Source organism: Coptis chinensis, chromosome 1 (assembly GCF_015680905.1).
Source record: "Coptis chinensis isolate HL-2020 chromosome 1, ASM1568090v1, whole genome shotgun sequence".
In the NCBI taxonomy this organism is placed as follows: Eukaryota; Viridiplantae; Streptophyta; class Magnoliopsida; order Ranunculales; family Ranunculaceae; genus Coptis; species Coptis chinensis.
Window position 1 is genome coordinate 42567930 of NC_141456.1, and position 72089 is coordinate 42640018.

Here is a 72089-nt window from a genome sequence, read left to right on the forward strand (position 1 = left end):
ATATGAATATGTCAATAAAACAAATGAGGTTATGGCAAAAAAAATTAAAAATTTATAAGTTCAGATGTTTCAAAAATTTCACATTCGTTTCACTCATTTCCGCCTTTGTTGAAACGAAATTTTTGATGGAATATCACTCATTTTTTGTGTGGTTTGGTTTCGGCATGTGTTCGGACGTAAATAGTGTATGGGGATACCGAGATGGAATGTAACATCCCGTCTGGGTTTTTTAGACCGAGACAGAATGTAACATCCTGTCTGGTTTTTAAGTCATTCTCACTGCATCTTTTACTATTCCAAACATTGGAATTATGGATGGGGATGGTGGCCCATTGGAATTATTGAGGGTACATTTGGATAGACATTTGGATACAATGTGTTGTCACTTGGAGAGTGAACAAAAATCTGATAAAATATGGTCAATTGGTAAGTGGACCAAAATCGAAGTATCACATGTGACCTTACCTTTCATATTTCGTTTTACTCTTCTTTCTTTTAGATTAAACAAACAAACATCCATCTTCTTCCCCACAACCAAGCTAAAAATAGGAAAAATGTCTAGAGAATAAAGAATTGCATATAACCAAAGGTTATGGGGAGGATCTAGTAGTAACAGTTCGTCTTCAGGTTTTACCAGGTCGTCTTCTGGTACTTCTGCTGAAGATGACTACATGGAAAGAGTAAGAGATGAGCATAATGATATGATGAGGTGAAGGAGGAAGAGGAGGTTGTAGTTATTATCTACTGCTGAGGCATTAATGACTCAAGCAACCATTGAAATTGAAGATGTGGATACAGACAAACGCGGTGGATCTGTGAAGGGCAGAGAGTACACGTTTAGAGATGGTGGTGATTTCAGTAAACAAAAGATAATGAGGGATTACTTCACAACACCTTGTAGGTGGCCTCCTCATAAGTTTAGATGAAGGTACAGGATGACAAGAGAGATTTTTATGTATATGTTGCATACTGTTGCATCATTCGACGATTACTTTAAAGACAAGGTGGATGGATTGGGTCGGCAATCCAAGCAATTTCTGGGTTACAGAAGGGACTAGTTGCAGTTGCACAATTAGCAACTGGTTATTCTTCTAATTCAACAGATGAGTATTTACAAATTGGAGATTCCACAGCAAATGTATCTATAAAGCGTTGGTGTAATAATCACGGCGTTTGAGGAAGAGTACTTGAGACGACGACTAACCGAGGCGCATTAATCGCTAGGATATTATGAAAAATGCGCAAAATTTCCTATGAAAGTTCCAACGTATTTCCTATGTATTTCCTAATGTATTTCTTATAAGTTCTTATGTGTTTAATGAGTTGTGTTTTAATGAACTATATTACAATGTATTTTAATTTTATTGGTAATTGTATTTCTATGAAAATAATTATATTGGATAGAACATACATAGTGCATTAATTAAAAAAATAGTTAGATAAAAATACATAGTTCATTAATTAAAAATACAATGAAATTAAAATACATAGTGCATTAATTAAAAAGACAGTGAAATTAAAATACATAGCGCATTAATTAAAATACATAGTGCTTTAATTAAAATAAAATACTAGATATTACATAAGCTTAGTTAAAGCTAGAACCACCTGTAGCCCTTGCCCATTCAGCACGTATTTCAGCTTGTTGTTGCTCGATTATAAAAGCAGTATCGGGATGGAGGACACTTGTATCGGTCGCTAAAATCTTAGCTTCATATTGCATCTTTTGAAGCTGATTTTTTTCCAATTGCACCTGATTTTTTCCTGCTTGAATCCGATTTTTTTCTTCTCTTGCCATCACAGTTATTTGACCATATGCAAGTTCCTTTTCCCTAAGTTCTAAGTATTTTTGTATTTCATTTGGATCTTGTGAAAATGTATCATCTAAACGTGTAAAGTAACCCTCCAACATACCAACTGATTTTTCTTGGTTCATTTTGGACTTGGCTTTCTTCGATCCAAGAGGACACTCCATTTCTTTTGGACGCTCTATTTCTTGAGAACCCTCCAATTCAACTCCACCAACACTTGGTGAATTAGAAATTGAATCTTCACCATCATTTTTGCGACCTTTTCCCTTTGTAGGGCGGCTTGACCTTGCCTCAAAAACGTTACTCCACTTTAGATTATCCTTGAGTATAACGTAACAATAATCAAGTGAAAAAACCGATTTTTCTTGTAGTTGATACGTCATCCTTGCCTCGGACAACTAAAAAATAAAATAGTAGTAATTAGACTAAAATAATCACTAAGACTAAGATAATTAAACTAAAATAATAATTAGACTAAGATAATAATTAGACTAAGACTAAAATGGAAATAATAAATACACTAAGATAATTAGACTAAGACGGAAATAATTAGACTAAGACTAAGATAATCAATAAATTCCAAATTGACAACGTTGTAATTACCCAGCTTTGTATTGTTGTACCACTTGCATGTCGAGCCTCCACCGCATTCACAATTGCAACAAACTTGTTCATCATTTTTGAAATATATTTCCACCTACCGCTAATTGAATCGGAAGACCTATGACCTATCCGACCCACATGCTTGATTGAACTCGTTTGTTACACGATTCCAAAATCCTTTTGCATTTTGGAAAACACCAACAATGGAGTCTTCACTAATTTTTATCCAAGCAAGACATAGAGCTTGATCATCGGACATGCTAAAGTGAGTTTTCGCTTTTGCTTGAGATGCTTGAGTTAATGCCATTTGATATTTTGTTTTTTTTTTAAGAACTGATTTTAAAGAAGAAGAAATATGATATATGATTGTTGGAAGTGTGAGTTGAAATGAAACAAATATTGTATATATACCAAAGTTTTTTATTTTGACCGTTTTTGACCGTTCTGACTTTCTGACCGTTGGTAAACTAGCCGTTAGGACTCTGGACGGGATGTTGGATTCCGTCTGGTGAGTTTTGTAATCCAGACGGAATCCAACATCTCGTCCAAATTTAACAAGTCAGTCACTATCTCGGTGGAAGATTTCACCTTGTTTTGAACTGGGAAAAATAGTCACCGGGTTTTTCACCCCTCATTGCACAGCGCTGAAAAAAGTCACAAACCCCCCTTTTTTCCCTTCATGCTCTTATATATTTTTCATCTTAAAACACAGCCCACATTTATCACTCCATAGATGAGACCGACCCGCTTCAAAATAGTCATGGCACAAATTTAAAAAAAAAAACAGAAAGCAAAGACTCTGCCACGTCAGAAATAACTAGATTTCATAATGTCGTTAGCTTCCTCATCACTTAATCTCTCACTCCTCCCTCTCTTTCTCTCTGTCCACACACACACTCTCATTCCTTCTTCTTCTACTCTCTTTCCCTCCATGGACATAACCAAGTTATCTTCAAAACCTCAAACACTTACTTTAACATCTTCTCTATCTCTTTCACCTTCTTCTTCTTCTTCTTCTTCTTCTTACAAGTTTTGCACTATACAAAGAGAATTCCTTGGTAGTTATAACCATAGATTATTAAGACCACAACTTGGTCTACTTCTTCCTTACAGAAAAAAGTTCAAGAAACCAATGATACACTCTTCTAAGTTTGTCTTTAGAGCTTCTCTTGACTCACAAGCAATTGTTGTCTTTGTTGCTGTTGCTGCCATTTCTGCTCTCACTGTACTTTACTTCAAGTATATTAATGCTAGAAGGAGTAAAGAGAACGAGAAGAAGGTAACAAAGACGTAGAAACTTTTTTCTGAAACTGTTTTTTTGTTTTGTTTATATTGGTTGATGATTGTTAGAGATGGAATAACAGTATTAGTGTGATAAAAGGATTTAAACTTTAACTCAATGTTTGTTAGTTTAATAGAGGATGGAAGTAAACTCAGCATGTCAATAATTAGAGTGCAATTGAAGTAGGATCAAGGGAAGGTTTAATGTATGATGCTCAATTGAAAGGTCGGTTTAAAATCGATTAGCATTATCTCAAGAAACAAATAAATGAACTGTAGTTGTGTAATAAAAAATAACAATTCATATATTTAACTACCTTTGTTTCACTCATTTGTAAACAAAAGCTTAATTTATTTGGGAAAGTGGCTTTTATGTCCACTTTAGAATTAGGACTTCCTTGGTATGTAATTGAATGTATGTTTTGAAAATGAAGAGAAAAGGCTGAAAAGGTAATATTAAATTATATGACATGACGAGGTCCGTCAGCGTAAGTGGCTCTTATAGGCCTTATGTGGTCAATTATGCCAATGAGTCTCCTCTGCATCCGGTAAGATTTCTCGAAGTAGGATATTTTACTGATTTGAGGCACACACATCACCCTATCATCTGTTCTTCTCGTTATGTGAAGGGCATTTGAGTTTAACATAAGAAATATTTCAACTAAGGTATTTTTTTTCTTCTTCTTAAAGTTAAGATCTGCATTTTGATACTTCCGTTAAATTGTATAGCATTCAGGTGCTGAAGATGCTGAGAGTGTTGAAAGTATTGAAGTATTAAAAGAATTGAAAGGTGTACAAAAGCAGGCAGGTGAAGGTCAGACGTCAGAGCTCGTGGATACTAATGTAGGCGTCCACATGATTGAAAGAAGCTCAATAGCTGAGAAACACAGTGTGAACATCAAAGGTTTTCAGAAACAAGGAGTCCTCCATAAGAATATTGGTTCAAATCATAGAGAAAATGTTGTCATTGAAGCATCAGACTTATCTGGTTTTGATGTTCTTAGTTCCAATACTAGTGTTTCTGTATCCACTCAAGAGCTAGAAGGTATGGATTCGAATCGCCTATCTCTTCTACCTCTTATCGATTTGAACTACTTGTGCATAAATTTGTAATATTGAGAGCGGGATGCCTGAATTTCTAACAGAAGTCCCTGGTGGTGCTGAGTTTGGATTCAAATCGCATCATGCACTAGTGGTTCATGTAAATGAAGAGATGAAAGAAGTTCATAAACCAGATCATGTCGTTGGTGAAGCAAGCAATCTTCAAATCCCTGGATATAGAGGCTTCCTCAAAGAATCTGCTAGAGAAGAACTTTTCACTTTCTACGAAGAAAACCAGAGCAGAAATAGATCTGTTTCAGACCTCATGGATCTAAAATCAGCATCTCCTCATTGTGATCGACGTAGAAGTACCTTATCTTCGTTGCTTAGATCTAATACAGTCAATGGATCAGAATTATCAGCAAATAGATCCCATCATTCTTCAGGTTATACAATACGTGATCTTTTACTTGTTGCCAATAATCCCCATTTTTTTTTTTTTATTCATTTTTATCTATGCGTCTTTGGATGCAATCAGAAATTGTAAGTTGCTTACTGTACTAACGTTCTACAAATTATGCTTCTTAAAGGACTGGTGTCTTTGGAGCGACAAATGGCTCTTGCACAGAGTAAAGATGGCTCATCCAGTAAAATGGAAGAGGGTTGGGTGCTCCCCAGAGATACGGGAAAAGAAATTGCAGCTCAGAACAATCAGAGTGGTTGGCATGAATCCCCTCCACTAAAAGGAAGACATGCCAATATTCAAGACAATGAGCCAAAGTACCTAAGCAACTACAACCGGTTGCTGAGAGCTGGAAGGTACCATTCATCATTAACAATTTTGTCTGCATATTTATCCACTAGAATTGAAAGAAGTTATGTATTTTATACCTCATTTGTCGTTACCTAAGTATCCACTCTTCATCAGCTTGTTATAGCAATAATAGAAATAATGATAAATCTGTCTTTAGCAGGTTATCAGACTGCATAGAATTGCTGAAATCGATGGACCGAAAAGGTTTGCTCGATATGGATAAGGTAGTTTCTATCTGCTTTAGCTGTGAATACTAAGACATAACACCTTCTCAAACCTCGCCTAGAAAAGAAGAACCTGGTGGTGATTTATGCTTTTTCCCTGTTCTTTGTATTTGCCTTTATGCTTGGTTTTTTTTTTCGGTTTTAGTTTGGTCTTTTCTAGTTATCAGTTGTTTGTTTGCAATTCCATTCGAGACAAAATTTTGTTTGGGAGACCAATATATGGGTTTTGAAAACCTTAGGCTCACGTATGGAAGTATGAAGGATGTATCCCGAACAACTTTTGTTGCTGAAGGATAGAAATGAATTTTTGTGGACGGGTAACTTGCAGTATCATCTAGATCTATCAAGAGACCTCTTCGATCAGCCCATATACATTTCCATATTTTGGATATTTCAACCCAGCATCACCAATTTGGTGGGAAAATATCTATGCCTTGCGTACTCGCTATTGGTGTCTTTGTCATCATTTATTGTAATGATTGTTGTCATTGGATTTGACTTTTGACTATTACCTTTTATATATGTTTATCCTTACCCACTAAAAAAGAAAGAAAGAAAGGTCATGCTAATAGTCTTTCTATATTGTTTTTCTTGATTGAAAATGCTTCAGTCTGTTGTATTCTAATTTTAATGTGGTTCCAGATTTATCATGTGAAGTTTTTCAATATCTGTAAAAGTCAAAAAGCTGTCAAGGAGGCATTTTGTTTTGCTGAATTGATTGGAAATCCGACCTTGAGTACATTCAACATGCTTCTGTCCGTTTGTGCAAGTTCACAAGATTCTGAAGGTGAATTCATTTCAGACTATCATGATGTATGTTTTGTGCTGACCTGGATTATATTGTTTGATGATTTTTAGTCTTTCATACATTCACGCTCTCCAGTACTGAAGTCTCCCTTCTAAATTTAGGCACCTTTCAAGTTTTGCATATGGTCAAGGAGGCTGGGATGAAAGCTGATTGCAAACTTTACACTACTTTAATTTCCTCTTGTGCTAAAAGTGGGAAAGTTGATACCATGTTCAAAGTATGATCACTTTTGTTTTTGCTTTTCTTGCTTATTTAAATATGAAAACTTGTTGCATCCTTCATCATTTCAAGACCCATCCTAAGCCCTTGTGTTAGTTCAAAAGTCAAAACATACACCATTTTATGTTTTGTCAGCTTGCAGAAGGATGTAAGCTTAGCGGCAATCCTTCCCTTAGGGTTTCATTGGCTTTAGTCCCTATGTCCCGTACCCTTTGCCTTTGGGTAGGGAATCCACAGGAAGAAGAAGGAAATCTTAACTTTCTTTTTGATATTGTCAATAGTGAGGAAATGATTCAGATTTCATAACCAACATGGTTTACTGTTGGAGAAGTAGCATATTAGAATATGGGTTTTAGTCCTACATCGGTAGGTAGCACTAGTAGTTAGTCTACTCTCCTTATATTAGGAAAGTCAGCCCCTATGTTGGAGAAGTAGCATATTCTAATCTACTACTTCTCCAACAGTTACAATGAAGGCATCTTTTCCCTAGAAATGAATGATGGAAGAGGATAGCTATACAAAATAAAAAAATTGAAGAAAAATTTATTTATTTTTAATAAGAATGAAACCACCTATTATGTATTGTAAAGGCTTTGACACATTCATTTGAAAATCCAGTTTCGTACTCTTTGCTAATCTTCTATCCCGCATCTTCGAAGACATTTTTCAGCTTCTTTGAATTTGTTAATACCCTCGTCGTTCACTATTATTTCAACTTTGTTTAGACTACTGATAGATGATACTCTCCAGTTCTCGTGGAGTAGCTTTATCTTATTACGTAGTGACAGCTTAGGGGAACTTTACTTTGTGTCTCATAGAGCACAGCCCCCATCCTCCACCACCATAAAAAAAAAAGGAAAAAATTGCTTGGGTTTTCTTTCTCACTCTGAATTTTACATTAATAACTATAAGCGGTCTTAATAGGTGTTTCATGAAATGGTTAATGCTGGAGTAGAACCAAATCTTCATACATATGGAGCATTGATTGATGGTTGTGCCAGAGCTGGACAAGTTGCTAAGGCATTTGGTGCTTATGGTATACTGAGATCTAAAGTATGTTTTCTTTCTTTTTTTCAGTTTTCTGCGGATAGGTGTACAATAAAATTTATCAGTGGTGTACTGGTGTCAAATAAGTGTTAAATTATTTTTTTTCCATGTCCTCTGTTTTTCGAGTTCCTTGAGTAATATACGTTTCTTAGATTATTTCCATAGCTTATTGTTTTCCTTTTTTACCATGTTATATTTTCAATTTCCTTGACTTAAAGTCTGTATACTGTATTGTATAAATAGGGAGTTTGATTTCAGAAATTCTTTTGCTTATGCCAATTTACTAATATCACATAGAATTCATTTATGATTGAACAACATACGTTATAATACACGTGCCTCATTTAAGGCGATCCACCTTTTACCTTAAAAGAACTAAAATCTTAAAGTTTTGGATTTCCAGTTGTCAGTTTTCCTTCATATTTAACTAACAGAGTTTTGATGTCTTCCAAATGACACTTCAGACATATGCCATGACCTAAATATGAAGTTGAGTGACAAATAGGTTATGTTTTTTAGTTCCGACCTTATACAGTAATAGGAGTTCGATGGAGAATTAATGATAATTGAAAACTTCCTATTTGTTGGAATGGGAATTTGTGGTTGAAAGTGAACAAATCTGCATGGTAATCAAAACATCTTTACACTGAACAACGTACTTAATGCAGTAGAATGTGAAGCCTGACAGAGTTGTATTCAACGCACTCATCACTGCATGTGGTCAATCGGGAGCAGTTGATCGTGCTTTTGATGTTTTAGCTGAAATGAAGGCTGAACCTACACCTGTTGACCCTGATCATGTCACTGTTGGTGCTTTAATAAAAACGTGCACACAAGCTGGTCAGGTTAGCTTTAGATACAGGTATCACATCTTACGTGTTGTTGTTTTAGTCATTTAATTTGGATAACCTTCTTATTCTAGTTTGATCGGGTACACGAAGTGTACAAGATGATCCATCAATATAACATCAAAGGTACACCAGAGGTTTACACTATAGCAATTAGGAGCTGCAGCCAGCTGGGTGATTTGGAGTTTGCACTTGGTGTATACAGAGACATGACAAGAAATGGTGTGGTCCCTGACGAGGTACTTCTATCAACTCCAATATTTCAGAGATGCATACGAACTGCAAATCTGTTACTGGATCTCTGAGTTCGATTTGATTCCAAAATTTCAGATATGACGTTTTAGTTTATGGCAAGTCACTAATTGTAAACAAGACGCGAGATTCATGATCAAGAACCCTTTTTTGGCGAAGTAGATATTATTTTGCCTCTCATAATATACTGGCATCATATACCCTTTTGAATGTTTGGCTGCATCCAAATTCCGATCTTCATTGGATCATGCTACTTATGCCAGTTAAGATATAAGCAGGACCGAGTCCTCGATTGCGTATTTCTTGTTGTCAATTACTCATTTCTATTTCCTACTTTTGTCGTTTGAGAAAAATTCTATGTTTTTGAGTTTTGAATGGTATTATGTTAAACAAGCAACTATGTCGTAGATTATTAAAACGCATAAAAAGGATGAGATAGCCTACAGAAGAGCGACAAGAGAAAACCATAGACAAACAACAGCATGACGTTGCCACATACTATCAACTCCCAAGAAAAGCAAATATCTCAAATTTTATTAATTTGAATATGGTACTTTGTCAACAAGCAATATGGTTTAATATATGCTGAGAAGTTCTGGGTCCACTTATTTGCAGTTGTAGTTCAGGGTTCATATCACGTATCTGCTTTGCTAATATCCCGGGTTTCATAGTCAACGTAAACTATACACCGGTCATATTTCCACATGCATTATTAATTCTTATGTCATATATGTGTAGTATTTGTCACAGTAGTTTCCGTGTGTTGAGTATACTTTTGTCAGATGCTAATTGTTTTTTCCTAAGTCTGATGTCTTTCACCATGAGGTTTGTGTATTACCAATTTGACCTTTTCTTTGCGCACAGATGTTCCTCAGTGCATTAGTAGATGTTGCTGGTCATGCGGGGAAGGTAGATGTTGCCTTTGAAGTCCTACAAGAAGCCAGAACTAGAGGAATAGAACTTGGAAACATAACATATAGCTCACTGATGGGAGCCTGTAGCAATGTAAGTCCACTTAATGTTTACTGCACTATCTGCATCACAGGTTAATGACCCGAAGATTGTGTCCTTAGTCGGAACACAACTTGGTTGTGGTGGAGAATGAGACTAGATCTAGGATCTCACTTTTATGTGAAGCTCGCTGGGATGGGTTTGATTAATGAACCCAAAACCTTGTCCTTGGTACAGTACATAAGTTGGTTACGGCGGAGAATGAGACTAAATCTAGGATGATTTAGTTTCACTTTTGTGTGAAGCTCATTAGGCTTGGGCCTACCATCCAGCATTTGACTCAAATTATCCCTTCCAGTATGACATGGACAGGATTAAGCAGGAATTTCCGCCCATTTCCTTTAAGTTTCACAATAGTTTTATCCTTGCCAAACCATCTATTCTACGTGCTTGAACTTTTTGGTAGTTCAAGTTCTCTCCTTTCTTGTGCTTCATTAGAACACACACATCTCTATAACTTGTTTATGCAAATGTGTGTATTATTTTTCTTAATCATTTAATACTCAAGTATTTATGCTCCAGAACCTGGTAGATGATTAGAAAGAGTTCTAACTTTTGTATTTCAGGCAAAAAATTGGCAGAAGGCACTGGAGTTATATGAGGATATAAAGTCCTTTAAGTTGACCCCAACAGTTTCAACGCTGAATGCTTTAGTTACAGCCTTGTGTATGTCTCTTTACTGTGAATTACTATTTTATAACTTGAGCGGCTGCCCATTTTCTCCTCTAATCAACTATCAGGCCAATTTTTCAATGGTGCATTGAATTGATTTTGTTTTCATATGGTGGTCTATCTTCTGATAGCTTCTATATATATTGTGATTTGTGCCCGGTCCTCCAGTCCGAAGCATATAGACTGCTACATGTTATTTATGTCATAAGAGATAATGAGGGTTGGTGACATGGACCAATCATCTGTATATGATAGATTTTGCATTTTCGCTAGGCGTTATGTAGTAGGTGTGCAATTTTTTCTGAGTTTATCCATAAAAAAAATCACAGGGAGTCGGGACGCCATTCTTTCCTCTTTTTGTTGATCTGCTAGTTTGGAAATTAGATTGAAAAATCACATAACCAAATTACAGGTGACGGAGACCAACTGCAGAAGGCTGTTGAAGTTCTTGATGAGATGAAGAAAAGAAGCGTGTCGCCAAACATCATCACCTACTCCATTCTTATAGTAGCGAGTGAAAAGTAATTCCTGTACCCTTACTATTTACTTTATATAGTTGTAATGTTTACAATTGTTCTTTTTATATTTTGGACATTTAATCTTATCTTTGGGAGTAGTAAATTTTACCTGTTGTGTATAGAAAGGATGAGGTTGAAGTGGGTTTAATGCTCTATTCTCAAGCAAAAAATGAAGGTGTCATCCCAAACCTCATTATATGCAAATGCCTAATTGGTAAGCTCATTGGAGTCCTTCTCATTTATTACTTCATAGCTCATTATATGCAATAGAAACGTAGTGCATCTATTGCTTTCTTGCGTATAACATACATTGCCTGGATAGCATTAGTTTGAAGTGTTACATGTTATTGGAAATGTGAATAGAATCATTCAAATCTTAAAGGAGAATCTCAATTCCAGTTAAGTGTTTTGAAAATTGTACCTCAACATAAGTAACTTTCACATACATTTCTAGTCAAGTTTCTTATATTTGTTGTTTTGTTCCTCAAATGCTATAGAGAACTCTTGTACTTCAGATTTTGCTCTAGGTTTTATAGTTGAGTGTCATAGCTGCTCTCACATCTGTGAAACCCCGTACAGACATTCAACAAAACTTTTAAGCTTTTTTTCCGTGAAAATTATTGAGCTGTGGATCGGATAATGGCACCATATGGGGAAGGCAGACATGGTAGGTGGATGAGTCTAGTTTGACCTTATAGGTTCAGTATGTGTAAACTAATAGTGGCAATCAAGGACAAAGTCCTGGAATGGATATCCAGCGATGTTCACAATCTGTGCAAAAAAATTGAACTGTATTCTTGGTGCATTTATGAGCCTTATGTGTTCTGATTTCCCATGCCTTTCCATGCTGCCCATTCAGAAGAACAGCCTTATGGTAGATGCCATTGTATGGGGATGTCCCTTCCTTTGTTGGGGGTCTTCATCTTAGGATAAACCGGTCTGGACGTTGCTACGCTGGTAGAGCCTTTAATTCTGGAGCATGTTGGTGGCCAGCAGAAGAATTGTCAATCTTAAATATTTATAGATCCACTTAATCAAGAATCCTGCTGCATAAGTTGTCCGTTTTTGCGTGTAAACTGGCTCAACATTGTCCTATCCCTAAAAAATCCCGTGTTTCTTATAAGCGGATCTTAAATGCAGAGATCTTGGTCAGGAGAAGTCTGCAAATCTCCCTAGATTGGATCTTTCTAATACAGCCTATGAATAGTGTAACACTAATGTTGCAACATATGTTGTTTCCTATACAACATTGCTATCACTCATTAATCAGAAACGGCAATTACATATTTATATATATATACTCAAACTTAGCGTCAGAAAAGACAATAGATATTACCTGACCTGATCTTGTGCGGAGGCTCGCATGGGGATTACCTTTATAAGTAGTATCTGGGCACTATTGTAGGCTCTATTGAGTACCCGATTTTCTAACCACTATTGTAAGTACTATTATGCGTATCAGGGCATATTAGATTTAGACATGACTTTTCAAATGCTAAACTCTTAATTACGGTATATTTTTTTCTCTTTCCCTCATATCTGTAATTCAAGAAATTCAATCTCTTAAAAGGTATGTGCTTAAGGAGGTTTGAGAAGGCATATTCACTTGGCGACCCTGTTTTTTCACTCAAGTCAGGAAATCCACAAGTTGACAACAAATGGTACGAGTTCCGTTCTCTTGTAATATTTTATGAGTTCAATTTCTAGGATATGTTTTTTATCACATAATTGTTTAAGACTTGGCCAAAGGCCTTCAGATGCGAGCCATGGAGTCTCACATTTTCTTTCCTCACTATTAAATCGGTGTATGCATACTCAGTAATGATAGACAGTGTGAAGTTACGTAGCCAGTTTGCTGCATGGATATTTCTTGATTTTAACTATTTTTTCCCAATCATCAAATTCACTTCGTGATAATAAACTTTAGCATCAGTGTTGTCACAGAAATCGCAATGGCGTGGCTGTAACCCCCCTCTTTAAAATTATTTAAAGAGCTTTCTTTATCTGCAGGACATCATTGGCCTTAACAGTGTACCGTGAAACAATTGCATCTGGTGTACTACCTACTATGGAGGTCTTTTCATCACTTTTGGGATGCCTGCAGTTTCCGTGTGATACTTCTTCAAGAACTAGACTAGTTGAAAATCTAGGAGTGAGTAGTGATGCTTCAGTGTGCTCAAACCTATGCTCATTGATAGAAGGATTTGGAGAATACGACCCACGTTCTTTTTCTTTACTTGAGGTTAGTGAGCAACCCTATTAACACGCCTGTTCATTTCTGACTTCATCAACTACGTACAGTTATTAACACAGTTGAGCCTTTAATGAGTTTTAGGAAGCTACTTCACTTTGCATTCTACCATGTGTCTCCTTCAAAGCATGTCCCATCATTGTTGATGCAAGAAAGTTGCAAATTCATACTGCAGAGGTGAGCTTATTAATTCAAAAATCTGTGGAAATACTTCTACGTCAATGATCTATAAGTTTTAACCATTCAAAGTGCTATCATATATTACCCCATGATAAGCTGGTTCTGAATGGTGTACTCCTTCATTCGTGTTAACAGTTTGGCAGGATGATTTATGCCTTAGTTCAGGATTTTTTTTTTGTGTTTTATCAAGTATAGTGGCTAACCATGTTGATGGTTATTTGGGCAAACCATTTAGATGAATCTCTGATTTGAGATGTTTTCTCGGTTTTTTTGGTCCCATTTGGTGTTGTGGTTTTACGGAATTACTTTGCTTCATCTTTCTCATATTTCATATATCTTCGAAATTTGTGGATCTTATAAGGTCACATTCCTATAGCTTAAGAGTGAATCTTGTAGTTTCCTTATTAAGCTTCATGTCACTAATTTCTTGTTTTTTCTTTCTAATTGCTTAGGTGTACCTCCTAACAATTCTGAAGGGTCTCAAGCATCGGCTTGCTGCTGGTATCCCACATATACTTAATAACCACTAGTCTAAATTGCTCTAGGGAAGTTTTCATGTGCATTCCTGGAAACATCTAGTTTAAATTCAACTGCTTACCAACATCCCATCCTGAATCACTTACGTAATGTCACTTCTGTTTTTCAGTTTTATGTCTGAATTTGGGGTGGGGTGGGGTGAGCATAAATTTCATTTTACTTGATGCTACAGTTTAAGTTATAAATCTGGGATACATGGTAACTTTTAAAGTATGAATTAGTTTTTATCCCAATTAGTACTGGTAACTTTCACTTATTAATTGTGTAACTTTCTAGTGTAGCTGTTCTTTTTTAATTTCAAATACACCATCTGAATCCAAAAACAGTCATTTCGATGGAAACCCAACAGAAAAAAAGAGAAACTGAGGGGGGAGGAGAGACGTATTGTATTAATTAAAAAAGTTCGAGAAAATATTTTAGGAGTTTCTTTTCGTACATGTTTTCTTTCTTCTTCTCCCTCCCTCTTTTTTCCTTTTTAATAAGTAATTGTATGTCAATGGTGAATTTGCACCAGGTAAGCTGACTCGAGGATCTTTTAAATTCAGCTTTTTTATTTGTCAAAAATGAATTCAGTGGAAAGTTTATTTCAAGATCGTCTGCAGAATCTGTTCTCTTGGTTGTGTGTGTTAGAGTTCTCTTGATTGTGTGTGTTGAGTGATACAACGCCGAAACGAATTAAGGCCGTATCCTCTCTTTTCTCTCTTTCTTCTCCATTAACAATATAAATTCTTACTGTTTGAATGCTGTGTGAGAACTTGGTCACCCTACAAGTTTACTTGAGAGTCTAAATTCACTACTTAAATCTTGAATTTGATGTCTCTAAGTACAACTCTATCTTTTCCTTCTTTCTAGTTGGTAAAATAACATGTACTATAATAGTTTTTCTTCTTGACATTGTTAAATGTTCTTAACTCTCTTTTAATTCCATTTGCAGGTGCAAGGTTGCCAAACATAAATATTGTTCTACCTGTAGAGAAGACACAAGTTCTGACACCTAAAGGAGAGAAAACAATCAAGCTGGCGGGAAGGTGAGAGTGCTTATCTCTCTTTCAAATATAGCATAATAGCAATGACATGTGATACGATTCAGATATGGCGATTTGGTATTCTCTGGCATATACTGTTGAAGCTAATGTCTCTGTATGTTTGCTAGGAAATTCTGTTAGAATGGAAATATTAAATTAGGCCAGTGCGTAGAAATTGCGCTCTAGTGTAGGCAAAGCCACTTATAGGATTTCTAGGTTCTTTAGGCATTGTAATTATTCTAGAACCTAATACTACACGATTATTAATAATTTTAGATAACCCAGGTCATATTGTTGGGAGGAATTATGACCATCTCCTTGTCAATGTCCAGTACATTTAGTTTACTATTGAAGTCCCATGTATATAAATCCCTTTGGTTCATATAATGAGCTTGAGTCACCAATGCCTGAGCTCACATTTACTAATCAATTTTTCATAAACATTTGTTTGGCTCATATACACATGTATTAGTGCTACATGTCTATCTCGAAGATGACAGGTCATCTAAGCATTTGTTTTTTTCTCCAGCACATGGGATTAATTAGATTTTAGAAGAATCTCAATCGTAAGAGAATCTTCTAACTACTCCATCAGTCTAAAATGGATGGCTTAGTCGACAAATTAAACCAGGGGAGAATGTAACTTCTTGTTACCACTCTAAGGGGATAGCTTGACTTTAGATGATCTAACATGAGATTGTTTTAAATTCATTTATGATATGCGCGCCTTGAAAGTTCAGGGCACGTATTGGGCTATATATAGCTAATCACGCTTTCATGGTTTGGAAAAGGAGGTGTATACCTAAAAACTAAAAAGTAAAAACTACTGAAATTTCACCCGTTCTACAACCATGTTAAGCTTTAAATGGCATACACACTATGTCTTTGATCTCTTTCAATACTTTTTACTATGTAGTGATCTGTCATATGAGTAGTCTTGAAACTCTTGATTGTTAGAATAATATTCCGGAATTGGGTTGATGTAAGTATGTAACCCATATTAATCCAGATAACACAAATTCTGCAATAGGTTTATTAAGCAGTTAAGGTTTCCTAAAAGGTTTTTATATGAGCCACGAGACTACACCTGATATTCTTGGCCAATATTAATCAAGTAATTTACACGTTGACACGTTCAGAAGGGCTCTAAGTCACAGTCAACTAATACAATGGTGTTGGTGCATGCCTATAACTTAAATGCTAGAAGAAGAGCCATGAGTTCGGATTGAATACTTGAGAGACACATTTATCATTTTTTTTTTTTTTTTTTTTTTTTTTCTCAAGTCTTTTCTTTCGATAACTGATGTAAATTAAACCTATAATTATGACCTGCAAAAGGCTTTTTTAACAGGTTCCCTTGAACAAATCATACTGAAATGTAAATAATATAATAGTGCGTATGTGATTCAAGTTGCTATCACACGTGTTAAATGTCAAATATGAGAACTGAGACACTGATAGCCAGACTGGATATTCGATACACCTTTATGTGCGCTGCACAGTTGCGCCTATCCCCTTAGTTAGATATGCATTTCTCTATATAGACAAAGTGTCTCTGTCTCGGCCCCTATACTATTTGTTTGATTTCTTTTCTATTTTATTTTATTGCATTTCACATATCAGAGGACCTATATTTGTATTTAGTCCAATCAAAAATAATTCTCCGATATCTGCCATAAAAGGGCCAAGCCATAGTTTTATAATTGAGTGGGAGGTCCTTTTCCTTTCTTTATGTTTGTGTATTTGAGCACGGTATAACATTTAACATCTCATATATTGGTTGCTTATTGTTTAATACATTTTGGTCGACAGGGTTGGTCAATCAATTGGAGCTTTACTCAGGAGGCTAGGACTACCTTACCAAGGAAATGAATCATATGGAAAAATCAGGATAAATGGAATATCTGTGAAGCGGTGGTTCCAGCCCAAGCTTGCTTCTCCTCACAGTGGAAAACCTCCGGAATTTAACTCAGAACTGCGTTTGGGTAAAGGAATTTCAGGTCAACAACGTGATATCCGTATGCGCAATCTGTATTTGGATGTTAGAGGAGATGATCAGGAATAACTGAACATATTGCAGAGGGCACACTTATATCGTGAATGATAATTTTAGGCATGCTTCTTTACTTCTAGAAGTTTACATGTCGATATTGCCTGCTTCAAGCCTTTGGAGTATTGCAAGTATAGTAGAAAAAAGAATTCAATGCGGCCTTTTTTGGGTAGTTAGGGCAGAATGTATAGAGAAGATATCATTTCCTGTACAACATTCTCTTCTTTTCTTTATTGAAAAAGTAGTACGTGTCTTTGTGTTGCGCCAAGAATTTGTTGCTAGAAGCATTTGGACAATGAACAAAATGGCCATATGAAGGCCTGGGATTGAGAACTTTTGCCTGGAAGGACGCCATTAGGGTCTCTGGGGAATAAGCATCAGCCAACTTTATGCAGACAGCAACTTCAAATCAGTAGCCAGAAGCTGACAATTTCATTACATAATAATGTATTTATGTTCCTTTTGTCTCTTCTATTTTTGTTATTCAATACAGCAGTGTACAGAGATCGTCTAATATATATATCTAAACACCTTTAAAGAGGCGCACCTGAACTGCCAAGCCTAGCTTTAGCCGCCATCACATAGAGGCGTGGGCGAGCTAGCCGTGTACCGCGTTTTAATCCTATCCCCATTCTCCATCTGTCCATTTTAGCCTGCTAAGCCCATCCGGCGTCCGTCCGGGCTTTTTCTCCAACCACCATTCAACACCTGTTTTTTTTAGCCGCTCAACTCCAAGTCGTCGTCCACAACTTCCACCGCTTTCTTTGACTCTATCAAAAAAGAGAAACAAAAAACAAACTCCCAGATCCACAAAATTCGTCCTTATCAATATACAAACATCAATCAAAATTGATTTAATCAAAAGTTTTTATCTTATCTAAACACCTTTAAAGATCAAGAATAAAGAGCAACGATTTATGGTATTGCTTCTTCATAAAACAGAAGAACAGCTTCTTCATGTATGTTTCTATAATAAAATTTTATTCTATTTTTTTTCTCAGTTCCATTCAACAATTTATGGCTTCTGATTATCATGACTACCTTACTCAAGGTTTATGTTAGAGGTGGACTGTTTGAAAAATCGAGGCAATTACTACTCGAACTCGAAACATTGGGCTATGCTCGTGATGAGGTATGCAAGGGCTTATTATACTGTAATTATATTGAAGCAGTTGTCCGAATTTGTGTATAATATAAACTCTTTGTTTCTATATTATTATGTTTGTTTACAATGGTTTAGAATTTCAAAATCTGTCTGTTTATATATTTTTTCTAGAATAATTCCATTCAGTTGCTTAATGATAGCTTTAAGGGTTACTCTGATAGCTTAAATTGCTGCATGAATTAAGAGATCTATGTTATTTATAATCCTAAAATTATTAGTTAACCAACAATATAGTACCATACACGATGGATGTTTCTGTTACAATTTCGTTTGTTAGCCCCACTCATTTTGTCTCCTTTTTAAGTCGGCTTGATTTGAAAATCGCTATGCCCAGTAACCTTGAAGGATCAAATTTCAAATTAAAACCATGTCTTGGGGTTATCAGTGTTTCGTTTTTCCTTCCTTATAAAAAAATCCAAAAATAAATACTAATTCTTAATCCCAAAAGGACTGTTTTAGGCTATCGTACATATAACTCCGACGGCCTATAATTTAGGGAAGATTCTCAAATGAAAACGAGACAAATCGTGTTGTTCAGCAATGTGTGGATAGACTCTTTCCCATGACTCATTGAAACTAAAACTTTACTTAATCGCTTCCTCTTGCCGATCTAAGCATCTGTTAACATTCTCATTACTTTTTCATGCTTAATATAAATTGACGGTAGTACTTGGTTTTAATATGAATTGCCGTGACTGAACTCTATACCGACTGAACTCCTTTTCTGCTGTTTTGTTGTTATGTTCTGTATATAGTGTTATTATTATTGTTCTTTTTGTTTATACAGAGACAACTGATAGAACTTACATATAATCCAAGGAAATTGCATTGGTCTGCCCGCATCAGTATGCACTTAAGCAGTTTGGGTCCTATCAGTCCATGAAGCTATTAGATCCTTTGGCAAATGTAATTGCAAATGAACCTATTGTTGTTAAGAAGGGGGAGCATATTGACGAAGTGAAGCCACAGGAGTGACAACTCTTCTTACATCAAAATGTTATTCTTTGGCCTAATTTGAGTGGTAAGTGTTTTTGGTCAAAACTGTGTATTAGCTTGTAGGGAATCAATACAAGTTTAGTAGCACGGTTTGATTATTTGTTGATTAAAATGATTTCCATTTTGCATTACATTCAATACTAATGAATATGTTATATTATCTATTTGCAAATAATTAAAAAAACAAATATATACTAATATTTATTTACATTTATGCTTTCAAGTCTATTATGGTTGCAAAGAAAGTTACTCCATATCAAATATCATACTAACCCTGTTACAGATTTATGCTCGCAACTATAAGAAGCCAAATGTAGGTCAAAGCAACAGTTGCTCTGAGGGATTTATTTGCCGGTACGAATTGAAATGCCTGCTTGAACGAAAAATACTAGCATCAAGAACAATAACGGCTACTATTACTACTGGTATATTACCATTTTTTACCACTGTTTCCCAATTGATTTGCGCAGTTACATGCTAACCTCATGTTACCCATACTATAGATACCAAATAAGGGAACCGTCAAATTGTTTCTCTCAGCTCAACAACTATACATGTAGATACATATTCAACTTTAAAAAAACAAAGCCTTGACGTTCTTAGCCTGACCTGTCAAAAACAGTTGATACCTTTTCGAGAATTTTTATATATTTTTGCTGGCTTAATTATGCTAATATATATATCTAAACTCGGAACTTATTTAGAATGATGGCATGTCTGTTTATGATTCACTTTACTTGATAACTTCTGATGTTCCCTGTTGCTAGAAACTGTTGTCATCAGACTTTAGTATTAATAGAGCATTTTATGTTGGTTTCATACTAGACAATTTTTTCTAGGTGATTGAACCGTACTAACATAATAGCATGTTTACGTACATTTACAACCTGTAAATGAGGGCGACATGCTTTAAATTTGTTTTTATTTTTGTTTTACCTTTCTAAACTTATTTTCCATGATCTTATCACTGATAATAACTTAATGGCAGTTCAGTCATATATATTAAACAACCATGATGATTTTGTACTCTAATACACAGTAGTCAAGGGCACAAAGCACTTTCGCAGACTGTTAAGGTATGTGCTACCCCAATTATTCTGTTCGGGATTTTAGTTCTTAACAGACTATGTCTTACCTACTTAATTTTTGTCATAAGGTAATTTGATATGCAAGTTGGATAGTCAGTGTTCAACATTAAACATTTCTTGCAAATTTTCTTTTGTGCAAAGAGAGGGAGTGCTAATCGAGCTATATGTGAGGGTACGTTATCTTTTTGCAATTTGTTCAGACTAGATTATGAAGCTAAGATAAGATGGAAGATGTGTTCTCTTCTCATTTGTAAGATTACCTTTTTAGTTTGACATGTTTTTTCGGTCCTATATGTTTATTTCCAATGTTTCGCTGCTGTCTATATTTTTTATATTACTACCCTTCTGGTGTTTCTTTTACTACTTAGATGGCCTTCAAGTGTCTTTAAATAATGATATCATTGTAGGGACGAACTGTTCTTGCTATCCAGGTCACCTTTCTATGGAAAAAAAATCTTCTCATTTACAGGAAGCCTATATGTAATGGTCTAAAATGTTTGTGCTATAAAAGCTTTATTGGTCAATTACCTTATTAAGATTACTAGAGTTGCAACACTTGCCTTAATACCTTGCCTGATGACTTCATCCTGCCTTTATGACCTGGGACCAATTAGTTATTTGCTTTTCAAATTTTAAATTCCAATATCTTCATGGCCTCCACACTAGAAAAAAAATTTAGCCCAATGGTTTCGTGATAATGGACAACTACGTCAAAATCATTGAATCAGAAATACATTTCGCTATAACCATACCAAAAAATGATTAACTTTGGATATTGTTTTCGCAGGTACAATTTTGCATTTGCTTCTTTTGAATTGTGCTGATCTATCCCTTCTCCAAATCAATATGTTAATGCACATTTTAAATTACGCCGAGAGCTTCGAATAGGATCATCTGTGAGGCAGTGATAGAGGTAAGAATTTGTGATCGAATTAATTTCTATTGTCTCCTCTACCTTCTATCTTTAGTGCAAGCTGTTCTTTATAGTCTACTTACACACTCAGCTTTCATATTGAACTTTTTAACCCATGTTTCCTTACTCTGGTAAATAAAAGTTTTGATTTCAGGGAATTTAAATAACACATTAGTGCATATGCTTGATATGTGTAAGATCAAGTAGATTAAGATGATTTGCACAAACACCACAACGTCACGATATTGGTTTCAGTAGCTGATATAATATTTTGTACCAATGCAAAAGATCAAGAATCTAATGATCTAATGTTTTGTGCCAGTGCAGAAGATCAAGCTTATGCTAATGATTCTCAAATTGAACACTCATTGTTTTCTCGGTGTCATAATTCAAATCCAGAGTACAGACTAGATTCTAAAGAAAAAATTACACCGGAACTGTCATAATTGAAAAGATAAATTTTGCGTCAAGTCTGACTTAATTACCATAAACAAAAATAATTCATATAATGAAAATTTGATGAAATACTATCTTTATTTAAGTAGTATACCTACTGAATGATGATTATGTTATGTTACTCCCAGGATAATTAGACTTACATATAGTCCAACTGTTCGAGTCTCTGGGAGTATGAGATTATTTTGCAATAGTTTGGTACAACTTTTGTATGTATATACTATGAAAGTTTAATGGTGACAATTATTGCAGATTCCTTGACCAACCAATCGTGATGAAATTATGTCTGGTGCACCTAACCCATTTGAGTCTGACCAAGATGGGTTGTACACACCAGACCTTTATTCTACCTGCAAAATTGACCGAACTCCAAGTCGCCAAGGTAACAATGAGCATGTTACATGTGTGAACAATCTAGCTCTTAATGAAGTAGACTAGGCCAATTAATGCACTTGGAAGAAACTATACCAACATGCCCGAAGCAAGATTTTACACCCCATAGTAAATGCCAAGCACTGAAGATGAAGACTAGATAATAATGAGCATTTCATATCAGCAACGGTCTCAATCCAGAAGTACTCTTACAGTCGATGATGCTAAGGAATTCACTAGGAGGAGGAAGGTGCTGGATCTGAAGATTTGACATGTCGCCAAACATATATATTGCATATGGACAATATATGTGAAGTTTTTATGCTAGGATAGTTTGGCTTTCATTGTGTTCGACTCTTGCATTTTTCCCCCATTTTTATTTATGCCTTATTTTTTGGAAATGATATTTAATTATAAGCTTCCTATATAGCATTTCACTATTTGGATTTCAAAGTTTTTGTTTCCAATAGGAACACATTACTATTATCTTATATTAATTTCGATGTGCACCATTTTCCACTAATTGATTGACTCAGAAAAACAACATGCATACCTTCTATGTATTGGCTATGTTAAGGACTCTGCAGTACTTAACCAGAATTGAAGTTTAACTTCTCTGGATACTTCCCTAAACCACTCATTAGGTTTATTTAGAAAGAAAAGATGCTGCCAATTGGGCTCCAGATGAGGTTTTGGAATTAGCCCTGTTTTATGTGTGCTTGGATTTTTAAGCAGTATATTTTGGCCTAAAATCTGTAACCATTCATTCAGACCATTGTAGAAGTTTTATAAGTCTGAAACCGTTCATTAAACATCAAAGCGTTTTTTTTCGCATTCGCGCATGCTATCACGTGCGTAGCACGTGCCCGCTACTAGTGTTAAATAATTCCTCTAGTAGTACCAGTATGGATTTGTGTTGAACAACTCTTATCGTGGTCACTTTGTATAAAAGTTATATGGGGTATCTTAATTATATTGATTACATACAAATTCAGACCATCACCCAAAAATAACACTAAAAGTGCAGTATTCTTGGTCACTAACTTGTGCAGTCCGTCCTTTTATCTTGCACTAAATTTGCATTCATTTTCAACCAACCCAATGTCCATAATCTTTCCTTCAATAAGAACAAGCAGCAATGTTCTTGGTCAGAGTGGAGTGAAGTGTAGCAACAAATAACGCGGAACTTGCAAAGTTGCATGCACATTTGTTTACGTTGTTAAAATAAAAAAAAAAAAAAAATTGGAGATGCAGGGATTCGAACCCTACTATACGACCGCCAAACCAGCTTGACGTAATTCAAGTTTTGGACTACATCTCCGTTAGCTTTTGCAAGTTAATTCTACTTATACAAGCGAAAGCACGTACACATGTCCCTTTTGGCTCCTTAATTTACATTATGCAATTCATCGGGTATATTTCAATCGTCTAATCTAATATGTTAAACAAATTCAGCTTGTTCTTAAAGTTTGAATCTGAACACATCACTAAATTCAGGCCTATCAGTCTTTGTAACTTCTCCTATAAAATCATCTCCAAGATCATGTCCACCAAGCTTTATATCCTCCTTCATAAGTTCATCTCTCCTCTTCAAAATGCTTTTGTCAAGGAAAGATCTATGGGGATAATATTGGTCCGGCAAGTGAAATTTTATTTAATATGAAAAAGATGAAAAACAAAACAATGATTTTATTTAATTTTATAATAATGGAGTTTTGTTGATTAGATTCTGGGAAAATTTGGCTTCTCTCTGCCAAATGGAGGAAAATGATTCAGCAATGCCTTAGTAGAATATCTTATAATGTACTTCTCAATGACTCTCCCCTAGAAAAAGTTTATCCTGAAGAAGAGTAAGACAGGGGACCCTCTGTCCACTTACTTATTCATCATTGTGGCAGAAGCCTTATCAAGACTCATTGCTCAAGTTGAAAGATCTAATCTGATTTTTGGGAATAAAATAAAAAGAAAGGCTCCTGGTATCAACCACCTTTTCTATGCGGATGATTCTATCATATTTTGTAAGGCTGATTCTCAGCAATCTAACAATATGATGAATCTCCTTAACACTTACTGTGAAGCCTCTGGTCAAGTAGTAAACTTTGACAAATCCAGGGCCTATTTCAGTGGGAATGTGTCAAAGAGCATTATGAAAAAGTGGAAGATGAGAAAGTTTGATGATAAAGAAATCTACTTGATTGGGTGTTCCAATACTCTTAAGTAGGAAGAAAACTGAAGATTTTGAGTTATTGGTACAAAATGTTCAAAGAAAGATTACTGGATGGAAAGCTAAAGTTCTATCTCTCTCTCGGGTAGAACTACTCTCATCAAATCAGTAGTATGCAATGAGCACTTATCTTCTCCCTATAAGATAACCGATAAATTGGATCAGTTGAATAAGAATTTATGGTGGAATGGCTCGTAAACTTCTCACTCTTATCACACTATCGGTTGGGCCATTATAGAAGTCAAATGGTGGTCCGGGCTTGAGGAAATCAAGGGAAATCAAGCACTTATCGCTAGAAGCATTCATTCGGCGAATCTTTGAAGGATGAGATTCCTAAAGAGTTTTTATAACGTGAACAAACATTTTATATCATTGAATGGGCTATACTTTTCAAGAAAACATATCCTAATTGGCAAAAGATGATTGAGATGAAAACATTGCCTAGGGATACTTCTTATTTCTTTAGAAGCATTGATAAGCACCCAAAAGTGTGTAGTTTAAACCCCTATTATAGTATTCTATTTAGGCAAATTATGTTTATAATAAATAAGAGTTAGTAATGTTTACGTATTTTTGTGTATTTCAGGTCTTGAAGCTGTTTATGTGCTTAAAAATGCCATTTTGTGTGGAAAATGAGTTAAGATGATTGCTAGAAGAGTTCTATGTTTAAAGCCCAAGAATCAAGAAGAAAAACCTTTCTAAGCCCAGTCAAAGCTGGGAAGTCAAAGTCAATTCGGATAGAAAAATGACAAAAAGCCATCAGAACTTCAAAAGGGCGTATCTTTGGACTCGGACTTCAGAATTGAGTTTATGTTATGTCAAAACGACCGGCTCCGAATAAGATTTCCAATGGACCCAACCTTGACCTAATAAGAAATGTAAAAGTGGATGAAAAGGGTACTGAAATACTTTCTAGTAGTTGTGGCCTCTTTAGACTTAACCTAATAGACTTTGGGCTCACATTAGAGGCCCAAAGTCCCCCGTTTTGGCTCATACTCGAAAATGTAACCTTAACCCTCTCCTATATAAAGAGGGTTAAGGCTAAACAAAACTAGGCTACTCCTACATTAGTTTAGTTGTAATTAGGGTTCTCTCTCTCTCTTTCTTTTTAGTTTAGTTTATGTTTAGGTTAAGTAGTTTAGTTTGTAGCCTCCATTAAAACCCATTCAATAAAGCTTTAGTATTCAATTCTCTTTATTCTTATGTCTTCTTATTATTGTTTAGTTAAATTTAATCCAACGACACAAGGCTAAAACCTCCATTAGAGGGGGTTTATGAAGCCATGTGAGGATGATTAGAAATTAGTTTCATTATTGTTTTGCATAAGAACTTCAAGTTCTTCGTTGTGAGTGTCTAGAGATAGAGCTCATAACGGAGAACTAGAGTTTAGAGGCACCACCAAAAAGATTTGTGGGGGAGCTAAACTCTCAAGCTAGTGAAACCTTGATTCGAGACAACTTGGTGTTCATCACTAGGGATCAAACAAGTGATTCGATAACTAACTAATAATCAATCGAATCACGTGGCGGATTAACCTTCTCTATATCTTCTCTCATAAATTAATTCACTGTTTAATCACTGTTTTCACATCGTATTACTCTCACTAGTAAAAACATTTAACTAATCTAGATTTGCATTCAAGTAACGTATGACTAGAGTGGATCGAACACGACTACTCCTTATTATTTCTATGATATTGAGAGTATTTTAATTACTATTTTTCCATCATAAATCTATTGTTCACGCATCTCTAATCTAATGTTCATCAATCTTATTATAATATAAACCATATCAATGGCGCCGCTTGCCATCTAGTTCATTTACATTATGCGTGTTTAGATTAGAAAACTCTTACTATTCAAAAACAACACTGAAAACATTGTTCACAATTTCTTCAAATTTTTCTGCTACTGTTTGAGTGTATACGAGTTGTGCAACCAAATCCCTACCCTCCCGTGACCTGACCCTAAAAAATTCAAACCCTAGTTTTAATTCACAAGCGCGCGCGCCCTCTAATTGCCTTCACAGAGCGCGACCCGCATTCGACTCCTTAGGCGCGACACGTGCCCAATTTGCCTTATTTCAAAGCGCGCATGCGCCCTAGATTAATTAGCTTAGAATAATATTTTTATATTCATTGCAATATTATCTCACGAGTACAGTACAGTACTCGTATGCTATCAACTACAAAATTTTTTAATTTTTTTTTTATTCTAAACGGTGTCTAGAAAACTCAAAGAATTGGGGTTCTCTAATTAAGGAGCGTGCACGCACGGACAACCTCCCTCAATTCTTAAGTGGCCTGGCCGTTGGTTTGATACAAAAATACAAAAAAAATTAATTAATATTATTTAGTAAGCCCACCTACTACCAAAGCTCGTTTCACGGCCCGACATCCAGCCCAACACGAAAGCTATAGTAAAAGCCTTACCCTAATTCTTAAAAGTCTAAGCACTAATAAGGTTAAACTTTTTACAAGACTTCATAATCCACCCCGTACACTGAAGCTTTAGATAGTGGTGGTAACTTCAAAAGAGTTTGTTTTAGAAGTGAGGTTCATCCTAAATTGTTTAGAGTTGAGTGTGGGAGTTGTGAAGAAGAAAGGTAGACTCTTGTATAGACTATATTGGTTTTAAGGTAATGAAAACATTGAAAGCTTTAGTTGTTGGTATTGAAATGACATGAAAACATTGAAAGAAAGATTGATTAAAACTTGAAATAGAACAACAAGATACGATTGAAGATTGAAACAAGAAAAAAGGAAAATAAGATTGAAGATTGAAATAAGAACAAGTAAAATAACAAGTTTTGATTGAAAGGAAATAAAACAAATAATAAAGTAAAAACTTGAATTGAAAAACTAGACAAATAATTAAACAAACAAAATGGTTTGGATCCTAAGATAATGGATGGTTTCTCTCTCCCTTACTTTTAGGTTATATACCCCTACTTTTGCCTTTTACAGATTTGCTCATCTCCATTACAAATTAGACACCTCACACTTCACTTTTACTTTTGCTTTTTGATTTCTTCTTGACCAAGGTAGGTTTTGGGAGAATGTCATATTTTGAGATAAGAGCTTCCATCTCTGGTCTTCTGAGTTGAAGGCTTTGACATTTGACCTTGACCTTTGACTTTGACATTGATCATTGACTTTTTCAAAGACTTTCTATAGCAGCTTATGGTTTTCATAATAAACGTGATTAAGGCTCTTTTTGGTGTTAAGACGCAGCTTTTATGATAAGTGGTCTGAAATACTCTATAACTTGAAAAAGGCAATAAAAGCTATGAGTTGTCTTCATTAAGCGTAAGAAATGCTATAATGCAGCAATATACGGGTAATAAAATGCATATTTGGGAGTTGATCACCACCCCCAAATAGCATCTTGCTTGTCCTCAAGTAAGGATGAGAGAAAAAACTAAGATCACAAATGAGTGATTTATTATGAGTTATACTAATCTTGTTTTCCAGAGTGTGATTGCATTGACCATATGCAACAAGGCCTTAAACCACTAGGAATTCCCTAGTGGACGAGCTTTAAGCCTCGTGAGAGTTTTCCAGTGAAGGTACTCATAAACTTCTTCTATTTAGTACAAAGAGTCTTGTTTCCTTATTTATTCTAAGAAGTTCATATATCTCATTAGCGTTGAATAAGGACAAGCTCCTTTGAAGTTAGAATAACATATATACAGTCATTTAATCATCTAAAGATAAATGTGCAAAACATGAGCAATGAAATGCAAAAGTAGAGTTGTTTCCGAGGCTTTTGGAGATCATCCTTAAGGTGAGTTCTCACAGGGTTGTGTTGCAATCACAACTCTCTGATAGATTCACTCAAGGTTCGTTCTCTCTAGTACAGTGGGCACTTATACTCCTCACATACTCAAATGACATCCAAAGAAATCGGGGTCGATTGATCATGCTTGCCACTTACTATCACACCATCCTATTCCTAATCGAGCTAAATGTATTTTATTAAGAGTTACGGGGCTAGGGTGATGGTTTAGAAAGAAAAAGGAAGGGAAAAACAAAATCTGATAAGTCGAGAAACTGGGTCTTCAAGATACTTGTAACCAGAGAAGAGCCTCGTTTTGTTCTTTTGCTTCTAATTGTGATACATTCTTTTTTAGCCTTTTGGCTTTGTGACTCTATATATGATTTTGAATTTTGGGAGTTCTAACTTTTTTTTTTTGTTTCTTTTTTGTTTCTAATATCGCCTCCTTTTTGAGTTTGAATTTTTGGGAGATTCGATTTTTTTTTTTTTACTCCTTTGATTTTTTTTTGGAGTTTTGGTTTTGATGGGTCTTTCTTTTATTTTTCTTTTTGAAGCAAATAACTGTTTTGTACAAAGGTATTCTCTTCTCTTTTTTCTAATATCTATCAAGTTCTCAACTTGTGTTTGGGTAAGCTTTTTATTGTGTGTTGTAATGGGTTAGAATTTTTGTGAATAATAAAAAGGCTTTTAGAAAAGGTGAAGGCTCAAGAGGGGTAACTAGAGGGCGGAAAACTATCTTTTTGGGTTTTTAATGTTTATTTAGCTGTATCGATCCAAAAAGGGCCTAAATTCTCTCTTAGAATATGGCGTGGTGATCAAGTAAGTGGACGTGTGGTCTTTCTATCTGGACATCCTTTGTGTCATCACTCAATAATCATTTAGATGGGGATTTTGGCTAGATTCTCACAGGATATGGAACTTAATTGTTCTAACGACCTTGGCTTCGGAAACTCACTGCTATATACAAACAAATGTTGATGCATTCCATTCATGAAAAGATGCATAAACTATTGTACGTATATTAGTCTAAGTACGAAGAACAAGTCCTTATTCTATTGTTATAATGAGACTTCTAAATTTTTTATTCATCATAGAAAAAGGAAACAAGACTTTTTAATACTAAATGGAAAAACATTTTTGGTCTTTCTCGAAAAAATTTTAGAAAGGAAGAAATATACTATTATATTTATTATATAGAAAATGCATAGTTTTTGCAAAATGTTAATATACCACCCCAAAATAGAACTATGTTTTCTCAAAGTATGAAGAGATAAAGAAAGAGATTACCATAGAAAAATGAGCAAAAACGGCGATACACCTGTATACTATTCTTCATTATGAAAATATGCCACCCCTAAATAAGTTTGGGGCGTGGGTTGTTTGATATAGAACGAGAAATACATGGTTTATTATACTATAAATATTTATTCTACTATAAATTTTTTTTGGGTTTTTGTATTTTTGAAAACATGTATGAAATGCATGAAAGAAAAATGGAAAATTTTAGCATGATGTATCTGTTTTACCTTATACTCATATACCAAATTCCACAAGAAAAACAAAACAAAATAAAGCAAGCAAATAATATTAAGCATATAATTAAACTTATACTACGTCATACACGTAAGAAAGAAACAGAAAAATAAATAGATCCAACTATACGAACACTAGGGAGAATCCTAGTCAGAATCCGTGCGTGACTCGTCTCGACGTCTAGAATATCCTTCTCCTTGCTGATGTTTGGACTTAGCATGTCTATCACTACGCGGGAGCGCGTCTCTGATGCTCTGCAGTGTTCTAGTGACACTGTGCTGAAAACGTCGCTGCTCCTCTTTGATGGTTCGCTGTTTCGCTATAATATTACGTTGAGTTTCCCTGAGCTAATGGAGATACGCGATGCAAAATTCTCGGCCTCCATGGAGGAAGTGAATTCCATCCATGGGCTTTCGAGTGAACTGTCGAGTGGCATCTTCAAAGCGAAGTAATCTACCTTCTCGGTCGGGCGTGCTTGCTTTTTCGGTGGCTTTGACTTCAAGTGGAAGCCATAACTTCGGACCTTGATGGGCAAATATAGGACCTATGGTAGTGTCCTTGACCTCCACCAGGGATGCTCAGAAGCTTCGAACCCCAGTCTTTGCATGATCTTGGTGACCCAAAGATCGGTCGAGGGGCGGTTGACTTCTTCGGGTTTGCAGAGTTGCTCAAAAATAAAGAGACGATCTGACGAAGCTATTCTTACGCTCTTGAAGAATCCATAAAAGATGAAGCATCGCCTTACCTATATCCGAAGGCTGGCCGAGCCTAGCAGGGTTGTAGGTCATCCAATCGAGATCTTGCTAGTTGGTTCCTTCATAGCGAACTCTGAAACGCACAATGAGACTTGGGGTTTTTAACCCCCTCAAGAAGTGTCTCTACTATCATCACATCGATGGTCTTTCCATCTGGGGACTATTTCGTTTGAACATAAGCCTTTAGAGGAATCCTCAGAACTCCACTCACCACCTCTTTGGTGAGCTCCAGCGAGTGGCCATCCTTGACAACCGTGATGTGGTCATCCTCCCCTATAAGCATGCAATTATAAAACAAAAGAGTAAGAGAGGGAGAATAAGCTGCACTTCAAACAGATCGGAATAGAAGAAGTCTTTAAAATTTTGCTCCCACACGATTTTAAGAACTTGAGCCATTTAGAGTAGGGATTGATAAAATTGGGGTTTTGAGTTTGAATGGGGGTTGAAAATGGAGCAGGCTATAAACAAAATTGGGTGGAGGTGTGTTGAGATGAGGTCGCGGTCGCGAAGTTGGATGTGGGCGATCCACGAGCTAGTGTGGGTGTCTAAGGTTGGGGATTTCCGTGAGGAAGAAGGAAGGAAGGTGGTCGGCGTGGGCTAAATAGTTTGATGGCACGTGCCTCTTTAATGAAATTGAAATTTTAGCCCAAGCCCAAATGAAATCAAGAAATTCCCAACTTGTCCTCAGTGCCTTGCCAACTTCAAGAGACGATCAGTGCTTCGTTACTCGTCCGATCTTTACCTATGAGGTACCAAAATGATCAGCATCGAAAATATAACGTAACTGTATAGGGTACACTCACATCCAATAATGGATGCAAAATAGATGATGAAAAGAGCTGTACAGGAACTGTAGGGAAATATGTACAGATAACAGAAAGAAAATTTTAATTAATTTTTTTGGGTTTTAAATAAGTTTGACTGAAATTTTAAAAAGGTGGGTCGTTTTAAGTCAGATCCCCAAGACTTTGAAGTTTTTGAAAACTTGAGTCAATCTCAACCAGATGGTTTGATTACTCTCTTAGATTGAGCGTAATGCACTGGGGGATAACACATGTAGACTTTATAAATATAATTATTATGAGGTTGAAGACTGGGGCAAGTTGATGTTTGACAATTCAAGCACCAACCTTCTCTTATAGCTCGTCTCTTATGTGCGTACGAACTCTTACCTAAATCAAGAATGATTTTTGGTATATGTGTCAATATCTTAAGCTGCAGTTCTCTAGGAAGTGCTTGCACACTGAAGCTGTTGATTGTGGTGTGTATACTTCAAAGATTTGTAAGAAGTTGAAGTTCATCCTAAATTGTTTAGAGTTGAGGAGATTGGGAGTTTAGGGAAGAAGGTAGACTCTTAGTTTAGGACTTGGCTAGTTTAGTTGTGAATGAAAACATTAAAAAGCAAGTTGTTGAAGATTGAAATGACTCAAAACATTAAAAAGCAAATGATTGAATGAAAGATTAAAACAAGAAGAACAAGGAAATATTGATTGATTGAAATAAACAAGATTGAAATATAAGAAAATAAAGAACAATAAAGTAAAACTTGAATTGAAAAACAAGACTAGAAAAGTAAAACAAACAAAATGGTTTGGATCCTAATACAATAGATGAGTTCTCTCTCCTTTGCTTTTTGATTATATACCTCTCTTTTTGCCAATTACATATTTACCTTCATCCATTCTAAACTAGACACCTCACCCCTTTCACTTTTGCTTTATGGGTGCCTTCTTGACCAAGATAGGTTTAGGGATAAGTCTTCATAATTTGAGATAAGGGCCTCCATCTTTGGTCTTATGATTTGAGTCCTTTGATTGTTGACTTTGACCGGTTGACTTGACTTTTTCAGCACTTTTCTATAGCAGTTACTGGTATTCATAATAAGCGTGATTAATGCTCTTATTGGTGCTAAGACGCAGCTTTTATGATAAGTGGTCTGCAATACTCCTTAACCTGAAAAAAGCAGCTTAAACCTATGAGTTGTCTTTTCATTGCTCATTAAGAGAGATTGTAATGCATTAATAAAGGAGTAATAAAACGCATATTTGGGAGCTGATCACCACCCCTAAATAGTATCTTGCTTGTCCTCAAGCAAGGATGAGAGAAAAAACTAAGACCACAAATGTGTGATTTATTATCAACTAAATATCTCGTTTCGAAGAGTGCGATTGCATTAACTATATGCAACAAGGCTTTAAACCACTAGGAATTTCCTAGTGGACGAGCTTTAAGCCTCGTGAGAGTTTTCCAGTGAAGGTACTCACAAACTTTTTCTAATTAATATAAAGAGTTTGTTTCCTTATTTATTCTCAGATGTCCATACATTTCATTAGCGGTAAATAAGAAAAAACTCCTTTGAACTTAGAATAACATATGTACTGATAATTTAATCATCTAAAGATAAATATGCAAAACATGAGCAATGAAATGCAAAAGTAGAGTTGTTTCCAAGAATCTTGAAAAGTGTTCTTAAAGTGGGTTCTCACAGGGGTGTGTTGCAATCGCAACTCTCTGATAGATTCACTTAAGTTTCGTTCTCTCAAATGCAGCGGGCACTTATATTCCTCACATACTCAAATAACGTCCAAAAGAATCGGGGTCGATTGATCACGCTTGCCACTTACTATCACACCATCCTATTCCTAATTGAGCTAGAGATATTTTATGAAGAGTTACGGGTCTAGGGTGATAGTCTAGAAAGAAAAATGAAGGGAAAAACAAAATCTGATAAATTGAGAAACTAAGTCTTCATGATACTTGTAACCAGAAAAGAACCTCGTTTTGTTCTTTGCTTCCAAATTGTGATACATTCTTTAGCCCTTTGACTTTGTGACTCTATATGATTTTGAATTTTAAGAGTTCTAACTTTACATTTGTTTCTCTTTTTGTTTTGTTTTTGATATCGTCTCCTTTTGATTTTTAACTTTGGGAGATTCAATTTTTTTGACTCCTTTGAATTTTTTTAGAGTTTTTGGTTTTTGATAGATCTTTCTTTGCTTTCTTTCATTTCAGACCACGCACATGACACAATACCCATTGACTAATAACTAGTGTAAGACAATGGGGCTCAAGATATGATACATCTCTACCACATATGTCTATGTTCAAATCTCCAAATCCAAATATGAGGCATAGATAAAGGTCCCAAGTCATGCACTATCAAAAATTGATATAAGCATCGATAAAACCATAACCAAATATTCATCCTTGCACATATAACTATAGCCATATATCAACGACTAACGATGAATAAACCTGCAATTAGAATAGAGCCATTAGCGGATGAACCAAATGAATGTAGACTAAAAGAAGAAAAGGATCCATATAAGTTTAGGATAACAGGCTTCCAACAAGGCTTATATATCCATGAAAACATAATTTGATGCAAATTAGAAAACCTGAAAGCAAAGTAAAGAGACCAACACGTACATTGAGTGTACATCGAAGTCGATTACCATCCATGATCTGAAACATATCTTTGTAACACCTTTACCTCTACCACCCTCCATTTCATATCCTCCATTGACCAGCCAGGTAGCCGGTCGTTCATGGTCGAAGTAGTGAAATCTTGCCGGATACTTAGTCGTCTTATCTACCTCCTCGCCATTAGCTCTTTCTGCCTTCAAGTAGAACCTATAAGAAACCCTTTATCACACTCTTGGTGTTTGGGATAGTAGCGGTTTATTCTATAGTATGTAATTTCATATTACATAGGGCAAACATTTACTCGTGCCTAAAGAAGTAAAGAACTATTGCATGAAAATTTTCACTTAAAGACACATAAAGGTCCATACTGAGTGAAGGACTACCACTACATACATTGTTAAGTTGTCACATTATTATATGAAGGTTTGACGATTCATACATCAACTGGTTCACAATCATATACTGATTTACATCTATGACACCCATAGCATCTACACCAAATAAAAGAACACCAACTCTAAGACCATAATAAAAAAAAAAAAAATGGTGTTTACCACGCCACAGCATACAGAGCAATTCGAGCTTTCGGTTGCCTGTCAGTAGGTTTCGCCACCCATGACTTGAATTTTAAGACCTCTGTCCAATCATTTGAACAATTCAATCAAAATAACAACACCTGGACATTACTTACACTCAAAAGACACTCATTATGTATACAAATTTTATCCAGTAATGGTTCCAGTTCATAAGATACAGGTTTAGTATCCAGTTACAAGTTCCATTAATATTGAGTTTGTTTATAGTGAAGTTTAGATTAATTACCAGCTATAGAAGGATCTCTGAGATGCTTGATGTCAAAAATGCCTCCAGTGGCTCAATCAGTATGCTTATTGATTTCATGAGATCCTATCTCTTGGTACTCCCAGCTCCCATTCTCATATCCTTCAGTTAAAAATAGCTCCATATGCCTTGCATCGTTGTGTCGTGATAATTCCCGAAAAATCGGACAACAGGTCAATTTTTAATACTTAATACAGAACTATACAATTTCCCACTTTCAACAGTAAAGTTTCCTTTCCTCAACCTTATATCCACTACTACCATGTACCATCTGGTTGGTAAGCTTAGGTTCTTTTCTATTGATAGTTCTTATAAATCCATAGGGTGGACTTGGTCAGCGTATATGTATCTTCATATGGAAATCTGGGGTATTTACAGAAGCAAAATAATATAAACATAAATTATCTGGCCGGTCATAAATTCTCAAACAAGTTACATCAAACTGAGTGTGCATCTGTTTGTCATTTAAACCCTTGAATAGGCTACTTAGTCTAGCTCAATCGGTAGAGCAGCCTATAAGAGCTTGTCATTTGTATCTTTAAAATTTCTCATTCCAAAAACTAACTTAATTTTTGAGGGTATACAGACATGACTGGGGACAGGATAAACGTAAACTAGCAAAGGATCCATGTAGCTACACTACAAAACGGGGAAAAAACACCTTTCTTCGGTACACATGGCAACAACTTAGTTTGTGACTCCTTATATCAGTTCATTCTAGGAACTCGAGGCAAACCATGCTTTTGTTAACCATACCATTATTCAAATAACTTTGTGTCACTTTGAACAAGGATTCATTGTTCAATCAGTGTCTCCAACCCATGGGCATAAACAACATTATTATCCAACCACTAGCATTTTTGCTTACTGCTTGATATATGGAAAATATAATAGATACTATACCTTGAGAAGAGACAACAAATGGGGGTCAATAATGACATTCGAAAAACCACAATTTGATAGCGCAATCAAGTTAATTGTTGCTCTATAAGATAACACTCCCTCAGTTTGGTCAAGAATCAAGGATCTTCTTGCATTAGCCACTGGGGAAGGATCTTCAATCGGCCCATGTAAGTTTAACATTTTCTGCATCAATAATTGTCAAACGTGACTAACAGACAGAAATAGTAGTATGACAGAATCGGGAGGAATAAACATGTGTGTGGGTGTGGTGTCCGAGAGAGAGAGAGAGAGAGAGAGAGAGAGAGAGAGAGAGAGAGAGAGAGAGAGAGAGAGAGAGAGAGAGAGAGAGAGAGAGAGAGAGAGAGAGAGAGAGAGAGAGAGAGAGAGAGAGAGAGAGAGAGATTTTACACTAACCATGAGTTTTTTAGCTGCAATCTAGAATGCATCAAGCATGTCGAGTAACCTTTGTAACCTTACTAACATCAGATAAAACTGCGCCATAAAGATAGCTATTGACGAGGAAAGAACAATATCAGAAATAACTGCCGGAGAAGCTAAGAATATACTCATATATTCAGCAAGTTCAACTCAAAAGTAGGATACTGTACCTCATATCTGGTTAAAACCTCATAAGAACGCAGGTGGTGTAGAAGATATGCAGCAAGAGAAGCAACATCATGTCACTACTTTTGCAATAATAATTTCAATATTTGACTATAACCTTCACTACTGCCAACGGGCACAATCTCATCATCACGGGGCCACCAGCCCAAAAATCCCTCATAGCCAATAGCATATCTAGTAGCCTGCTCAATGATACCAAGAAGTAATAATCTAACAGCTGTAGACTTTTGTGTCTCATGATAGAAAACACGAACCAGCTGCTCCATCCCACCGCCATTTGAAAAAATGAAAAAAATGTTCTTTACAAGAGCAGAGCAGATAAACCATACTCAGTCCTACAATCATGCTCTTGTTCAAATTAGAAAAACTTGATCAAAATCAGAATTTTTCTCACCGGATGGTTATGGACTTATGGTCACAAAAGCACTTTGAGCCACGGACTCTTGAAACCAACGAGAGGTGCACCAACGATAAGCCAAAGAACAAAGCTTGAGACAAGACCAAGCCTTGAAAAATCAATTTCTTTCAAAAAATTTAATCAAAGCGGCCCGATTATTCACTTTCAAAAAAAAATCCTTTAAGAAATCAAATCTGCTAATTGATATAAAAACACACGGGTTTAATTCCTACCTGATGATAGATTGAGAGAGTGGTAACCGCTGCTCATCCATTAGTTATCTTATTCACCATCTACACATCAATATTTCGGTCGGTAAAAAGGAGTGTCAACAATATATTAGTAATAAACATAAAAAGAGTAGTGAGAATTGAGAACTCAGAACTCAGAAGCCTAGAAATTTATTGACATCTTTCTGTTGAAGGGAATTTGATAATCAAATTAAAACCCATATTCATAGTTGAAACCCTAAGAGAGAGAATAGAGAGTCAAACCTACTACCGGGTTCACGGTGGAGGAGGAAGGTTATTTGGTAGCTTGTTGGTTGAGGTGAGGCTCTTCCGCGTTTGTTTCGATCAAGAGAGAGTGTGTAGGTTGCTAGGTTTTCTTTTTTCTTTTTCTTTTTTTTTTTGCCTTAATTCTTTTATCAAAATTTCAAAAATATGGGCGCTAGATAACGAATAAATAGATAACGAAAAAATAGGCGGCGGATGTCAAACTAGAAACTTTGAGTGGGTTGGAAAACTTTTGCCACCTAAAATTTTTGGTATATATATATATATATATGAAATAAAAAAACGTCTTCGTTTGTGCTTCTAATTTTTCACTTTTATCAATACCATTGGCGACAATAAGTAGCGTCACACAAAAGTAATTTCAAGCGGCGCTTTTTGAGGACGTCGAGAATACACTATTATCACTGACGCTAGAAATCACCGTAATGAATAAAAATTTATTTCTAGTAGTCCTTCCACCGCCAAAAAGATTTTTTTTTTCTTTTAATATTTTGTAAATTTTTGAATAAGGCTTTTGACAACGTAAAAAGCGTCGCAAAAAACTTATTATCAAAAGTAAAACAATGGATAAATGGCGACGTTCTTAACGTCGCCAAAAATGACCTTTAGCTTTTTTTTTCTACTGTCACTAAACGTTTTGTCGCTAAAAAACCAATTTGTTGTAGTGCTAACAAACTCCATATCACCTACCAACATCTGGAACTGTATGGTACCCTAGTAGGAGGAATACGATATCAGGAAAATAACATTCAAGAATTTAGTCTAGACATGTTTGGGGAGTGGATATAGTAAAAACAACTACATAATAAAATTACAAAAATACAAAAGCCAAAAAAGAAAGCAACTCAAAACGTTTAACATCTAAATCAGAATTATGCTAGATGTGACTAATAAATATACATCGTAGAGAGAAAAAAGCTACATACATCATTCATCACCATCCCATGATGAGCCGCTCCAGTTTCAAGAAAAGGCCAGTCAAAGAAATCACCATTGTATGTCACATAAATACCAGGTTTCACCTCCCGCATATGCGCACACTACAAGAATACTGAGCATTTGCCACGGTCCTTGGCCGTGGCTAAAGACCTTTTGCCACGGTTATAAGCGTTTTGACGACCGTTGCCACGCGCTGTGGCTAATCTTTGGCCACGGCTAACGACCATGGGTAAAGCTTCATTTTATGCCACGGTTATAAACCGCTACATGGGCCGTGGTGAATTTTTCCGCTTGCCACAGCACTAAACCGTGGCTAATGCTCACACGACCCCGTACCCCTGCATTTTGTGGAATGGATATATAATTTAGCCACAGTTATAGGCCGTGGCAAATGCCTTTTATTGGAATGTATCTAATATTTAGCCACAGTTTATGGCCGTGGCAAATGTATTGAATTGGATAAAAAAAATTAATTCTGGCACCATACAAATCATACAATTTGCGTCACACCTGCAGGTCATACAAAATTCTATCATTTCAATCAAACCCACAAGAATCTTTGCAGGGGTTTCACCAAGGGTCGAGCCGGACTACTTTTAACAATTTTATTAACATCATACTTTATACAAATGAAAGCACATACTAGCACAATCAACATGCTTTTGCAGGATCTGTATTCACAGGTTTCCCAAGAAACCCTTCCTTGACAAGGCCCCATCGACAAGAAGTGTCCCAAACACGCTCATCGCATTCGAGGTTTTAGTAGACCCACAAGAGCTCCCTGAAACAATGCATACTTACTTTAAGGCTTTCCCTAAAAGCGTAAGCGGAAGCCGGTGAAGATTTCAGTTGCATATTGTGAAGAATCTAATTAGTACCATTGGAATAAATCACAAAGCATCAAGCATAGAAAATAGAAAGAAGGCAAAACTGAAACATGAAGGTTACCGGAATATAGCGAGGATTGAGAAACGAGCCGAATGTAACAAGGCATAAGAAAGATACGCTTTTCTTGAGTCAATGAAATGAAAATTCTTCGTAAAAGAATGACTAGCCCCTTCCAATAAACTCTACAAAAACATATATATTTTAATCATATACCAACCTTATCATGCATTCATAAAGAACCAAACACTTCCACAAGAAAGAGAACCAGTGTGGTAGCTAAATCCGTAGGACATATGCTTGAAGATCCTAGGCCTTGTGCAGATCCTAAAGCAAAATCTATAAAGCTTATATCCTTGGTCTTTGAAACTCTGCTGCTTTCAATGCATTCTTTAATGATACATACCACAAAGAAGAAGCAACTTCACTCATGACATCAAACAACAGAAGACACTTGATTTTTTGTTCTTTGCAAAATGATCATGTGATAATTGTTTGGCCAACAAATGAGTGGTGTAAACAAACATATAGTATTTTTTTTTTCACATCCTATCTCCCGAATAAGGTCTAAAGCACAACGCAATGGTGAAAAAAATTCTTAAGAAAATTCACCCTCTGTCAGATATCGATCGCGATGCCCATTATCTACATCGGTAATTGATTGTGCCATGTTCATTGATACCAAGTTGGCCGACACCATTAATTAGGAACAGGAAAACAGGAAACAAGAGAGGCAAAAGATATACAAGAAGAAGCAAACTACTCCAAAATGTCTCTCTTAAATTTTACCACGAGAACGGGCATCTAGTAGTTGAAACATTCTCAAGCGGTGACAAGCTTCCATTCTACATCGCCACCGAAAGACCACACCACTAGGCTTTGGGACTTGGCACATTTTTATTTACCTTTCCAATGCCTACCTAATTTAGTATCTTTTAGCAGAAAATGTACCAAACTGTCATGTTAGGTGTATACGGATCATTCAATGTGGTCACCACCTATCGGTGCATTGTGCTTGTACATTGAAAATTTTTCGTTTCTGAGAGAAGAAATTTGGTGAAGTGAAAATGGAAACGAGAAAACGAAAATGAGAATGCATACATCATTAAGTGCCTAAGTGGTGCGGTTTATCTAATCTTCTTATAAGAAAGCGTTAGGAATGGATGCATTAGTAACCTCTCGTATGGTAAAGGCGCTAGTTTAAGATTTTGATGATACCGAGGAAATTGGTGTCTTGCAAGTTGCAATTGACAATTTTGAGAATGCGTTTCTAAGTTCCTATTGATGAGATTTAGGCGAAAAAGTCAAGTCATTCCTCAAAACACGTAAGCATAAATCTTTCCCATAAACCGATCATGGTTGAGGTCGAAGCAAAAGAAAGAGGTGCAATTATGAGATGTGATCAACTGATCGTCGAACTTAACTGACTTCAATGAAGTGTTCCTCTAGTGAGTCATGCTCACTCATCATAAAGACGATTTTTTGTTAAATGTAAAGTAGCTTATCTCATGAACAAAGAGGCAATGATATGCAGGATAATAGTGAAGGCCATAGAAGGCCATAGGACTAACCTGTAAAAGCTCAAGAGATAAAAGCCTAGTCTTGGTTAAGTAACTTCATCATTCTCTTCCTTCATGCCCATCTGTGAATTTTAGAGTACTTGTTATTCCACTGCTTGAAGGCTTTGAATGCCATAGAAAAACCAAAATTGTGTGATGCTACTGGCCGATAAGAATGTACAAGACAAGAGTTTAATTTTCCAAAATTAACAAAAATGAAAGCAACTTCTCGTTCAACCCCTCGAATATACCTCTGAACTTATGTGATGCTACAAAGAAGAAGAAGCACCTTCAAGACTTGTAAAATTGTACCGCAAATACAAATTCAGTCGAAGAAAAGTAAGAAGCATGTACAAGCTAGAAATGTTGTGAAAATTATTGGGAAATCTCCAACGCACCCATCGACGAAGAATTATCAACACAACCACAAACCATGTTCGGAATGTCCGTAAATAGTGAAGCATTTTTAGCACCATCCGGTCCGGGATCACCTTCTAAATGATCATAAGCAATGAGTTTTCAGATCTGATCATTCAAAGAACGTGATCGGACTAAGGTAGCCAAAAGATTTCTTGAAAGAAAGAATGACACAAAGTTCAAGTTACTGATTGAAAGAGATGAAAACGCGTACATGAAGACAATCAAGGGCAGGCTCGGAGTTTTAAATTCTTGGTTTCAAATGCAAGTCTAAGTGGGTGTAAGACAAGCTCCACCGATCCCATTGTAATGTGTGTCCAAAGACTAGCTAAAGCAGTTGTAATAGCTCCAAAGACTTTCCATTTGGTTTAGCGACAAGATCCGCCCCTGGGTAGTATCCGGGATTGAGTGTGACCCCATCTGTATTTGGGCCGGGGGTTCATCGGAAGAACTAAGTGAAGCAGAAATTGCGAAGACAAATTACCGAGTTAATTTAAATATAAACGAGAGAAGGTTTAAAAAAAATATATTGGTAAGAATGTATGTACCTCGCATTTCCGTGAAGATCTTTGCTTGATTCGTGTCGGTTGAAGTGGTTTCCTTGGTAATCGCATGCGCAAGACATGCAAAAATATGATATGATATGATGTAATAAAGAAAGAAGGAATATTAAATAAGTTGACATAAATAATAAATGAATACCAACCTAAATAGGTGTGGATGGCCTTTTGAAGATCGGCATACTTTTTAGGGGAGCACTCCTTCAACATGGATTCAAAGGGCTGGGTCATGGAATTAAAAACATAAAGGAACTTCCATAAACGAAATTAGAAACATAAAGGAACTTCATAACCCAAATTTGTATGAACTAGATACTTACTTCATTAACTTTCCGGATCTTTAGGGTTTCCTCGATTTGTTTTTCTCCCAATCCTCCTTGGCCTTCCGATTCATGACTAAAATTTGACGCCTAACATCCGAGGTGATAATAGTTCGATGTCTTGACCTTTCAAGATCAACTCTCTACAAATTTAAAAAGTGAAGAAACAAGTAGTTTATTTTAACCGTAAAAAAGATATATAAATTGTCCAAGACGTTGAAATCATAACATGTAAGCCGACTGTTTTGATACTCTTACTAAATTATTGATCAATCCTGTAACCTCTCCTCTAAGTAATTTGGAAACCCAATCACATCAAGATTACATAACCATGAGAAAATATGAAACCTAAATCTGTATGCTAATATCTTTTTTTTTTCTTATTTTCCTTTAATAGTACTCAAAACAAACAAGCCCAAGATACATAACTTGGTTAGAAAAACAAAAGAAATATGCTTCAAGAATAAGGAGTAAGAGATGCAACAAAAAAATTTGTAAGATCTGAGATTAAACGAGAAAAAAAGTCGATCTATTACAGGGACCTCCTACCTAACATGAAACCGCTATCTACAGATAGTGCGAGGGAATTTTGGAGAGGAGGGGAGTCCATTTCTTCATTTTCTAAGAGGCTTGTATAGGACTACTGATGACATATTTGGACTGAAACCCGTGGAGTAAACCCAAGAGCAACCCGAGAGATTGAGAAGGCCATCCTTTGTCTATATAAAGATGGTTGAGAACAACATGTTGAGGCTTTGTAGATGGTTCAGGTTCGCATTGTACCGAAAGTAACGGAGGTGTGGCGGGTGGAACAGCCACCGGCTCTTTTCAAGAAAGTCCTCGTCCCTTGGGAATGTGTGACCATAGCTCGGTGAGGGAGGAGGCTCAAATTCAGCAATGCCTTGAAATTTCGGGGCACATAAATCCGACAACCAGGTGACAAGCAACTTTATAGAAAAATAGTTGATGCTAGAGTCTTCAAAAGAACAAAAAAGACATGTAAAGCAGTAATTAGGAGAAACAGAAAAAGAACAAAAAAAAAACTACTTTTTACAAATGGCGGAGAAAGTTATCATGCTGCCTAATCTACAAATTATATAGATAAATGATTATAACCATATCAAATACAAAATGATATTTTAAAGGCATCAACAAATTAAGGGAATGCATAAGCAGATTAAAACATGGGAAAAATAGCAACTCTATTATGGTATAACAAAGCATATTATCTACAACCGTATACACTAAGATCAAGTATGCTCAACCAACTTTAACAAATAATAAGATAACATAATCATTTAAAGTAAACAAATTGTGAGTGTGTAAAATAAAATTAAGTATGGCAAAGCAATCAACATGTATTTGATTCCGTATAGATAAAGTAAAATAATTTATGAGAGGAGGTCAATAGAAGGTTTGTAAAATGTGTAGACTTTAAAACAGGTTGTAAAAAGAGCTTCGATTTTGAAGCACATAAGAACAAAATTCACGACATGTCACACTATTTCTATTATTGCTCCGGTATTAAGATCCCACCCATAACTCTCATAAGGTAACAATAAAGGGTATTGCAAAGGATCACAAGAGCCATTTGTTTCCAAAGATTGGGATCAACCGTCCATGCATGCCTTGAACAATGATCTCCCTCCCACCATTAATTTCTTCATCGGTGCGCCAACTACCGGTATGACAACTTGGGATGCACTTGGAAGAGAGTACTGCCGTCGATGGGGATTGTTCTTTGATAATCAATCTACATTGTGCTATGCCATCGCGTTGTCCAATCTGTCTCAAGACTCTAACGAAAACAGTTAACATCCAATACATGCTTGATTTTCTGAACAATTTCCAAATTTAGTCCATCGTTCTCGGACGGAGACAATGTTGTAATTCATGCTCAAGATCGTATATATACATCTGCAGAAATCTAGGTTTGCTTCCTTCACCAAAGAGTAAGGCTTCCAATTCTATAGTATACACCACCTTGAGCACGAAATGTATAAACTCCTTGTTCTTCATTAGCCAAATCCTTATCGAATTGCACACCCATCGGCGTGAACAAAAATACATGATTGTAAGAGCGGATTTGGCGTTGAAAATCACGACCAATAGGTGTTTGGTCCTCAAAAGTGCTAAGATTTCTGGTGGGGATGAGATATGAGTAAGCACAATCTTTCTAGATTTACAACAAAAATTAGATGTCTCTCGGTGAACAAAATGGCCATGCAAAATCTGCGGAGTCCTTGTATCGCCGGATGAAACGCAACAAAAGCGTGCATGAGTCTCGGAAATTCCTCGCGATAGTTTCGATGATGTTCACGATAAAAGTGTTGTGCGGTGTCCGTTGAGCGACTATAAGTTTCTGAAATTTGAGAAGTAATATTTTGATCTCTCGCAACTTCACCGATTGCACTTGTCGTCTTTGTTAGGTCTCTCGGGGCGTCGTCTTCTTGCATGCCTTTTAACATTTTGTGCATTTATTCTCTCAACATTGAAGTAGTCTTCAAACTCTGTATCTTTCACGAGCTTGTTCTCTCATTTGTCAAATAGAGCAATCCATTCTGTCACATTCAAATTTAATGTAATTCATGTGTAAGTCTAAATTAAAAAAAAATGTAATAATGAATGCATGGAAGTTGTAGAAAATGAATCCATGAATTCATGGAAATCGCAAATATAATCCTAAACATAATCACAAACAGAAAGATGGGGAAAAGAGAATGTCACGCCCTGAGACCCAACACACATCCCGAGGACGAGGAGTGAATCTCGAGGCTGACACCATCCCAATTCTAATGAAATTTCGACAGAGTTTCCTTTGTTTAATCGACATTTTGTATACAAAAAACCTGTCATAACCCCTGGACATCCCATGATTCATCCTTCCAACCATATATATATCCAACAACCATACATACTAGTCTTAACTTTAGATACTACAGGGATATGACGGTATATCTACAAAACAAGGAGAACCATTGCCAAATACATTGATTATTACATCAAAATGACCTAGCTCTCTATATATACAACAAAAGAAACTAGTCTCTCTCTATACAACCAAAATCACTCGACTCTGTCCCTCGTCAAGCATAAGGGAAACCACCCAAATCCCCATAACCATCATCCTCGGTGGTAGGGAAAGTCTCCTCTGCAACTGGATCGGCTGAAATGTTAATGTAGGATGAGCAAAACAACTATGCCCAGTAGAAACACACATAACCAATAAATAGTTTACTTATAGAAAACATTTAAAACATGCCGGGTTTCCATAAAAGTATTCAAATATCGTGACTATATATATACATCACTAACTAGCAGAAATCATTTTGACATGCTTCATTGATATACAAAATAGAGTTTTTCGCAATCATCATACAACTATTGTGGCCGCTGCATCCTATTAGAATGGTGAGGGTACAATTGGTACTCAGCCCCAGTCACAGGCAAATCTCGGTTCAGTACTTTCCAGTTTGAACCATGCACCGTTGTTTTCCTGATTTTATCGGCAGGGAGCTGAAATATCGTTGTCGTGTTCGTACACACAAAATCCCCAAAGCTTTTAGGGCTCAGGTGGGCCCTGTGACCACGGGTTGTCACCTAACTTACGGTGGTCAACCGTTCGACGACTGCAGACTGCTCAGGATCCTGACACACATCCAGGAGTGGACTAAACTCTCCTCACTCGCCTAAACCTCATCGAGGTAACATGTAACCCCACACAAGCTAATCACCATACAAAGCGTGACACGCATTACAAGCATGGTTATCTAGAAAAGTAGAAAATGAATTCGGACTACATCCGGTGATGCATCCCTTTAAAGGTGGCCCACCACCTCGAAAGGTGTACACCACGGTTGGCATCTAGAAATTACTGCCGTCTCCAAAAATGCGACAACGGTTCCTTCTTTATAGGAATTCACAATTCCTTTTTCTAAATCCCTAAATTGATAAGCATAGTAATATATATATATATATATATATATATATATATATATATATATATATAAATTTATTACCGATTATTTCCAAATACTATAGTTACATATTTAGTTTTTCTTTTAAAACTGTTGGTTCTATATGTGTGAGTTCCTGTATTTCCCACAATCGAGTAAACGCAACCTATGACTCCCAAACGGGCCAGTCATAGTAAATGACAACCGATGATTCCCAAATGGCGAATCATCGTAAATCACAACAACCATCCTTGGGACAATCCAGAACCTTACACATAGTTACAAACAACCGGAAAATCCTTTCCCGCATCACAAAATCCATCTCTCTGTCTCCTCACTGAGACAAGAGACGAGAACCCTTCCCAAAACCAGTTTTACTCTTTTAACAAAGAAAACAATCCCAACTACCCCAATTTCACAAACTCATTTATTTTCACACAAAAGCTATCCCTATACTTAGTTTATATCGAGGAAAACTACAATGCAAAACATGAATATCATATATATACATGCATGGTTGATACGCAAACTATCTATTACAAATTTAAACAAATTAAATCATGCATGAAAATAAGCATGCTATATATTGGTATGTAGGTTCCTACCTTAGCAAGCTCCATTCTCCTCAAGCCCACTTAACCGAATCGAGCCCGCTTAACCGAATCCACTCTTATTTGACTCCTATAACATCATATACACGTAGGTTATTAGAATTTATCGAACGATCGAGGACTTCTTATCTAACGTAAGTCGAGAAGAAATCTTGACGCTACGAATTTGGTTTCAGGTATCTTTTCCTATAACTACGGTCAACTGCGCTACAAGCCATTTCTGGCACTGATACTCTGACAGTTTCCGCGGCCTTTATGTCAATACCACTCCTATCAATTCCACTAACGATTAAGATTTTTCCCAACTCCAACTACAAACAAATTCCACTCTTCAATTCACCTTAAATCTAGAAATAATTACGAGGGTGTTCCTTATCAATCGTTCATCAATCGACCTAATCCTAAACAAGTATATAACTAACATAAACTTCCCTAAAATAGAGTGAATATATATAATTCTTACCGAGTCAGTAAGAACAGCTCCCTAGCTAGCTGCTCCACCGATATCGCTCAACTCAATCTTCTCCAAACAAGCTACTGCCGACATTCAACAACCAATTTCAATTATTTTTGTTTTCAATACATCACAATCCCATCCAAATTTCAACACTCTCCAACCATAATAACTTCATCAATGAATGGGTGCGAATTTACTCTAATACATATAAACTTAGAATCATTGCTTTTAAAATTCTCAGGCATATGAAACAAAGTATAGAACTAGAGAATATAAAAGTCTCTTACCAAATCAGTAAGAATTCTTCATTTAGCTTTCTTCTCGGCTGATTTCGTTAAGCCATTACCTCTCCAAATAGCTCTTTGCCGAATTATACAATCACCCCATTCAAATATCTTGATAACACATCAAATCCATTGAAATGAGTTTAAACTATTTGTTTGAAACAAAATTACTCACCTTTCGCGGGAAAAATACGGCCTTAATTCAAATAAATTTTGAATCTCCACACTCGCATTTCTTGTTGTTAAGGATTGGGGTGTTGAATTGAGTTTTTAATCACGAAATTGGGTGAATTTGGGTTTTCTCTCTCCTAGGGTTTAAGAGGTGGGTGAAATTGAGAGAAATTTGGTGCGATTTTTGATTTGGGGAATTTTTTGGTTTTTGGTTTTCGTGCGATCGTTTTTTTTTTTTTTTTTTTTTTTTTTTTTTTTTTTTGTTTAAGTTGTTAAGGCCCAAGCCCAATATGACCAAATTAGGCTTAAGGTCCTAATTAACTTCTAACCACCCACTAATTCGACTTAGCGTCGAATTATTTTTCCTACCAACCAGCTTTAATTAATTTCCTACATTCTATCCCACGGCAGGCTATAACAATAACCTACTAATGCGTGTAAGGCATTAACTAACCTTCGAACGAGTAAAGCCGCTTAACCGACATTTTGTCAAATTTTCGTATGTAAGTTGCTTACCTAACGTGGCTTATGAGTCAGAGTTAAGTTTCATTAAGTTATGTAACCCCGACCGACCAATTACATAAATGTCCCTAGGTTGGCTATGAAATTTACGAAAATACCCTTAACGAGAATTTGAGTCTTTACAGAGAAGAAGAGCGCACCCAGAGATAACAATTTCTCTATTTTTTAACCTTTTTTAAAGCTGACAGATGAAGCGACTAAATAGAATGATGAGATGAAGAAGTTTTGTTTTGGGCGAGTTATAAACCGTTTTGTTTTAAGATGAAGGAGATTATTGAAGTGAAAGGGTGCGATGTCTGTTGGAAGAAGTGTTGGCGTTATCCCTCACATGAGAAGGAAAGGATTTCAGCCTGCGTGGGAAAGCTTGGGCAGCTTTAGTTTTTTGTCTTGCTTGGAGCACGATTCGCTTCGTGCCTTAATGAACCTATCGACGAGTGGCGCACCCCTCGTGACTCGACTTAGCCTTTACAGCTTGGCTAGCGACATGCCATGCCTATTTTGGCAGGATTCTATTTTTCCAGAACCGCGAGTTTGACACTATATGTTTGGGTTTTTGGCAAAAACAAACACACGAGAGGTAGCACAAAAGTTAGAGAAAACCCAATCTTGAAAGCTATCAAGATTAAAAGATAACCTTTACAGAGAGACAACCCTGTAAAGAGATAAGAGTGATCTAGTAAGGTGAGAGACTGAAAGGAGAGATTGTAATCTTCCTTCCCACTTTATAAAAGGACTAGCTCTTATAGAAGTAGGCATCATTGGCCGAACCACGATATATCTTTGTGTTATGGTATGCATTTAATTCTGCTTTATATTATTATCTGTTATTAATAGTTGTTTAACGAGTTGGGCATGTTAGTATAGGTTGTAGTTGATATTTAGAATTTGTCTAGAGTTGAATTGTGTTCAAATATAAGTTATCTGTGTAGTGGGGGAATTGATTGGTATTAGTATAAACCCCAACAAGTGGTATCAGAGCCTTGGTTATATTAGCCTTGGGTGTTATCTAAATCTTGGTCAGAAGGTATTTGACAAAATTCCTGAGAGAAGATTTGAGTTTAAATAACTTGTAGAAATGGACCATTCCATGAACACTTTCGATGACGAGCCTGAATAGGAAGAACTACACCATTTGGAAAGTCAAGATGGAAGACTTGCTTTATTGTAAGGACTTGGCACAACCCATTGAGAATGGAGGAGAAAAACCGGAAATGGTTGCTGCGGCTGAGTGGAACAAGCTTGACAGTTTAGCAATTGAGTACATTCGACAGTGGATTGACGACAGTATCTTTCACCATGTATCCCAAAATACTACAACTTTTGGCTTGTGGAAGAAACTCGAAGACCTTTATGAGAGAAAGTCGGGCAGAAACAAAGTGCTGGTCGTTAAGAAGTTTGCTGATAAAAGTCTTTTTACGTATTCTAACTATCTATGCGTAAACACAAATAATCAATTTACGTAAATACGTGTTCATATCAATATTCCTACTCTCAATAATGAAGTAATATCAGAGAGTCAGGATTCGTTCCACTCTTAAACCCTCAAGACTTAAATTGAATTCAACTAATCAAACCCAAAAGGAACAATAGTGAGAGTAATGATTTGATGTGAATTTTCTATTCTACCATTCCCAACAATTGAATCTAAACAAGACATAATATAAAGATTTGAACTTTATTTGTTTAAACTCAATTTGAAACTACTCATGCAATAATTGAATTAAACTAATAATGACAAATAAGTAAATCTAAGGATTTAAGCAAATAAATAAATGAAAATGAAACTAGATTATGGAGAACTAATTAACTTTATTTATCTAATAGAACAATAAGAACAAGATATGATTGAATGAATAACAACTATTTTATTTATCTAATGAATGATATTCAATGATTTAAATAATTAAGCTAAAACAAAGAATGAAACTAATTAATGGAATGAAAACTAAGTAATTAACTAATATAGATCTAACTTTTTCTAACCCTAAACTCCATTAACATTAGCTTCCTAACCTAACTGCCATTAACAAAGAGTCAAGCTTTTGTTTTATACTTCCAGATCCAAAATCGTGCATGGGCTTGGAGCCATGTTTTGGGCGGAAAATCGGGCCCAAAACCCAATTTCTTTAGTTCAAAATGGGCTCTTCAGCTGCAGTTGGCTTCGACAGATGTTTCGTCCACTTCTGCTCCTTTGATTGGGCCAAGGCTTGGACCATTGGAAAGCTCTTTTCGAGCCGGTCGTTTTGACATAAGCTACTCCCAATTCGAGATCCGAGTCCAAAGATACGCCCGGAAGTTCTGGCGACTTGAGACTCTTTACGCCCGTGTTGACTTTTCAGCTTTTGCCGGGCTTTACAAAGGCTTTGTCTCCTTGAATCTTGGCCTTTATTCACAGAACTCCTTAGCAACCGACCTTTGCTCCTTTATCTCGCTAAAGTGGCACATTTCGCACATAATAGACTTTGAAGCCCACGAAATGCATAAAAACGAATGTCGGTATTAACTCTTAATTATTACTCACATAATTAGTCTAAAAGTATGATTGTTAAGGGGTTAAAACTATGATAAATGTAAAATGAGTAGTTTACCTACTGAAATGAGCGATGAATTCAATCCGTAAGTAAACTAAAACTAATCTTTTTATCTCAATTATCAAAGCTTCTACTCTCGACGAAATTGCACTAAGTGGAGTAGGAAGTTAAGTTCCACTCCTAGTTCCCCTAACATGGATTGTTTTCTAAGTCTAAGAAATCAGTCTTAAGTCTAATGAGAGCTTTTCTGAAAATGTTATGCTAACAAGACGCGTTAATTTAAATAACAAGATATAATAAATAACAAGATAAAATATAAACTAAAGTCAATCTACGAAAAGCTACGAATTACGATTGTTTGAATCTAGATAGAGAAATAGAGGGAATTAAATCCACCTCGATTCCAACTTAATAACCTAGTATAGATTGTGCGTATCTCGATTCTTACGTTTTCCACGGCAAGAACTTCGAGTTCTAATCCATAGTGTTCATGGCATTCCTACAGGATACTAACTAGTATGTGAGGTCGTCCACCCATTCTCATGGCTAAACACGACCTTCTAGAGTGGAATAGATTCTACAACCAATTCTATACTAACCACTAAGTTTTCATCAAGGCTTCATCAACCCTCTAATGGAGGTTTTAGCCTTGAGTCATCAAAAACATCATTTCTCATATTATTATAACTAAACATAATATCAAGATTGAAATTTACTTAATCTAACAATAATGAATCTAATTTAATGAATTGGAATGAAATAAGAACAAGAATTGAAATTAGATCTAGAATGGAAATAACCAAATTGAGAAATTGACAAACTAACTATTTTATTTATCTAATCAATCAAGAACAATGATTCAAAAATTTAATCTAAAAGCGAGGAATTGAAATGGAACTAACACTTAATTAATTAATAAAACTAGATCTAGAATTCTATATATTAATTTAGGTTTAACTAGCTACCATTAACAAAGAGTGAAGCTTTGGTTTTATACATTCAGATCAAAAATCGTGCATGGGCTTGGAGCCATGTTTTGGGCCGAGAATCGAGCCCAAAACCCAAGTCTTTCGTCCAAAAGGCCTCTTCAGCTGCAGTTCGCTTCAATAGACTTTTCGTCCACTTCTGCTCCTCTGATTGGGTCAAGGCTTGGACCATTGGAAAGCTCTTTCCGAGCGGTCGTTTTGACATAAGGTAGGCCCAATTCGAGGTCTGAGTCTAAAGATATGGTCTTCGGAAGTTCTGTTGACTTTGTGCCTTTGTTTTTACTGCGTGGACTTTGACTTTTCATCTTTTGACCGGGCTTTACAAAGGCTTTGTCTTCTTGAATCTTGGCCTTTAATCACCCGAACTCCTTAGTAACCAACCATTGCTCCTTTATCTCATCAAAGTGGCACATTCCCGCACATAATTGACTTTGAAGCCTGAAATACATAAAACACGAATCGGTATTAACTCTTACTTATTACTCACATAATTGGTCTAAAAGTATGACGCTAAGGGGTTAAAACTACAGTTTTGGGCTCTTATCAACCACCCCAAACAGCATTTTGCTTGTCCTCAAGCAAATATGAGAAATTAGCATAAGTGACCCAAAATGGAGTTCTATCTCTACTGCCATTTGAGAGCGATTGGATTGACCATATTCAACAAGGCCTTAAACCACTAGGAATTCCCTAGTGGACCGAGTTTTAGCCTCGTGAGAGTTTTCGATGAAGGTACTCACAAACTTCATCTATACTACAGCGACTAAGAAATAAAACTATTGTTTTTCATTCATGTCTCAACTATCTATACATCTCACTAGCAAATACATAAGAATAACCCGGTCGGAACCCTAAGCTAATATATGCATAATAATCAATCATCTAAAATAAACATATAACAATGAGTAATACTATGAAATGTAATAGCAGGTCCGTTTCTGAAAACTTCGAATAAGCGTCCTTAAGTAGGTCCTCACATAAATGTCAAGACAAAACCACTCGATTTTTCCACTCAAGTTTTATTTGCTCCATTGTGCGGTGGGCACACTTTACCTTACAATCTCAATGACAACAAGGAAGCGAGTCGATCAAACACATCGCCACTTACTATCACACTAACCTATTCCTAATTGAGCTAGAGGTCTTTATTAGGTGTTGCGGGGATTATGAGATGGTTTAAGAAGGAAGGAAATGGATATTCAAAAGGACAAGTCTGAGATAATAGAGTCTTCATATTATGTAACTTAGAGAAAACCTTGTTATTTTCTTTTGCTTCTATACTTTGTTTTCATCCTTAGCCATATTTTTCTTTTTCTTTTATTTGGCTTTTGACTCCCTTTATTCTATTTTTGGAGTTTTTATTTATTTCTATTTTTATTTTTTATTTATTTTTCTTTCTTGGATGGAAACTTCTTTTCTTTTTCTGAAGCAACTACTAATTTTTGTTTACACAGGTTTTTCTCTTTTTCTTTCTTCCTCATTCTATTCTCAGACTTATTCTAAATTGGGTAGGTTGATTTGTACTTTTTTTTTTTTTATTTTGTTTTGGTTTTGTACAGGGGTAAAGGAATTGTGGTTTATGGAAGGCTAAAGAAAGGCCGAGGGCGACTAGCGGAAAATAATTCATAGGTTTGAATTCTGGCTATATCGATCCAAAGAGGGCCTAAATTTCGCTTAGGATATGGCATAGTGATCAAGCAAGTGGGCGTGTGATTTCTCTATCCGGATTTTACTTCTCACTTGTATCATTTCTCAAATGTTTAGCTCATATAAGGCTTTTAGGCTATATTCTCACAGGATTTGTAGAATAGGTACTCTAGCCTAGATTTCAGAAACTTCATGCTAACAATCATAGATACTCATGTAATAGATTTATAGATAGATGCAAAGATTATTACCTACATATTAACCTAAGTTTCTAACAATTATTACGATGCAAAAGCTATGTGAGACTTCTAAATTGTTAAGAGCATAGAGAAAGAAAACAATACCAATATTCCTAAGTGTATAGCATACTTTTTTATTTATATTTTTTGAATTTTTGAAATTTTAACTAGAAAACAAGTTCATATTATACATATCTATATCCTAACGGATGTCTTAATTACACGTGTTTCTATCCCCCAAACAAAGAAGCATGCTTTGTCCTCAAAGCATTTAAATAAAGAGGGTAGGAAAAATACCATTGGTAGCGTGAAATTCGGGGAACATCCGCAAAACAAGGTTAAAACATACAAATATAGTAATATAAAAAAGCGACGCAACTCTATAAGAGTTCCACCCATTATGGGGTTAACAGAGAATGAAATTGCTTGGGACATAAGCGGACACTAACTTAACTAAAACTTACTTTCGCACTCCCCGGCATTTACTCGTCATCCTCCTATTCTATATGAGGTTCTTTCGCATCCTGCCATGCCATAACAACTTGCCACGCCTTCCGTCGTGTATCATCAACTAGTGCTAACCTCTCTAGTGTTACTTGGTCTGATGGGGTGTAAGGGGCAACCAAATGTGGTTGCACTTGCCATCCCGGCCAAGTCATGGCTCGAAATGATCTTACCACACAATTGGTGGGTCTCATGGTTTCGACCCTTTCCCAATCTGTGTACTGTGTACAGAATATGGGTAGGCAAGCGCGCATAATGCGGCAAACCAAGACAGGCATAAGAAGGTACTTATGCCTCAAGGTATGGCCTCGCCTCGGCAGAGTAGCAACTAAAACTTCGGGGAATGTCATACCGACGGCGTCCCTCGGCTAAAGCAAGGAAAAACGTCACCGGTATTATTGGGAAGTAAACTGCCGTTTCCTAGAATGTTCATCATGATGAACAACATGGTTGTGCCTACATTCAGGGATTTACCAAGGTAATTGCCCCGTAAGGGGGGTGACTTGATAACGTAGAAAAGGACCCGGACCAGCGGGTTTTAGTTTCCACGGGAAAATATGTAGGCGGGAGTTGTAAAGCAAAACCTTTTGTCCGACCACAAACTCTTTTATAAAGATATGCTTATCATGAACACGTTTCATGTTAGCTTTATAATCCTTAGCGAGATCGTAAGAATCGCTCACGGATTTCTTCAAGCTCATTTAATTGTAACTGCGTTTGACACCCGCCTCATCAATATTGAAGTTAAGGCTTTTTATAGCCCGCGAGCACGGTGCTCTAATTCAACGGGCAAATGACATGGTTTCCCAAATACAAGTCTAAAGGGAGACATACCTATAGGAGTTTTGAAAGCAGTTCTATCGCCATAAGGCATCCGATAGGCGCTCGACCCGATCTTTCCTATCGGGGTTTCTTGTTGTTTCTAAAATGTTAGCGAGGTTTGTTTTAGAACTTCGGAATAGCGTCCTTAAGTAGGTTCTCACAATAATAGTCAAGAAACAACACTCTGATTTTTTCCACTCAAGTTTTAGCTACTCTAGTGTACGAGTGGGCACACTTTACCTTACAATCTCAGTAATGACAAAGGAAGCGAGTCGATCAAACACATCTGCCACTTACTATCACACTAACCTATTCCTAATTGAGCTAGAGGTCTTTATTAGGTGTTACGGGGATTAGGAGATGGTTTAAGAAGGAAGGAAATGGATATTCAAAAGGGACAAGTCTGAGATAATAGAGTCTTCATATTGTGTAACTAGAGAAAACCTTGTTATTTACTTTTGCTTCTATACTTTGTTTCCATCCTTAGCCATATTTTTCTTTTTCTTTTCTTTGGCTTTTGACTCCCTTTTATTCTATTTTTTGAGTTTTTATTTTATTTCTATTTTTATTTTTCTTTTCTTTGGATGGAAACTTCTTTTCTTTATTTTCTGAAGCAACTAACTAAATTTTTGTTTACACAAGTTTTTCTCTTCTTCTTTCTTCATCATTCTATTCTCAGACTTATTCTAAATTGGGTAGGTTGATTTATTTTTTATTTTGTTTTGTTTTTGTAACAGGGTAAAGGAATTGTGGTTTATGGAAGGGCTAATGAAAGGCTCAGTGGGGCGACTAGCGAAAAATATACTTAGGTCAGAATTTCTAGCTATATCGATCCAAAAAGGGCCTAAATTCTCGCTTAGGATATGGTTTAGTGATCAAGCAAGTGGACGTGTGATTTCTCTATCCGGATTTTACTTCTCCCTTGTGTCATTTCTCAAATGTTTCGCTCATATAAGGCTTTAGGCTATATTCTCACAGGATTTGTAGAATAAGTACTCTAGCCTAGATTTCAGAAACTTTCTGCTAACAATCATAGATACTCATGTAATATATTTATAGATAGATGTAAAGATTATTACCTATATATTAACCTAAGTTTCTAACAATTATTACGATGCAAATGACTCACGTGAGACTTCTAGATTATTAAGAGCATGGAGAAAGAAACAATACCAATATTCCTAAGTGTATAGCATAACTTATTTATTTATATTTTTGAATTTTTGAAATTTTAACTAGAAAACAAATGCATATTATACATATTTATATCCTAGCAGATGTCTTAATTACACATATTATACTAACTTAGTGCACGCACCCTACACCCCATCAGACCAAGTGGCACTTAATAGGTTAGCAACCATAGATGATAAATGGCGTGAAGCACGGCAAATTATCATAGCATGGCGGGGCCGAAGGAGCCTCACTTCTTTATAGAAGTAGAGGATGACGAAGATGACGAATAACGTGGAGTGGAGGTAAGTTTTAGTTTCAGATTCTTTATGCGCTTATGTCCCAAGCAATTTAATTCTGTTAACCCCATAATGGGTGGAACTCTTATAGAGTTGCGTCAGTTTTTATATTTCCTATATTAGTATGTTCTAACTTTGTTTTGCAGATGTTCGAATTTCACACATTTCCATGGTATTTTTCTACCCTCTTTATTTAAATGCTTTGTGGACAAAGCATTCTTCTTGTTTGGGGGCATAGAAATACGTGTAATTAAGGCATCCTGTTAGGATATAGATATGTATAATATGCATTTGTTTTCAAGTTAAAATTTCAAAAAATATAAATAAATAAGTTTATGCTATACACTTAGGAATATTGGTATTGTTTTCTTTCTCTATGCTCTTAACAATCTAGAAGTCTCAATTAGCTTTTGCATCGAGAATAATTGTTAGAAACTTAGGTTAATATGTAGGTAATAATCTTTGCATCTATCTATAAATATATTACATGAGTATCTATGATTGTTAGTAGTAAGTTTTTCAAATCTAGGCTAGAGTACTTATTCTACAAATCTGTGAGAATATAGCCTAAAGCCTTATATGAGCGAAATATTTGAGAAATGACACAAGGGAGAAGTAAAATCCGGATAGAGAAATCACACGTCCACTTGCTTGATCACTATGCCATATCCTAAGCGAGAATTTAGGCCCTCTTTGGATCGATATAGCCAAAAATTCAAACCTATGAATTATTTTCCGCTAGTAAGCCCCTCGAGGCCTTTCTTTAGCCTTCCATAAACCCAATTCCTTTACCCCCGTTACAAAAACAAAACAAAATAAAAAAAAAAAAAATTAACCTACCCAATTTAGAATAAGTCCGGAATGAATGATGAAGAAAGAAGAAGAGAAAAACCGTGGTAAACAAAAAATTTAGTTAGTTGCTTGGAAAATAAAGAAAAGAAGTTTCCATCCAAAGAAAAGAAAAATAAAAATAGAAATAAAAAATAAAAAACTCAAAAAATAGAATAAAAGGGAGTCAAAAAGCCAAAGAAAAGAAAAAGAAAAAATATGGCTAAGGATGGAAACAAAGTTTAGAAGCAAAAGTAAATACCAAGGTTTTCTCTAGTTACAAAATATGAAGACTCTATTATCTCAGACTTGTCCTTTTGAATATCCATTTTCTTCCTTCTTAAACCATCTCCTAATCCCCGTAACACCTAATAAAGACCTCTAGCTCAATTAGGAATAGGTTAGTGTGATAGTAAGTGGCAGATGTGTTTGATCGACTCGGCTTCCTTTGTTGTCATTGAGATTGTAAGGTAAAGTGTGCCCAATTGTTAACCGGAGTAGTGAAACTTGAGTGGAAAAATCGAGTGTTGTTTCTTGACTATTATTGTGAGAACCTACTTAAGGACGCTTATTCCGAAGAAGAGAAACAAAACCGCTAACATTTTATAGTACTACTCATTGTGTATATGTTTATTGTAGATGATAGATTATTATGCATATATTAACTTAGGTTTTGACTTGGTTATTCTTATTCAATTGCTAGAGAGATGTATAGATAGTTGAGCATGAATAAGGAAACAATAGTTTTATTTTCTTAGTCGTTGTAGTATAGATGAAGTTTGTGAGTACCTTCCTTTGGAAAACTCTCACGAGGCTATAACTTCGTCCACTAGGGAATTCCTAGTGGTTTAAGGCCTTGTTGCATATGGTCAATGCAATCGCACTCAGCTAAAACGAGTAGTTAGAACTCCATTTTTGGTCACTTATTCTAATTTCTCATCTTTGCTTGAGGACAAGCAAAATCTTTGTTTGGGGTGGTTTGATAAGAGCCCAAAAACTGTAGTTTTAACCCTTAATAATCATATTGTTAGACCAATTATGTGAATAATAAGTAAGAGTTAATCTCGATTACGTGTTTTATGCATTTCAGGGCTTCAAAGTCCGTTATGTGCAGAAATGTGCCACTTTTAGCGAGATAAAGGAGCAAAAGTCGTGAGAACTTCGAATGTCATATCTTTGGACTCAGACCTCGGAATTGGGCCTACCTTATGTCAAAACGACCGGCTCGAAAAGAGCTTTGCAATGGTCCAAGCCTTGACCCAATCAGAGGAGCAAAAGTGGGCGAAAAGTCTGTTGAAGCTGAATCTAGCTGAAAAGGCCTTTTTGGACTGAAAGAATTGGGTTTTGGGCCTGATTCTCTGGCCCAAAACATGGCTCCAAGCCCATGCACGATTTTTGGATCTGGATGTATAAAAACAAAAGCTTAGCTCATTGTTAATGGTAGATTTTTTAGTAGAGAATTAGGGTACATAGCTTAGAATAGAAAGTAGCCATTAGAATAGCTTCTAGATCTAGATTTGATTGTTTTAATTAAGTTTAATTTCAAATCCAATTCTTGTTTAGATTAAACTATTAGAATCATAGTTCTTCATTAGTATTAATAAATAAATAGCTATTAGTTAATTTCGATTTTTGTCATTTCCATTCTAGATCTAATTTCAATTCTTGTTCTTATTTCATTCCAGCCATTAAATTAGATTTCATTATTGTTTAATTAAGTAAATTTCAATGCTTTATATTATGTTTAGTTTTAATCTAAATGGAAATGATTGCGTAATGATTCAAGGCTAAAACCTCCATTAGAGGGGTTGATGAAGCCTTGATGAAAACTTAGTGGTTAGTATAGAATTGGTTGTAGAATCTATTCCACTCTAGAAGGTCGTGTTTAAGCCATGAGAATGGGTGGGCGACCTCACATGCTAGTTAGTATCCGGTAGGAATGCCATGAACACTAGGGATTAGAACTTCGAAATTCTCGCCGTAAGAGCGTGAGAATTGAGATACAACATTCCTTATTTAGGTTGTTAAGTTGGATTAGAGGTGGATTCATTTCCCTCTAATTTCTTTATCTAGATTCAAACAATCGTATTTCGTAGCTTTAGGTAGATTAACTTTAGTTTATATTTATTCTTGTTATTTATTATATTATTATATCTTGTTATTTAAATTAACGTCTTGTTAGCATAACATTTAGTAAAAGCTCTCATTGACTTAAAGACCCACTAATTAGATTAGAGAACATCCATGCTAGAGCACTAGGAGTGGAGCAATTCGTTACTCCACTCTATTTTGATAGACTTGAGAGTAGGAAACTTTGATAAAATAGACTCGTAAGATCGGGTTTTAGTTTACTTACGGTTGAATTCATCGTTCATTTAGGTAGGTAAACTATTCATTTTACATTTATCAAATGGCATTTTGTGGGGATAAGCCATTTGATAAATGTAAAATAAGTAGTTACTTAAAATGAACGATAATTAATCCGTCAGAAATAAACAAAACTAATCTTTTATCTCAATTATCAAAGCTTCTACTCGATGCGAATGCACTAAGTGGAGTAGGAAGTTCGTTCCACTCCTAGTTCCCTAGCATGGATTGTTTTCTAAGTGTAAGAAATGGAGTCTTTTGTCTAATGAAGCTTTATTTAAATGTTATTAACAAGACGCCGCTAATTTAAATAACAAGATATAATAAATAACAAGATAAAATATAAACTAAAGTCAATCTGGTTTAAAGTCTGACGGAATTTGTTTGAATTCAGATAGAAATAGAGGGGAATTAAATCCACTTCGATTCCAACTTAATAACCTAGTATAGATTGTCGTATCTCGATTCTTATGTTTTCATGGCAAGAACTTTGAGTTCTAATCTACAGTATTCATGGCATCGATACTAACTAACATGTGAGGTCGTCCACCCATTCTCATGGCAAACACCTACCTAGAGTGGAATAGATTCTACAACCAATTCTATACTAACCATAGTTCAAAAGTTCTATATTTTTATTTTCTTTGGATCAATGTTAGTTTGATGACTCAAGGCTAAAACCTCCATTAGAGGGGTTGATGAAGCCTTGATGAAAACTTAGTGGTTAGTATAGAATTGGTTGTAGAATCTATTCCACTCTAGAAGGTGGAGTGTTTCGCCATGAGAATGGGTGGGCGACCTCACATGCTAGTTAGTATCGGTAGGAATGCCATGAACACTAGGGATTAGAACTTCGAAATTCTCGCCGCGAAGAACGTGAGAATTGAGATACAACATTCTACGCTAGGTTGTTAAGTTGGATTCGAGGTGGATTCAATTCCCCTAATTTCTTTATCTAGATTCAAACAATCGTATTTCCGTAGCTTCGTAGATTAACTTTAGTTTATATTTATTCTTGTTATTTATTATATTATTATATCTTGTTATTTAAATTAACGTCTTGTTAGCATAACATTTTAGTAAAAGCTCTCATTGACTTAAAGACTGACTAATTAGATTAGAGAACATCCATGCTAGAGCACTAGGAGTGGAGCGAATTAAGTTACTCCACTCTATTTCGATAGACTTGAGAGTAGGAAACTTTGATAAAATAGACTCAGAAGATCAGTTTTAGTTTACTTACAGTTGATTGAATTCATCGTTCATTTCAGTAGGTAAACTATTCATTTTACAATTATCAAATGGCTGCCATCTTAGTTGCACTTTAGCATTGTTTTCATAATAGAATTAGTCATTTTAAGTCCCATTTCACCCACCCACCCTTGTTTGATTCATCTTGTGGTTGTCCATTTCAAAGTTGAAAAATTCGGGTAAAAATTACCGATGGCCTTGTCCCTCCCTCATAACTTGACCAGCCCCATGTGGAGCGACCGCGCTTAAAAACACTTGTAATTTGAAAATTACTTCGCTGAAAGCGCCTACGTGTTAAATTTTTCGGATTTCGGCCGGTTTTGATTCGAACTTTGATCTTTCATATTTTTCGGTGTTCTAACTCGCTATATACAACTGAACAAGCGTAAACAAGACGCTATTCATAAGCGAAGCAAGGACCTTGTCAGGTATTCCTTTCTTCCACACCTCGCATCTCGGTTAGAGGTTTCTACTAGTATATCAGAATTGTTTGGAGTGTTGCATGTTTAGTTAAGTTCGACTTAGTCTTGCATGAGATTAAGGTCCGCCGAACAAAACACCTAACGCGTAAATACACAACAACATCAACAATCAAATCTATCTAGTATGCCACCCACTACACCTCTAACTACTATTTCACACACACCACGATATAATGGGGGAAGAAAGAGAGACTCCTCTCTCGGACTTCTACAAAGCCTTGAGCGATAGCCCCAAATCTTGCATCGTTTAGCGGACCAAGAGGATTTGAGAATCCCTCCAAATATTTTTAATTTGTTACCGTTTTTCATGGTTTAGACCATGAAAAACCTTATCATACATCGTAGGATTGAACAAGTCCTAACAACATTCCACCATCCCTACGGTTGGTATGGAACAAATTAAATTAAGGGTATTCCCTTTCACCTTAGCCGATAAAGCGTCTTGGTTAACGCCAAAGCGCTCTAATTACGTGGACTCATGGGCTAAACTTGTTGATTTGTTTATGGAACATTTTACCCACCCCTAAAGACGGATGAGATGCTTTCCAAGATTCATTTTTTCCTGACAGAATCCTCATGAATCATTTTCAGAGGCTTGGAATCGTTTCACCGATCTCCTTATAGAGTGTCCACATCATAACTTAGCGAAAGACACGTTAGTTCGTGCCTTTTTCAAAGGACTTCTACACCACCATAAAGAAGTCCTTGACATAATGAATGGGGGTAGTTTCTTAAGCAAAGGAGCCTCGGAGGCTTATAAATTTTTAGAGGACGGACTAAAGCGTAATAATAATTGGGGAGGTAGTGGCGATTACTCCGCTCGCTAGTTCTTCTTCAATAGTTAAGGCTACCCAAGTATGTTTGAGGTTAAATCAGATCCCGAGCTTAAAACTCTAATTGAATCCCTCACAAAAAGGTAGAGGCCATTTACGTACAACAAAAGCCAATCCCGTCATTAATATAAATTCAAATACATGTAGTTTCTGTTGGAGTCCCTGAGCATCCGACTTAATCGCCCTATAGCCTATTAACAGGCTTGTTCCATTAATAGTGAACCTAACGCCTTTGGAGACAAAATCCCAACTCCGGTTGGAGAAATAACCAACAAGTCACACCTCGAGGGTACAATAATCAATATGTTAGCCCACGCACGGCTTTAACCAAGCCCCACCACGACAAGGGCGAGGGTGGGGGTAATTTTAATAATTATAACAACCAAGTGCAACCTCGACAAGGTCAAGCACAAGGTCAAGGTAATTATAATAATTATAATGCTAATAGAGGTATCGTTCCGGTCAATAATAATTATCAAAATCCACCAATAAATAATTCGTGAAATAGTTCAGTCCACACCACCCGTGACTACTACACCCACACAACCGGATCGCCTTGACACCTTCATACAAGTGAGCCAAAAACTTTTCCAAACCATGGCTCAATCTAACCGGCGGCTTCTACAACCGTTAATAATTTAACCCAATAGTTGGCTCAAGATAAAGCCCAAACCAAAGGTGTGTTCCCGTGTCACTTAATACCTAATCCTAAAACAACAAACACACAGCCTTTGAGGTAACCGATAATACTAGTAATGAATATGAAAATGTAGGTGAGATAAATGCCATCACCACTATCCGTTCGCAGAGTGGTTGATAACAAGGTAACTATGCCTATAGTTACCCCACCAAGAGTCCCCTACACCTACTATTTTACTAGATACGAAATAGAAACTGAAGAGCCTACCACGTGTAGAGGTACCGGTTACAACACAACTTAAGAAAACAGAAAGCCACGGTTAAACATCCGGTGATACCATTGCTAAATATAGACAGAAACCACCGTTTCCACAAAATTAGCCATGTTAACTAGGGATACAAATTACGAGGAGATTAGGGACGTTTTCAAGAATCTAACTATAAACCTTCCTTCCTCGAAGCTATTAAAAGCTACCACATCATGCTAAGTTTCTTAAGGAATTGTGTACTACTAGCGTAAGACAAATATACCAAAAGGCGCCTTTTAACAGAACAATTCCCAACCTTATCTGAACATAATGGAATTGTTAAGTACAAGGACCCTGGTCGTCCTACTGTACAATGCACCTTAGGAGATTCCTATATGACGACCGCGTTATTAGACCTGGGGGCTAGTGTTAACTTACTCCCATTTTATTTGTATAGACAAATAGGTCTAGACAAGATGCAACCCACTAAAATGACGTTGCAATTAGCTGATCGGTCTATTAAGTATCCTAAGGGTGTAGTCGAAAAAATGTCTTTGGTAAAAGTTCAGGATTTCTACTATCCGGCTGATTTTGTAGTCCTCGATACGAGGAAAGTCGCTAACGACTGGGTCCGATCATTTTAGGGCGTCCTTTCGGCAACCGCCATCGCGCTCATTAATTGCCGTGATGGTTCAATGTCCATGTCTTTTGGCCATCTTGCTGTTGAAGTCAATGTTTTAAAACAAGGACCAGATTACCCGATTCGTCTATGGATGGAGAGGTTAGCATGATCGAAAGTTGCTCGAGATTATTTCAACAACACGTTCCTTGATAATCATATGCCCAAAATTCTTTCCTTTGGAAAGTCGGACTCCAACATCTTCATTCCTACACTAGTCGATACACATATTATTGATGAGGGCCGGGATATATGACTTTCTCAAAGATGTAGAGGACTACCATAGTAATGTGGATATGACCAATCTAGATGAGGAATTGATGAGTTTCTTGGTAGGTGACAATTCACCCTATCAAGAACTAACTTGCACAACATCCACCTTGACTCCCCTCCTTCCACCCTTTCAAAGGAATCTTGAGTTTGCACTCAATCTTTTTGTTTCTCCTGTGCTTCATAATTTTTTAAATCCTCCTAGCAAACAGATACTTCAGAAGGACAAACTATTTGACACCTTCATTTTCAGAATTGAGACAGTCCCTACACACACAATGAATGAGTTCGGTGCTAAAACCACATCCTCATTGTGTACAGGCTGTCTTTCTACAACTTATCCATATCCACCATATTCTCCACAACCATTCACTTTTCCACACTTATTTACTAAAACACCCACGCATTCAAAAATTAAAAAGAAGGTGCATGATAGGTTACACAATAGGGTTATCCGACTTCGTTTGGATTCCACTAGGCTGCGTCGTAGGAAATCTTGGTGCTTGATTGTGTTTGGATATGTTTTCTGTGATATTTATTTATGGAATGATCCACAACTGTTTCGGTTGTTGATATATGATCAACTGCATATTCATACATATGTTTTAGATAAAGTCTCGAGTATCTGACTATAAACGACTCAATTTCTGTGTTTGGTGCACTTCCTTTCACTTCAATATATTGGTGAGTGCACCATTAAGGTAACCGGGCCCTCCCTATGGAGTGTGTGGCTGTAAGTACCGGATCCTAAGTCCACGGTTCACATAGTTCACGTTTTCCACTCTTGCATGTTTTTCTCGGATTTTTGAGTCATGTTTATCTATGGTGTGAATTATGTCTTTATTGCTTATTGTTTTTCCTTCTAAAAAAAAAAAAAAAAAAAAAAAAAAAAAAAAAAAAAACATAGTAATAATCTAGGAAGTCTCGGGAATCGACTTTAAAAGACCATCGCTAAAAACAAATTTTCTAAGCTTCGTTGTAAAAATTTGTTTTGGGGTAAGTGTTAAATGTTCGCATACTAAAATGTTTTATGTCCCATTAGAGTTGCTTAGGCGTTTTATTGTATTACGATTCGGATTGACATAATCTATTAATTTAGAGTTCATTCGTTCGCATAACTTACGTCATGCACGCACTTCGAGGCATTTTCCACTATCTCGTATCTCATCTGAAGTTGGAATAGAGTGTTTTATGGATCATTGGATAGGAAATTCTCTCCTGATCATTTCCATATCTCATTCGCAAAAATCGGACCGTAACGAAGCGGCAATTTTGATTTGAAGTTAGCGAAAAATCAAAAAAAAATCAAAATTTTCGATTTTGGGCTTGGGCCCAACCAGCCAACCCGCCCAGCATCGCATTAGGCGCAAGACGCCGCTTACCTCCCGAGCGATTGCGTTTCTTCTTCCTCCATTCCGCCATTAACGCCAAAGCTTAAACGAAAACCTAAAACAAAATAAAAATTAAAAAGAAAATACAATAAACCCAGCCAAAATCAAATCCCAACCCAAATCGACTCCAAACTCCACCCACCACAAACACCACCAATTCAAACCACCAAAACCACCGAAAAATTCGAAATTCAAAACTGCCGCGCCACCACTCCACCACCACCACTGTTGCTTCAACCGCCTATTAAAATCCCACCACCACATCACATTTCAACCCTCACTCCATTCCAAACACTAGATGGCTCAACAACGCCCGAATTTTACCGAACAAGTTTTCCTTTGCCGACCACTTCGCTACCGCTTTTACGGTGACGAAATGGCTAGTAGAGCTGGAGTAGTTTATGGTACTTTCGACAAGCCTTCTACCACGAAGACTTGGTCCGACGGTTCTACAACACCAGGGGAGTTGGAGGGAGTAGGATTTTGTGTTGGTAAGGAAGAAGAGGAAGGAGTTGACTCTTTGGATTGTTGGTGAGATTCTAGGCATTCCGCCTAGAATCCATCTGGATGCCACTTTATAGGAGCCCCGGTTTGACGGGTAGAGCCTTTGATGGGCGTGGATTGTCATCAATGGGAGCTACAATACAAACTCCCATTGTGTTCGCGGGCATCCCTCGGGACCAACCAACCACCGGGCTCGGTGGATTGGTCGAATGTCCTAGGGAAGGACAAGGTCGGTGACATCGGTCGACCTGCCTCCACATCTTATGGGTACTCCAGAGGGGCGAAGTACGATTTACGTATCTTGGAGTTTTTTTGAAGCATGATTAGGGGTCGGGAAAGTCTTTGGCACCTCTTCCCCGTGTTAATTACCAAGATCATCTTGAAGATGAAAGCGACTCCGTCGATAGGATTTACATTACCCCGCACGTAACCCGCGTATCTATAGGGAGTGTGTCCAACAACGCCGGAAATTGCCGAGGATAGGGAGCAGGGATGAGATAGAGGAGGAGGATGAGGATGATTGGAGGAGGATGAGGAGGACGTGACTTGCTTTGATCTGGATGCCTTCGGAGGTGTTGGTCGGATGCGAGCGCATGGTTGTGCTTCATAGGGGCATCGTTCATTAAACACTATATGTGCAGACCTCGGACTCGACAGTGACTATTCATCACAACCGAGCTCCGCACCCGAGAGAGAGGATGAGAGATGGGAATGTGAGGAGGCTGAGATGGAAGCCCCGCGCCAGTTTAGAGTGGATATGCTTGCACGCTTTCCCACCTCATCGGACTCGCTTCCGAGGACTCATTCACGAGGCATGGCGTCGTCGGCCGAAGGACGATGACTCCACTGCTTTGGACCTTCCGGGAGCCGGGAGCCACCACTAGAGTGTGCCCTCGCCACCACCGATGGCGAGGTGTTTAGAGAGTGTGAGGATTGATAGTGGTTGTTGTTTTATTTATTTTTGTTGTTTTTATTGTAATGTAACTTTTATTTTCGTAATTTGAATTTTGTAGTGAAAGGTACTCCGAATGAAAATTTTAATATAAGGGGTTATTTTCAGTATGTGTGGTTGTTTCATATTGATCCCACCTTCCCAACTTGTTTGGGGGTGGTTTTATCAATTCAAGCTTTATTTTTATATAACCCTAGTGTTAGAATTTATTGCGGAGAAAGGTAAAAATATAGCCGTTTAGGCATATCTATGATTGAGAATCATTGTAGGATGAAATCTAGATTAAATAGGTACATTCAATCATAAAATCAACCTACAAGATCCGGGTTTGAATTAGAATCAAGAAAAATGAGTTGTTTCCGTTTTGGGTTTGGAAATTTTAGGATTTAAACCGCCGTAAATACTTTTTGGCAACTTCCGATCCGTTTAGCAACTTAAAACCTATATAAACTTCATACATTCTACACTCACAACTCACACTACATCTAACTTCCATCACGCACCCTTCACACCCTTGATTCCCACGTTTGTCTCCATTTTCGCAAATCTGCAACTTTTCGGAGCGCCAGCGCCCTGCGGAGGAAGGCTTCCGCCACTACACGACAGAAAATTTTGCTCGAGGGCCCAGCGCTTCAAGTCAAAAGCGACTTCGCGCTCAAACACTGGAATTCCAAAATACAAAGAGCGCGACTTCGCCCGACTTCGTGGACGAGAAAAATTCCAGTTTTCAGCGAAGTTGTGCCGGTTGTTTTGCAAACTGTTCCAGGCGTAGTTTTGAGATGACATCTCCTATAATAATACCGGAACAGTCTTTGAAGATTTGTTCCAAAGCACTACTTACGGTGCTTGGTTTTGAGGTGATCACATCGTTGGTATTGGGAACCTCTTATGGTAAGACCCGGTGAACTTTATTCTCCAAAGACTTGTATCTTATTTTTATAATAACTGCATTTTCTTTGAGACCGGATGGAGAACAAGTGTTCTCCATCAACATTGACGATGAACCAATGGAAATTACCGTGTTCTTGCTAGCATTTGTTCTTGGACTTGCTATGCCCGCTGAGATACAAGACCCATGGTGCTATTGGGTCGATAATATGCATGTCTACACTTGTAATTAAGTGCTATTGGATCGTTCATTTCGTAGTTTTAGGTACACTATTCATTTGATAAATGTAAAATGAGTAGTTTACCTACGAAATGAACGATGAATTCAATCCGTAAGTAAACTAAAACTAATCTTTTTATCTCAATTATCAAAGCTTCTACTCTCGATGCGAATTGCACTAAGTGGAGTAGGAAGTTCGTTCCACTCCTAGTTCCCTAGCATGGATTGTTTTCTAAGTCTAAGAAATCAGTCTTAAGTCTAATGAGAGCTTTACGAAATGTTATGCTAACAAGACGCGTTAATTTAAATAACAAGATATAATAAATAACAAGATAAAATATAAACTAAAGTCAATCTACGAAGGCTACGGAATTACGATTGTTTGAATCTAGATAGAGAAATAGAGGGGAATTAAATCCACCTCGATTCCAACTTAATAACCTAGTATAGATTGTCGTATCTCGATTCTTACGTTTTCACGGCAAGAACTTCGAGTTCTAATCCCTAGTGTTCATGGCATTCCTACCGGATACTAACTAGCATGTGAGGTCGTCCACCCATTCTCATGGCGAAACACGACCTTCTAGAGTGGAATAGATTCTACAACCAATTCTATACTAACCACTTAGTTTTCATCAAGGCTTCATCAACCCCTCTAATGGAGGTTTTAGCCTTGAGTCATCAAAACATCATTTCCCATATTATTATAACTAAACATAATATCAAGATTCGAAATTTACTTAATCTAACAATAATGAATCTAATTTAATGGCTGGAATGAAATAAGAACAAGAATTGAAATTAGATCTAGAATGGAAATAACCAAATTCGAAATTGACAAACTAACTATTTTATTTATCTAATCAATCAAGAACAATGATTCAAGAATTTAATCTAAAGCGAGGAATTGAAATGGAACTAACACTTAATTAATTAATAAAACTAGATCTAGAATTCTATATATTAATTTAGGTTTAACTAGCTACCATTAACAAAGAGTGAAGCTTTGGTTTTATACATTCAGATCCAAAATCGTGCATGGGCTTGGAGCCATGTTTTGGGCGAGAATCGAGCCCAAAACCCAATTCTTTCCCAAAAGGCCTCTTCAGTTTGCAATTCGCTTCAACAGACTTTTCGTCCACTTTTGCTCCTCTGATTGGGTCAAGGCTTGGACCATTGGAAAGCTCTTTCCGAGTCGGTCGTTTTGACATAAGGTAGGCCCAATTCGAGGTCTGAGTCTAAAGATATGGTCTTCGGAAGTTTCTGTTGACTTTGTGACTGTTTTACGCTGCGTGGACTTTGACTTTTCATCTTTTGACCGAGGCTTTACAAAGGCTTTGTCTTCTTGAATCTTGGCCTTTAATCACCGAACTCCTTAGTAACCAACCATTGCTCCTTTATCTCATCAAAGTGGCACATTCTGCACATAATTGACTTTGAAGCCCGAAATACATAAAAACACATAATCGGTATTAACTCTTACTTATTACTCACATAATTGGTCTAAAAGTATGACTGCTAAGGGGTTAAAACTACAGTTTTTGGGCTCTTATCAACCACCCCAAACAGCATTTTGCTTGTCCTCAAGCAAATATGAGAAATTAGCATAAGTGACCAAAATGGAGTTCTATCTACTCGTCTCATTTGAGTGCGATTGCATTGACCATATGCAACAAGGCCTTAAAGCACTAGGAATTCCCTAGTGGACGAGTTTTAGCCTCGTGAGAGTTTTCAGTGAAGGTACTCACAAACTTCATCTATACTACAACGACTAAGAAATAAAACTATTGTTTTCTCATTCATGTCTCAACTATCTATACATCTCACTAGCAAATACATAAGAATAACCCGGTCGGAACCCTAAGCTAATATATGCATAATAATCAATCATCTAAAATAAACATATAACAATGAGTAATACTATGAAATGTAATAGCGAGTCCGTTTCTGAAAACTTCGAATAAGCGTCCTTAAGTAGGTCCTCACATAAATGTCAAGACAAAACCACTCGATTTTTCCACTCAAGTTTATTTTGCTCCGGTGTGCGAGTGGGCACTTTTACCCTTACAATCTCAATGACAACAAAGGTTTGAGTCGATCAAACACATCTGCCACTTACTATCACACTAACCTATTTCTAATTGAGCTAGAGGTCTTTATTAGGTGTTGCGGGGATTAGGAGATGGTTTAAGAAGGAAGGAAATGGATATTCAAAAGGACAAGTCTGAGATAATAGAGTCTTCATATTATGTAACTTAGAGAAAACCTTGTTATTTTCTTTTGCTTCTATACTTTGTTTTCATCCTTAGCCATATTTTTCTTTTTCTTTTATTTGGCTTTTGACTCCCTTTATTCTATTTTTGGAGTTTTTATTTATTTCTATTTTTATTTTTATTTTTTATTTATTTATTTTTTCTTTCTTGGATGGAAACTTCTTTTCTTTTTCTGAAGCAACTACTAATTTTTGTTTACACAGGTTTTTCTCTTTTTCTTTCTTCCTCATTCTATTCTCAGACTTATTCTAAATTGGGTAGGTTGATTTATATATTTTTTTTATTTTGTTTTTGTTTTTGTAACGAGGGTAAAGGAATTGTGGTTTATGGAAGGCTAAAGAAAGGCTCGAGGGGGCTTGACTAGCGGAAAATAATTCATAGGTTTGAATTTCTGGCTATATCGATCCAAAGAGGGCCTAAATTCTCGCTTAGGATATGGCATAGTGATCAAGCAAGTGGACGTGTGATTTCTCTATCCGGATTTTACTTCTCCCTTGTGTCATTTCTCAAATGTTTCGCTCATATAAGGCTTTAGGCTATATTCTCACAGGATTTGTAGAATAGGTACTCTAGCCTAGATTTCAAAAACTTACTGCTAACAATCATAGATACTCATGTAATAGATTTATAGATAGATGCAAAGATTATTACCTACATATTAACCTAAGTTTCTAACAATTATTCTGATGCAAAAGCTATGTGAGACTTCTAAATTGTTAAGAGCATAGAGAAAGAAAACAATACCAATATTCCTAAGTGTATAGCATACTTTTTTATTTATATTTTTGAATTTTTGAAATTTTAACTAGAAAACAAGTGCATATTATACATATCTATATCCTAACGGATGTCTTAATTACCGTGTTTCTATGCCCCCAAACAAGAAGCATGCTTTGTCCTCAAAGCATTTAAATAAAGAGGGTAGGAAAAATACCATTGAAACGCGTGAAATTCAGGAACATCTGCAAAACAAGGTTAAAACATACAAATATAGTAATATAAAAAAACTGACGCAACTCTATAAGAGTTCCACCCATTATGGGGTTAACAGAATGAAATTGCTTGGGACATAAGCAGACACTAACTTAACTAAAACTTACCACCCGGCATTTTTCGTCATCCTCCTCTTCTATATGAGGTTCTTTCGCATCCTGCCATGCCATAACAACTTGCCACGCCTTCCGTCGTGTATCATCAACTAGTGCTAACCTCTCTAGTGTTACTTGGTCTGATGGGGTGTAAGGGGCAACCAAATGTGGTTGCACCTGCCATCCCGGCCAAGTCATGGCTCGGAATGATCTTACCACACGATTGGTGGGTCTCATGGTTTCGACCCTTTTCCCAATCGTGTCGTAATGCGTGTATGGGATGGCAAGCAAAGCAGCATAATGCGGCAAACCAAAGCGAGGCATAAGAAGGTACTTATGCTTCAAGGTATGGCCTAAACCCAGAGTAGCAACTAAAACTTCGGGGAATGTCATACCGAATAACGTCCCTCGGCTAAAGCAAGGAAAACGTCACCCGGTATTATTGGCGTGATAAACTGCCGTTCCCCTAGAATGTTCATCATGATGAACAACATGGTTGTGCCTACATGTAGCGATAGGCTACATTCAAATGATTTGTCGGGGAATCACTATAGGAGGTGTCATCTCAAAACTACTCAGAGAAGAACACCTGCGAAAACACGGAAGAAACCTGGAAAATCGAATTTCACATTGCTTACGGAGAAAGGCCTTCATTATAGATAGAGTCGGCGGCTCGTAGGTTTTGGAAATACAGTGTTTGGCTGGTCGCTCTGCTTGGCTTGGCGCCGCGAGATTTTTCGATTCTGATGTTGTAGGGCGAAGTCGCGCTCTGGTTGAAGCGCTGGTATCTCGACAAAAAATTTATGGCGGTGTATAGTATAGAGCGGAAGCTTCGTAAACAGAGATTACAAGAAAAACAAGCGAGAAAAAGCTTGGAGTGAAAGGTGAGAGATGATTGTGGGGTGTAGTATGGGTTGTGAGTGTAGAATGATGGAAGTTTAAATAGGTTCGGGTTTCCAAAGCGAATCGGCAAGTTGCCAAATTGTTTTAAGGCAATTTCGGAAATAGAAAACTGCAAAACCGAAAACGGAAACTAACCCTAGTTTTGATTTCCTAACAACCCTGGTATCTTTTAAACTTGGTTTAGAATAGTAACTTCTAAACTCTCCTACATATCAT

The 72089-nt window shown here is 36.5% G+C and overlaps 1 protein-coding gene and 4 long non-coding RNA genes across 15 annotated transcripts; 2 read left to right on the plus strand and 3 right to left on the minus strand.

Annotated features, from left to right (window-relative positions):
* Positions 1-3205: 3205 nt before the first annotated feature.
* On the plus strand, positions 3206-17720 carry MRL1 (Pentatricopeptide repeat (PPR) superfamily protein). Its single transcript, XM_086601875.1, has 20 exons — positions 3206-3693; positions 4425-4740; positions 4841-5182; positions 5327-5555; positions 5711-5774; positions 6417-6561; positions 6684-6799; positions 7726-7854; positions 8520-8693; positions 8771-8935; positions 9813-9953; positions 10526-10625; positions 11044-11152; positions 11272-11363; positions 12720-12810; positions 13160-13391; positions 13485-13577; positions 14033-14081; positions 15052-15145; positions 16955-17720. Exons 1-20 carry the CDS (start codon positions 3244-3246, stop codon positions 17205-17207), a joined length of 3384 nt encoding a protein of 1127 aa, XP_086458001.1. The 5' UTR covers positions 3206-3243; the 3' UTR covers positions 17208-17720.
* A 53-nt stretch (positions 17721-17773) lies between these two features.
* LOC147524099 (uncharacterized) lies at positions 17774-22635 on the plus strand. 10 transcript variants are annotated; one of them, XR_015218536.1, is made up of 8 exons: positions 17774-18151; positions 18244-18324; positions 19145-19378; positions 19637-19778; positions 20393-20429; positions 20510-20613; positions 21229-21354; positions 22063-22635. It is a non-coding gene; the product is annotated as an uncharacterized LOC147524099 (long non-coding RNA). The 10 variants fall into 10 exon arrangements; XR_015218530.1 differs by having other exon boundaries at positions 17965-18151; positions 20342-20429; positions 20510-20691; XR_015218526.1 differs by having other exon boundaries at positions 17965-18151; positions 20342-20429.
* On the minus strand, positions 19345-22063 carry LOC147524100 (uncharacterized). Its single transcript, XR_015218553.1, has 2 exons — positions 21525-22063; positions 19345-20804 (listed from the first exon to the last, which is right to left on the minus strand). It is a non-coding gene; the product is annotated as an uncharacterized LOC147524100 (long non-coding RNA).
* A 9364-nt stretch (positions 22636-31999) lies between the features above and the next one.
* On the minus strand, positions 32000-34866 carry LOC147524101 (uncharacterized). The gene is made up of 4 exons (XR_015196868.1): positions 34719-34866; positions 34451-34532; positions 33900-34103; positions 32000-32423 (listed from the first exon to the last, which is right to left on the minus strand). It is a non-coding gene; the product is annotated as an uncharacterized LOC147524101 (long non-coding RNA).
* A 9429-nt stretch (positions 34867-44295) lies between these two features.
* On the minus strand, positions 44296-47239 carry LOC147524102 (uncharacterized). Of its 2 annotated transcripts, none has more exons than XR_015196870.1 (4): positions 47167-47239; positions 46886-46959; positions 46417-46492; positions 44296-44416 (listed from the first exon to the last, which is right to left on the minus strand). It is a non-coding gene; the product is annotated as an uncharacterized LOC147524102 (long non-coding RNA). The 2 variants fall into 2 exon arrangements; XR_015196869.1 differs by lacking the exon at positions 44296-44416 and adding an exon at positions 44778-45006.
* Between the last annotated feature and the right edge of the window lie 24850 nt (positions 47240-72089).

Excerpts from the sequence above, each read along its gene's own strand:
- MRL1 (XM_086601875.1), top strand. The coding sequence starts at position 3,244 with ATGTCGTTAGCTTCCTCATCACTTAATCTCTCACTCCTCCCTCTCTTT. Across the intron at positions 5,775-6,416 it reads GTTTGCTCGATATGGATAAG|ATTTATCATGTGAAGTTTTT; the intron begins GTAGTTTCTATC and ends ATGTGGTTCCAG. Across the intron at positions 9,954-10,525 it reads TGATGGGAGCCTGTAGCAAT|GCAAAAAATTGGCAGAAGGC; the intron begins GTAAGTCCACTT and ends TTTGTATTTCAG.